At 40.7% G+C, this 68,845-nt stretch overlaps 8 protein-coding genes and 1 non-coding gene across 9 annotated transcripts; 5 read left to right on the top strand and 4 right to left on the bottom strand.

Moving 5' to 3' along the window:
- Nucleotides 1-17,063: 17,063 nt before the first annotated feature.
- On the top strand, nt 17,064-19,117 carry comtd1 (catechol-O-methyltransferase domain containing 1). The gene is made up of 7 exons (XM_030070897.1): nt 17,064-17,118; nt 17,223-17,341; nt 17,683-17,788; nt 17,968-18,086; nt 18,574-18,628; nt 18,718-18,851; nt 18,965-19,117. Exons 1-7 carry the CDS (start codon nt 17,064-17,066, stop codon nt 19,115-19,117), a joined length of 741 nt encoding a protein of 246 aa, XP_029926757.1.
- A 3,086-nt stretch (nt 19,118-22,203) lies between these two features.
- On the top strand, nt 22,204-25,110 carry LOC115372931 (neurofilament light polypeptide). The gene is made up of 3 exons (XM_030071098.1): nt 22,204-23,079; nt 23,212-23,336; nt 23,469-25,110. Exons 1-3 carry the CDS (start codon nt 22,237-22,239, stop codon nt 25,072-25,074), a joined length of 2,574 nt encoding a protein of 857 aa, XP_029926958.1. The 5' UTR covers nt 22,204-22,236; the 3' UTR covers nt 25,075-25,110.
- Nucleotides 25,111-26,117: 1,007 nt separating this feature from the next.
- vdac2 (voltage-dependent anion channel 2) lies at nt 26,118-31,495 on the bottom strand. Its single transcript, XM_030070673.1, has 9 exons — nt 31,342-31,495; nt 29,859-29,930; nt 29,678-29,727; nt 29,402-29,554; nt 29,201-29,253; nt 27,909-28,136; nt 27,617-27,767; nt 27,433-27,490; nt 26,118-27,137 (listed from the first exon to the last, which is right to left on the bottom strand). The coding sequence occupies exons 2-9, from the start codon at nt 29,923-29,925 to the stop codon at nt 27,046-27,048; spliced, it is 852 nt and encodes a 283-aa protein (XP_029926533.1). The 5' UTR covers nt 29,926-29,930; nt 31,342-31,495; the 3' UTR covers nt 26,118-27,045.
- Nucleotides 31,496-32,874: 1,379 nt separating this feature from the next.
- On the bottom strand, nt 32,875-36,661 carry LOC115372929 (polymeric immunoglobulin receptor-like). Its single transcript, XM_030071096.1, has 9 exons — nt 36,613-36,661; nt 36,001-36,321; nt 35,374-35,703; nt 35,196-35,229; nt 35,001-35,098; nt 34,843-34,880; nt 33,363-33,419; nt 33,097-33,165; nt 32,875-32,931 (listed from the first exon to the last, which is right to left on the bottom strand). The coding sequence occupies exons 1-9, from the start codon at nt 36,659-36,661 to the stop codon at nt 32,875-32,877; spliced, it is 1,053 nt and encodes a 350-aa protein (XP_029926956.1).
- Nucleotides 36,662-38,449: 1,788 nt separating this feature from the next.
- LOC115372928 (polymeric immunoglobulin receptor-like) lies at nt 38,450-41,881 on the bottom strand. The gene is made up of 5 exons (XM_030071095.1): nt 41,836-41,881; nt 41,212-41,532; nt 40,624-40,977; nt 39,629-39,663; nt 38,450-38,500 (listed from the first exon to the last, which is right to left on the bottom strand). Exons 1-5 carry the CDS (start codon nt 41,879-41,881, stop codon nt 38,450-38,452), a joined length of 807 nt encoding a protein of 268 aa, XP_029926955.1.
- A 2,261-nt stretch (nt 41,882-44,142) lies between these two features.
- On the top strand, nt 44,143-51,857 carry polh (polymerase (DNA directed), eta). Its single transcript, XM_030070540.1, has 10 exons — nt 44,143-44,431; nt 45,454-45,588; nt 46,100-46,332; nt 46,880-47,058; nt 47,474-47,577; nt 47,708-47,827; nt 48,200-48,323; nt 48,467-48,532; nt 48,752-48,924; nt 49,034-51,857. The coding sequence occupies exons 1-10, from the start codon at nt 44,295-44,297 to the stop codon at nt 50,136-50,138; spliced, it is 2,376 nt and encodes a 791-aa protein (XP_029926400.1). The 5' UTR covers nt 44,143-44,294; the 3' UTR covers nt 50,139-51,857.
- gtpbp2a (GTP binding protein 2a) lies at nt 51,586-64,917 on the bottom strand. The gene is made up of 12 exons (XM_030070541.1): nt 64,524-64,917; nt 63,015-63,041; nt 62,198-62,382; nt 61,805-61,913; nt 61,489-61,686; nt 60,951-61,125; nt 56,028-56,247; nt 55,281-55,416; nt 55,085-55,143; nt 54,817-54,988; nt 54,092-54,256; nt 51,586-53,819 (listed from the first exon to the last, which is right to left on the bottom strand). The coding sequence occupies exons 1-12, from the start codon at nt 64,716-64,718 to the stop codon at nt 53,637-53,639; spliced, it is 1,824 nt and encodes a 607-aa protein (XP_029926401.1). The 5' UTR covers nt 64,719-64,917; the 3' UTR covers nt 51,586-53,636.
- On the top strand, nt 59,341-59,423 carry trnal-cag (transfer RNA leucine (anticodon CAG)). The gene has a single exon. It is a non-coding gene; the product is annotated as a tRNA-Leu (tRNA).
- Nucleotides 64,918-66,631: 1,714 nt separating the features above from the next.
- On the top strand, nt 66,632-68,276 carry LOC115372629 (otoraplin). The gene is made up of 4 exons (XM_030070680.1): nt 66,632-66,854; nt 67,098-67,237; nt 67,551-67,661; nt 67,824-68,276. The coding sequence occupies exons 1-4, from the start codon at nt 66,740-66,742 to the stop codon at nt 67,845-67,847; spliced, it is 390 nt and encodes a 129-aa protein (XP_029926540.1). The 5' UTR covers nt 66,632-66,739; the 3' UTR covers nt 67,848-68,276.
- Nucleotides 68,277-68,845: the final 569 nt, after the last annotated feature.

Genomic DNA, 68,845 nt, shown 5'->3' with positions numbered 1-68,845 from the left:
GCTGCGCTGACAAGCGGCTTATTGTTTCCCTTGATAAGGGTACAGTGTTCCCGGTAATGGGAATTAGAGGGAGGCGTAAGTCACTGAGACACAGGGTGAGACTGAATCAATAGATAATGGGAGATTTCTCATGGATGCTAAAGGCACGGTTATTATCTGGGCCGTTAAAAAGACCAAGGGCCCTTATTTGTCTTCAAGCAACACTCATGGGTAGTGTGAAGACTAGAAATATAAGTTACACTTTACTTGAACCCTCTGTGAGAGGGGTTTCATAATGTTTCCAGACAAATGACCCGCAGACCATGTTCGAAAGTGTGTCAACTCATGACAACGGACTGCCTCTTGTTTAATGCATGACACTGCATCTAATTGATATGACTGGGTGACTTGAATGGAGGAGCAGTTGCCCTTTCAGCTATCGCTCATGAAACACCTTGAGCTGGAAGGTTAGAATTAACTTAGCCCTGCAACTCAAGAACTGAATTTACCAATATGACTTTGGTGCTTTCTTCTTAAGTCCTGCTAACCTCTTCAGATTTCCCAATTACAGCATTCCCAGTTCCCAGTTCTTTGCAGTTTGAATGGAAGTGTCCACATTGTTGGAAGCATGAGCTTGTCCAATTTCAACCTTCAAAAGTGTTTCAAAACTGTCCAATGTTGTAGTCCAATTTAGGATGAACTGCACATGCACAGTTCATCCTGAATTCCTGGACTACAAATTAGACTACAACAAGGCCGTGGATAGTTTTAAACATGTTTTTGTGCAGAACCAATAAATGTTCATGTTTCAAAACAATGGAGAAGATATTATAAAGTTTAAGTTGACCGCATCAATAAAGGACTTTGAGCAGTGTAACCTTAAGTCGCACTGTAAAGCTTTTGAGTCACAGGGCCAGGATTACCTGAGTCTAACACTGTCTTAATAGCACAGTTTGTTCAAACAATATATACAAAATCCGATGTAATTTGTGATAGGCCGAGTCAAATACCACATATAGTTGGTGGGAGTTACCACATCGAGTCAGGTCGGTTTGACGACTTATTTGACAACTTGCCTGACATGGTCTGAATTGTCTTGATACATCAAACCCCATCCAAAAGAGAACCTAAAGCTACTTGCAAACACAGTTTGACCTGGTTATGCATAATAGAAAAGTATTTACTGTCTCTCCAAACAATACCGGGATCAAAGAGGCATTTGCCTGTATTCTACCGGTTGATAAGTTATTGCCAACAGCTGCTCAGACAAAAAGTGGCCAGTGGCCAGAATCTCACACTGAATGGTGGTAGACAGGAAAGCAGCTAAACAAAGGTGATCTCCAGTGATAAAGACCAGAGGCTGGATTGCTTGGACTTCAAATAAAACAGTGAAAGAGTGAATTTATTCCCTGTTTCAAAATGCAGGTGCACTGTGCAAACTGTATCATACATTACCTGATTGAATATATGATTTTTACCACCCAAAGTCTTGTCACTATCTGGTTGGGACGCAGGACTATCCAGTTAGTGTGGTGCTCCTGAGTGCGCTGCTCAAAGATACAGCTGAGGGGACAGCGCCACAAAGCATGAGGCCACACTACCTTCAGTGTTGTCAGGTCCATACTGAGTAATATAAAACACACAATATGGTGCAGAAAAGCGAGTAAAAACACAATTTGTTACCATCAGAAAGTACTTCATGGCTGCATGTTGAGCGCTCCGCGTCCTGTACTACCACATGTATTGTGGTCAGTGAGCAGAGCAGCAGCATGGAGTCCGGGTGTCCTCTCCCTGACAGCTCCCCCTAGGGCCTTGGAATACATTAGCCACGCTGCTCCAGAGGGGTGTTGGGAATAATTACTCACTGCTGCCATGTGACACCCTCAATAAATTAACCCCACCCCACCACCCCCCCTTTAAGTTTTAAAGGCAAATGCATATTGTGGCCATCACTTAGAGTCTGCCCTGTCTTTGTGCTGGGATAATTTGTTGTAACAATGTGTTACCACAACTTGGTAACTAGACCCAGCAGCTGACTACAGATGAGTGAGCAATGCACCAATAAAGTGGGAGGGAAAAAAGAAACTCTGGAGATAAATTAGAGTATTAAAGGCTTCGTATGTGTCTTCACAATTAATAAATTCCACTCCATCAAGCAGTAATCTAATTATGAATTATGCATTCATCTGCCATGAATCATTTGTGCACTTTATTAGCTAAATTGGGGAAAAGAATCCAGGCACATCATTGGGATTTAAATGAATGTTTTCTTTTTTTCTTTTTTTTTTTCTGTGTGAAAAGCACTGAAAGAGTTACTGACCTAACACAAACCGATTGGGAGCACCCTGTAGCTAATGGCTTTAAAAGAAAATGTAATTATGATTTAATAATTGACAAATTAAGCCTAGGGAGCTTAAATTTTTTTGGCAATGGCCATGAGCCATAAAATCAGTTTTTCAAACAGCTGCATGTCTAAAAGAGGTAATTACATTCTCTGTAAACACATATAAAACTTAAGCAAACACACCCAGCAGACGGCTGCGGATTAGGGGTGAGATGGAGATGTCATTCCATCCTCGCAACAGCACATCTGGAAGATAAATCAAGAAAAATACAGCTGGCAATAGGTCCTTTCAATAAAAAGTCTCAAAATAAATTTTCACTGTGCAGAAGTTAGTACTTGTCCAGCGCTGAGAACCAAAATACAAAGTTAGAGAATTATGTTAAGGAATGTCCACATCTTTACACCACAAAATGAGGACAGTCTCACAAATTAAACACATGTCCTGCTGAATTTGAATATCTGCCAGTGGGTTAGGAATAGAGACAGTCTCACTAGTTTAAATTTAGTTTTCCTGAAAACAAAAAGCTTGAATTAACTCCATCGCTACTCTTGTTTCAAGATAATGGGGACATTTTATGCCTCTTTGACATGCAATGATATATTGGCATTGGCTAGTATCTAAGCCACGTTCCTACTTCCCGACATTATGCTTGACAGTCCCAGTCTTATTAGGACTTGTGGAGCCAATGTTCTGTCATTACATTAAGAGACCACAAGTTTCAAACTGAGCGAAACTTTATATTTCCCTTCTGTCTGTGCTCTTTTCAACACATACTAATGACCTCAATGAAAAACAGATAGAAAGAAAGCGAGATGGCGAGAAAGAGGGAGAGGGCAGTGCAGGAGATGTAGAAACCAAATGTAATGTGTAAAATGTGTAATGTGATTAGTTTAGTCCCTAACCAAGGCCCTGAGTCAAAGGCAATGGCAAAGATCATAAGACACATTAAGAGACACCCGGTCACGATGTGAAAGAACATCTGAGTGCTCAGCTGCCGCCATTCATTTTCATAATGACAGTGAATGCAGTTGAAAGGAGTGGGATTTCTGAATGGCATTAAGCTCTCTTCTTTCAGCTTTGATTAGACGACTTGCAGAAGATGAAGAGAAATCATTTAGGGAAGGATAACTGTGTCGTGAGATAATGACTCCACAGGTTGAACCTGGTGAAGACACCCCGGTTCCCACTGTAGCTGACGAAACACAGCAACAACCTGAGAAATCTGTGCTTGTGTATGTGCGTGCAAAATGCAAAGTGCAAATGCACAGTTCTGTTTGTTCATGCATGCATGTTCAGGCATGGATGCGCTGTATGATTTCTGCGAATGTGAATATATGTGTGAACGTGAGTTTGTGCACATGCCTGCATACAGTACATTCATGCCTTTTTGTGCACACGTGCAAGTGTTTGCCTTCGTCTGTGTATATGCACACGTATGCATGTATGCCTGCCAAAGATCTCAGTTCCTTTGTGTTTTGTGTCTGGCGTCTCTGTCTCTGTGACAGGGTTTTGCATTGAGGTGGCATAACTTGTTTTGGGAAACAAAACTAACGGGGCTAAATGTCTACAGTAAATACCTTGTCCTAGCATGTTTAGTTATATAAATGTCAAAAATTGATTTCTTTTGGATGAGTGGCTATCAGATGTTGGCATAATAACAGTGCTTCAATTCCAAAATAATGTTGCATGGAAAAATGTCACCCTTTGAACTCATGAGAATGCTTGCATGCATATATTTGTACTCTGTCAAGAGTTGTATTTTAATAGAGCTTGAAATCCAAGTGGTATGATTTAATGTGACGGACGAAGTAGATCATCTGGAGATTCAAGTTCTAGCTCTGAAAGTACTGATTCCTTCAAAACGTCTTTTAAAACTTTATGAACGTTCTCTGAGCCCTGACCAAAACAAAACATGATGACAGGTGCCAGTTTACGACATCCCTCTGTTTATCTGTGAGTCTCCTCAGTTTCCCCTGACAATGAGAGGCAGAGAGAGAGAGAGAGCAGGGGACCAGGAGTGTGTTTAGGAGGAAGATGGCTGTCAGTAGCTGTCAATCGTCAGCTTTTTGATGCCATCGTCTTGGCACAGGCCTGTCTGTCTCACAGTGTGACTGCTATCAAAGATTCACTCACAGCAGAGACAGGCGCTAGGGTGGAAACACGAGGAAATCCACACATTCTCTCATTTACACCTGGCATATAAAGTTTGTGAAATCTGGGTCTGTGAATTTTGATGGATTCTATCATTCTCACCTGGCCTTGAAGCAATAAACATGTTGAAATGATCTGACAGTACTGAATGTGCACTGCACATCATTGTTGAATGTTTGGAAAGAGTATTGCCTCAGATTGCACTCAATAACAATCTCTGCCATTGCATTTTGCTCATTTTAGCACATGAGAATACATTTCATTATATTATTATACTTTAATTTAATTTGTGATGGTACCGTTTGTAGGAAATGCATTGTTGTGAAATTAGGTGGGAGGACACATTTTAATAGTATGGGAAAACATCACGTTTACCATTATAAACAGTAGTTGCAATGATCTGCTTTGTTTGCTTTCCTTTGGTTCGCAGACTTTATCCTGAGTGAAAAATCATTCAGCAATAAATGGTTGACTGGTAATTCATGCATCAAAAGTGGTTATACACAGTCACTGTGTTGTACATTTCCAATGGTCAATATCATAATCGATTGGGCAATGACCTATTTGGAGCAAATCCAACTGGCTGACTTTATTTTATTATTATTATTATCCTTGTACAGAACATTTTAAAGATGTATAGCTACTGTTGCTGTAAAGCACTGCTTTTGCAATAAAATCCATCTGTCCTCCTGTCCTTGTTTGGGTGTCTGCCACATCGGTCTGCATCTCCTCTTGTCTGTGACAGATCACTCAGACTGCACCGGTCTGCAGTTCCCACACCACACCTCTGTATCGGTCTGGGATAGCATCAGGATGACTGTGTCCAGGTGACCAGATCACCACTGGGCCCTGGAGGAGGAAGGCAAGATTTCTGTTGCCAAAGTTGTGTTTCCATTATCCCATGGTCCTCAATCCTGCCATGGGCTGTTCACTGTCTGTTTGGCAGGTAAACATACAGACAGATCCACAAACGCAGATGGGATCCCTAGTCAAGCACACAGCTCAATCTCTGTCTCTCTCTGCCTGCAGAAGATGTGTAGCTGCCTTCGGGAAGTCCTGTCAGCGCTTACCATTTGGCCTTGAACCTGTGCTAAACTATTGGTTCATCATGCATAAAACATTAAAGATATACATCCAAAAGGCTGTGGCTGTCTGTTTATTGGCACTCACAGCTCCATAAACCATTTCCATCCCTTCCAGGATGAGACACACATGCTCTACAGTACTGTTGATGGCGTTTAACACAGAATATAAACCATAAAACACAATAATAAACATAAGCGGAGCAAATAAATCGGATTCATAATAACCCTGAGGTGGGATTTATATAAGCAAAGATAGAGTCTTTGTGGTAATTGATGGTGCAGGCTCTATCAAGGCACCAGCGAGACACTAATATAGTCTTATAAACACACCAGCAGCACTCTGAAGTAGCTTCATCTCTCCTCTTTGGCTGGCCTAAGTGCTTAAGTAACGTATTGCTTTCATAAGTGTGCAACTTCGTAGCACTTTCTTTGGTGGAAATATGTCTCCATCCTCTGGGCAGTGTGATTAAGAATAAAATACAAAGAGCATTACCATGGAATAAATTCAAATAATGGCACAAAGCAGGAAAGAGTTAGCTACACTGAGCTGAGTAGCAGTGTTCTCTCGGAGAGGCCCCAGTGACAACAGCAGGGAGCTCCAGAGGTATCCATCACAAGCACACACGGTCCCCCTGGCACCCGGGCTAATGTATCACCTCTGGATTACAGTAATATCTGTCTGATGGATGTTTTCTGAGTGGAGTGGGCCACGTGTACCCCAGACAGGAAACTCAATGGCAGGGCGTAGCTGTGAGGAGATGGGGCCCCAGCTCCTGGAGGTCCATTATACCTCTATTCTTCTCCCCCTGAGCCCAAACCCTGAATTCTATACCTCCTTCTAGTCCATTCATCCCTCCATCTCTTCTGACTATCAGTCTGTGTGTGTGTGTGTGTGTGTGTGTGTGTGTGTGTGTGTGTGTGTACATGCATGCATGCCTGCTTGCATGTGTTAGTCACAGGTCTCCACTGAGAGGCCGACTGCAATCCTGGGGCGATGCCTTGGTTCCTCCAGTCAACTTTACTGCCTTCATTTGGCCTGATGAATGGCTAGCTGCCTTATCAGTCCCTCTACCTGCAATCTCAAGTGGTTCCCTCGAGCCTCACACTGCCTGCAGCAGTGGTCGCTCCCTCTATCTCTCTCTCTCTCTCTCACACACACATGCCCGTGTGCTCTCTCTGTCTCTGTCTCGCACATAAACACACACAAAATACACTCGCAAACAGAGACATACAATTACATGCAGATAATCGCATTCTGTATGTACAGTTCACACACGACATGCACATGAACAAAAACAATGCACCAACTGTAGCATCCAAAAACTCTGCAGAGCCCAAACTCACACACTTACACAAGGCACACACAAACATACGCACACGTCAGCTAGCAAATCCATCATCTTTATTTCTTCCCCAATGTGCTCATATTTTTCTTGCGGCTGCACCGTGCTCACAAAAATATTTATTTTTGCTGATTTTTTTTTCTGAGAAAAACACAAAAGAAATCACACCTCTCTTTCTCCCTGGCTCATGCCAAAATAATCAATGCTTTCCAGAGAGGGACTTGTGGTGCGACATGCGTGGAGGGAAGGCAGAAGGATGCAGACATAGCTCCAGGGCTCTGGTTGTAGATAATAAGTGAGGAGCAGTCCTTGGGTATGTTTTACAGCTATCAAAACTCATCATATTTGACATGCATTCTGGTGTTTACACAGTCTCCTCCGTAAAATCCTCTCCAGCTATAGAAGGGAACAGGGTGCAGGGAGCACACACAACGCAGCACGTACACATTCTGCACACAGAAGTGCTTAGAAAAAGAGACGCCAGTTGTTGCCTTTGTTTTCTCTCTCTCTCTTTTCTCCATGTCCCATCTCTTATCCACGGCACAATTGGCGGCGTTAGCACCTGTCAGCTGACTGACTTCTTGTTCCCGGTGGCTTATGAAAAAATCATGGCTGCTGGGCTTCAGAGGCTGCTTTCCCATCAATATGAATTCACCATGGTCTTCATGCAACATTAGGCCAGGCCCTGTTTTCATACAGCAAGCCACACGCTCCTTCGTCTATAATACACAAGAGGAAATGAAAAGAGTAAATAGTCCTTTTAGAATGTTACATTCGATCATGGGTGGAACCAAGTCGCCTATGAAAGGGACCAATATGCTTGACTCTCAAAAGCACATTGCCTCCCATCCCCAGGTATTATGGCACTGTGCCCTGTGTTCCTTATTAGTGCGTCCCCCTCTACTGTAAATGAAGCAATGCAATATTCAGCACAAGCTGCCTGTGATTGTTCCCTATTGTTTTAACCTAAACAAGTCCAGAGACATAGTTTGGTGCACATAATTCTTTTTGCTTTTTTTTTTTGTGTCAGCACCACGGCAGCACAGAGTCTGGCAGAGTCAGGGGGGCATCATGTACTAAGACTGTGCGTGTAGAGCTGCATAATTCGAATACGGAGAAGCAACTCAAACAAAGTAACGGCTGTATGTTTATCGTGTGAGTTAAGATATGCTATTTTTTATGTTATAAAGGACAAAAAATCTCTTTAATGAAAAGTAGTAGAATACATGGGGAAAATGTGGTAGTCTGTATCTCTGTTAACATATAACATATAAACCCTCTAAATAACAGTGAAGCAATGGAAGACAGTCAGAGTTGCTCATCTGAAACATTGGCTTTAACCTGCTAACAATATAATGATGTTGACAAACAAATATTTTGCTTTAATTTTGCATTTTCTTGGCTGGACCTGGTGCAGACCCTCTCCCTTTCTCACCCGCTCTATCTCTCTTAGCTTTTAAAACACGGTGAAAGTCAATTATCTACACCACTTCTCCCTGACATCATAGCGCTAATACAAGCTGCTCTTGACCTTATGTTTGTGTGTCTTGAGCGGATGGGAGCGCGGTGGCTCTCCCTGATTGGATTAACTTCAGATGTGGTGTGTGTCTGGGTCTATTACACTGGCTGTACTGTGATATCTAACCCCTCAGCCCAACCCCTCCCCTCCAGCCACCCCTCAATGTGCCACTGTCCCACCCCTCTCCTCCTTTACACCTCCCTGAAGGCCTGCTATCCCGGCACGCCATCCCCCAACACCCTACATACAAACTAGCACGCATGCTCAAGCTTCCCAACAGTCATATTCCATGTGTCTCCTCCACAGTGACGGAACGCCTGAAGAAACCTTCGCTCCCTCCATCTTTCCATCCACACCCTCTGTCTTGCTCTGTTTTGTCTGTCCGAGTCCAGAGGGGTCATCTCAGACGGAAAGATTATAATCAACTCAATTATGTGAGCCCAATTGCCACGGCAAATTGGTCTGGGTTATAACATTATCATTAGCTCTTCAAGTGTGGTCACAATGGGACTCAGCAGTTAGATGAGAGTGAGAGTAATAGGAAGGATGGAGTGACTCCGAACAAGGAATGAGGAAAAGATGGAGTTCTTCTATACAGAGTTAAGCAAATAAAGGGACATTCACAGTATACAAAAAATATGACTATACACAAGATAAAAAAGTGTGTCCTTTTCCGACATCATTCATATACCCAGAGGATATTATAAGAAGGGGTGTTGATATTTGATGGAACTACAAAGAGAGAGCATCTCTCCTCTGTGGAGAGATACCAGACATGACTGACAACCTCTGTGAGGTGTTGGAAGCAACTCCACATTGTGCATGCCAGCAAGGGCATTGCCAGGCAGAGAATAAGGTGACTGGGAGACTTGCTGGCTTAAAAACCAATGGCTCACCCCACTAATTGTTTCTGAGGATATGACATTTGTCTTTTTTTTGCAGCTTGCTGAAGGTGTCAACACCTTTCATATACCCAAGGTTTTTCACTGTGGCTCACGTGCCCTGGAGCACCCTGTTTGATCTTTTTGAGGACTGTCAAGTTATTGCGTGACTCCATGGAAATTGAATTCTGTATTTATTTACATGCTAGGTTAATAGAATAGATGCCTAGGTGATTTGAAAGTCAAACAACCACACCTGCCAGTCAAGCCTGTTTTTCTTTTTTTCTTTCTTTCTTTTTTTTTTTTTTTTTTGCCAAAGCAGATCTTCTGTTTTGTTCTGTGGGGGTTGGATATACAAAAAGAAGATGATAATGAATTGAATTGGCTTATCCTCAACATTCCCTTCCAAAAGACACCATACAGCTTGCAATAAATCCAGATTTCCATGATTGAAAAGCAGAGTTTTTGGAATATTCTCTTATATCCTAATCTACATTTTGCAACTCTCTGAATGGCCTAGATAAACCGAGGTTCTTGTGTGTGCATGTGCGTGTGTGTGTGCATGTGTGTGTGTGTGTGTGTGTGTGTGTGTGTGTGTGTGTGTGTGCACATGCGAACACATGCACACACACACACACACACACACACATGTTGCGAAACACTTGGGTTTGGTCTTGCAAAGCAGCACAGTGGCCCAGTTTAAGTAAATCAGTGTCAGTGCATCTCCAGTTGTGTGTGTTGGTGCTTGAGCATGTGTGAAAGTGTATTGCGGAAGCTTTAAACAGACTTGTCATGTTGGGAGACATTGCTGTCAAATGGAGCACAAATCTGAGGATGTCAATTGAATGCCAAGAAATGTCTGTCAATCGTCTTGACATTGGTCTCTCCATTGTGATTAGCATCACTTAACATTCATGCATGCAGACTTATCTGACTGCTGAGCCGGTGCCAAGCTGACTGCTGTTAGTACAATGCATCACAAGCAGGCTCCCTACGAAAAACACAGGGATGATGTAACAGCCATGTGGCATCACAGGCATGTCAATATGTGAAGCCCTGTGTGCTTTGTGATCGTGTCACAGGTCAATTCAACAAGGGCATAATGATATTACTTGCCAGAGTGGGAAGTGAAGGCCCGGCTCTCTCGGTGACATGAGCTGAGGCTGCTGCTTAGTGAAGACTGTGGATTAGCTAAACAACACTGCCACTTGCTGGTCAGAGTTCAGTACTAAACAACATCAATCAAGGGAAAATACAGCTGAAATGCACTTACTTGACTAGGCAGGTATAAAGTCTAACTTGACTGGGGCATTGATCTGATTAATTGTCTCTATAATTAACTGTGTGCACAATTAATGTTTGAATGCAAGATGTAGTTTAGATGGGCCAGATTTTAGACCCTTATTACTACACATCTATATTTCTTCTCTGTACGATTTGCAAAATTTAAAAGCCTCTTTCAGATGTACTGCATGTGTTCCCTCCCACTACACTAAATGCATCAAAACAGAAACCTCTTGAATTATTTTGTTTCATATTAGCAGTTGTATGTGTCAGTTTTGTTTTCGGGGTTGCTCTACCACATACTTTTTACCTCAGAGAGAGTGTGTGAATGTGTATCATTGTGGCGCTCTGACAGTCAGGGCCGGGAGGAGGAAGAGTGGTGTGCTCGCTGCAGATGGCAGCACACATTTTTTCATTCCTTAAACAGACACAAAAAGCAGCTGAGGGACCAGGGCCTGTCTGTAGAATGTGCCGGGAAAGAGTAGGTACTTGGCACAAGTAGCAGAAACAATTAGCGTCACATAAGCAGAGGCCCGGAGCAGCGGGGGAGAGAGGGGATAGTGGAAAACATGGCATCTCATTTTCACTGAGAGGACCTAAGCTGAGCTGTGTGTACTCTGAGGCATCCCCCTCCTTTCCCCATCACAACTCAAACATTTTTTTTAAGACAGTTTACGTCATGGCTCATTTAATTGATGTGCTCTTGTAGGCAGTGTGTTTTTGTTTGTATCTGTGCATTCTTAATTAGGGAATTGACAGAGGAAGCTCGGTGTCCTTGGAGAGACCTCCCATCCCACTCACATCTCCAAAGTTCCTTTTTGAACATTCCTGGGTACCGTCTTCCCTGCTCCGTGTTTGCAGAGGCAGTTATGAGATGAGATGATCTAAGCAAGCGTGAATCATGAAACACTTTTTGGAAGCTGTCATGCTATACAAAACATTGCTGACTGAACGGTGCCTGCTATGCATGTGAAAAAAACAGATAAAGAAAAATTAAGAGTTGATGATTTTTGCAGCTGTGAACCACATCGAGCTAAGAAATTAACAACACATGAGAGAGAATTTCTGCTGGATCCATCATGAGTTGGGAGAAGGCCCATGACATCACGAAGGCCTGCTAACTGTAGACTGATGGAGGAAAGGGATGAAGTGAAGGCTGAGATTGGTGAGAGGGAGCGGCGGCTGGAAGAGCTTCAGAGCAGAGTGAAGACCTTGGAGGGCCTCCGAGACCAGCTGGAGAGGAAGCAGGCAGGGCTGCGGAGAGTAGCGTGATGGTCCTTCGTGAACAACCTGGTTCACAACCACCTCCATCAGTCAATCAGAAAAAATATGTATCTCAGGAACCAGGAATCTCACTTGGAGAGGTTTCACAGGCAGCGGGCCAGCAAGCTGAAGGAACTTTACAGCATCACCTAGTTCAAACAATGAGCAATAATTTCTCTAGAACACAATAGGACAGTATCAAGCAAGTATCTTGGTCATACTTACATGTAGCACTAACTCAGTAAATCATGCATTTCTTTTCAATGCTGTGCTGTTTATTTTACAGCAATACATTTGTCAATGAAACTTTTAAGTCCCAATGTGCAGAAACATCTTAGATCTACAGGCACAACTGGTATGATTTTTCTATAATCTAAATTATACAGAAAATGTTATCAAGAATTGTGATAGGGCTCTTTTACATTGGAACAACCTGCTTTGCCCACAGACATGCAGTTATAAATGTCAGTAACTGAAAGCAGGGTTGTAAATTTGTGTAAGTGACAATTGTAGTAGTATAGTGGTGATATGGTCTTAGGATTTAGGATTTCAGTATGCATTCTGATTTTTTTTCCCCGGTTATGGATGTCAGAAACAGTTCAAAACCTCCTCCATATTGAACTTTTTATTGCAATTGTTATTTTCCACATTTATATTATTCATTCTCCATAATACTTAACGATATGCTAAAGGAATATTGTTTTATGATTTTGTTTAGTATGTTGCAAATGCCAGTGCCAAGTTTCACAAACTTGCTGTGATAGTATGTTTTTAAAATGAATTGAAGGATTGTTACAGTTCTTTCTGCAAGGACTGATCTGCATTTTTTGCATTTCAATTATGCTCATGTTTGATTTTTAATGTAAATATAATGTGCATTAATACATCAACACTAACATTGAATTTTACCTGCCTTGTCTTTCCATAATTTGACTTTGGCCGTACATTTCTGGTTTTATTTTTATATCCTGTATGGCTTGTTTATACTTTAGTGTGTTTAAATGTGCATCTCAATAAAAATAAATGAACTGATAAGTTAAATAAAAAAAGAACTGTCACCTCATGTTTTCCATGTTTTACAATACTGTTATATTAGAATAACTGAGGATGCTCTGACCATAACAGACTTGATAATGAATTGTATTTGGTTTAAATTGCAGAAGTCATCCCTTGCTCTCCCACAAGGTGGCAGTATTGTATCCATTATGAGAGGTTGGCTGCAGCTGCTATTGCACATCCCTGCACATGCTTCCAACTTTATTTTATCAAAAGGCACATCAACATCACATCAATATTCTTTAAAGTAACCTTGTATCACATTACCAGCTACACCAGAACTCCTCTTATATAGGATGCCGAAATGTTTCAACCTTTCTTACAAACAATCATTTTGTATTCAAAAGAGCAGCTACTTTTTATTTTATCTATTTTCCTATTATGTAAGCAGTGTGTTATCCAAATACTGAGCGTTCTTCAACTGTTTGAACTCTATGTGAACTGTGTCCAGCTATGTGAGGGTGGGGAAGACTGCCCAGTCCTTCAGCTTACTGTGGGCATTATTCTGCCCTGTCATGATCATTCAGACAACCAGAAGTACCTGCCAACCAACATCAAAGTTCTTCAGGCACTACAGAGGGTTTTCTTCTTCCTGCCGGGTATGGTGTCACAGGTTCAGTAATGCATGGTGAAACTGGAGCCTGCACTGCTGGCTGATGGCCCAACTGTACAGCGTCTGGTTATGTGGGTTACTGTAAGGTAAGTCGGTCCTGCTGGAGCCAAGATGGCTGCAAATTGCACTACTGGGTCCACCTCAACAATGCACGACCTCACTGTGCCCACTGTCATCATCACAATCCTTTTTTGAGTCTGTGCAGCATTACGGCTAGTAAGACTACATGTGGGTTTTCGGTGTGGCTGTCTTGCACTGGAAATAAGCAAAAATGATACCAAAACGTTCAGTGGTGGAACAGCAGAGAAAATGTTAATAAGGAGTAAACAAACTGAAAAATATCTGAAACAACACTGCCTAACAGCAAATGGCCATCCCAAAAAAGAAAAAAAAACAAAACAAAACAAAACAATTACACCTCACAGCAAGCTACCACCAAAAGAAAAAACACCTTCCTCACTGCCAGTGTGGCTTTTTATACCTCTCCTGGCCCCTCCCTAATTGGACTATTCCACTGGACAGGAGACAAGCAGCCAAGAGAGAGAAACACAATATAGTTCCCATTTCAAAGCAACATTGCACTACTGGGGAAAAAAGGAGGAAAAAAAACCATTAATGCACATCAGTGTTCACAAACACTGCATTTACAAACATACAAACCTAATTAAGACAAATCTTTTCTCATCTCTTCCCTTATTGACTAAATGAACACAAATCTAACAAATCAGTGGCTCCACCCAGTACCCAATTTGGCACAGGTGGCTTGACTTAGCTGATAACACGGATTGATCTTAACAATGGGAGTCTGGGCACGTGAAAAGGTTATAGAGCAGGGGTGTCAAACTCGTGCCATGGAGGGCCGAGAGGCTGCAGGTTTTCATTCCAACCAAAAACTCCTCCAGGTGATTTCACTGATCACCCTACCTCCAAACAGAGAGGCGGGACTAATCAGTGAAATCACCTGGTGGAGTTGTTGGTTGGAATGAAAACCTGCAGCCTCTCGGCCCTCCATGGCACGAGTTTGACACCCCTGTTATAGAGGAAACCTTTTCACAGACTGTAACTGAGATATTACTGCCTACATCCAGTCTGGACATACCATGACCTCTGGGTCTTCTGTTGAAGTTTCACCGTTTCTGTCTGATGTGATTTTTGTGATATCAGTCCAAGCAATGGCAATAGAAGATGGAACAACAGGAGGAAGTAGCTTTGATCTGTCTCCACAGTAAGAGACAGTGACCAGTGATGTGGTACAAAAAGACATCACAGCTGTGTGGGCCTTTCTGTCATGGCAGGAGACATTTTACTGCCTCTTACTGTCCACACTATCTTAGTTTGCACTGAGGGAAATGTGTGTAAAAGTGTAAAAGGTGGCATAAATGATATACAGTGTTATTACTAACCATCTGAAATTAACTGGAAAAAAATAGGGGGATAATTAACCTCTTCAATGCTGCTGATCCCATTGGTGGGTTGTTTTGCTCAATCCCACAGTACTTGTGGGTAATGTATTATGTATAAATGTTGCACAAGACATCAATATGTTTTCTAGATGTATTGCTGCAGCTATAAGATGATAGCATGTTGTTTTTGAATATGTTTTTGAATCGAGCAGATACAGAATATGTATGTGACATTGTCTGCTCTTTGTGGTTCACTTTCTCCACAGGTGTCACACTTGTTTACCATCTCCTGAAGCTGTGTGCTCAGTCCCAGCCTCTGGACTTTCACAGCCCTTAGCTATGGCCTGGTGTCCTTCATCTAGCTTCTACAAAATGTCTGTTGCAGTGATTACCCCTCAAATGTCAAACATGGAGTTTGAAAGTCCCTATTCTGTGAAGACTATAACAATATTGTTCTGTCTTAGTTCTTAGTCTTTTTTCTGCAGCTGTATCAATTGCACAGTTAGTTGTTAGTTTGCTCATTGTTTCCCAAAAGAAATAAACACAATAAAAATACAATTTGCATAACCACATAAAATAATTGGGTCCAAACAATATTCTGCACACAGATTGCAACTCCAAGCTACTCTGTATGTCCAAGACATGGTCAGCAAGCACAAGGCTTTTGTGTCTGTATTTATACTTTACTCAAAATCAGATTTTACAAAAGTTTCTTGAGTGTTGAGGCATACTAGTACATGCCGCTCAGTTCGTATGCCAGAGCTACACAAAAACATTTTTGACCTCCATTTGCAACTGTCTGTCTACTTTCTGCTTTATGGTGACTATATGCAAAGCTTATTGGTCTCATTCTCAGCCTTTGTATTTGTGGAGATGTTTGATCCAGGAGCTCAAGAGGTGTATGGTCTGACCCATTTTTTTAATGTAATTGCAAACTGACAATTTGAAAATTCACGCACCTATATAACAGCAAAGGCTTATTTTTCAATTCGAGCATACCTTTGCTCTTGCATCATTTGAAACCATTCTGCTTTGGTGATGTAGAAGGCCATCACTGTGGTCTCATTTTCATCACTGCATTCAGTGTAACATAACATAAAACTCCAGCTCTAACATGAGCCACAACAGTCTATGGTAAATCATAGGAAGTCAAGTCATGTAGTCTTGTCTCCTTCAGTGAAAACTATTTTCAAAATTAAGCTATTTTTATCTTTGGATAATGTGAAGGAGGTCAGTCATGCTTTTCTCTCCTCACATTCAGACTACTGTGACTCCTCTGGCATCAAACAGAAACCTCTTACATCTCCAGCCTTTTTGAAAATGCATCTGTTGTTACCTGGCACAAAAAAACCAAAACCAAAACAAAATCATATCACTGCAATTGTGGCCCCTCCTCACCAGTTGCCTCTTAAAGCTGTTTTTAAAATTTCACTGGTCATATTTACAGCAGCAGCTGCAGCCAGAAATAACTTACCTCACCATGCAAGGTGAGGTAAAGTCCTATGTGAGGAAAGTGTTGTCTTGTGAAATATAGTTTCAGAGCATGCACCTTTCACATCTTGGTTGCTCAAATGTATTGAGTAATGTGTTGTGTAATGATGGGAGGCCTGACCAGCATTCACAGATAAAACCGTTCACTACTGTTTGTGTTCTTGCAAAATAGCTAATTGCTGCCATTGTGTGTTAGAGAACAAACTGAACTAAAAGAAGAAATGTTGTGCCTTTTTCCTTTTTTTTTTTTTTTTTTTTTTTTACAGGTTTAGTCTAACTTTAAGTGATTTAAGTTGATTAATAACATGAATGGTTAACCTTTACAAGAAATAATATTCATAGTAACATTGCTGTTTAATGGCAGCAAAGTTCCTGCTTTTTGAAATGTGTCCCATGTTTTAGTACTGTTTCCTTAGAATTTCCCCAAAATATATTTTTTTCAAAATAAATACACTTTCCAAAAAATCCCATCTTTCGCAGTGCAGTAAAATAATCAATATGCTGTCCTTCCCTCTCAAAGGTTAGACAAAACAAACACAGAATCAGACTTTTCTGCTCAGATAAAACTGCCACTGTTCCATTTAGGTTTTCACTGTGTACACTGCTCACCTGTTGCTTTTGCAAAGCCCAGACATTAAGACCCACACATTATGGCTGCAGACATCAAAATGCTTTTCTGCATTGGACTGGCTTTTGTGCTAACAGGTAAACTATTGTACAAAGATGGGTTTTGTATATAATCTATTTGGTTAAAGGGATTTCTGGGGGTGGTGGAGTTGAAAGCTGATGTTTTCTTCTTTGTGTGACAGGAGTGAGCAAGTCTGCCCTGATTGGCAAGAGCCACAGCAGAGGTAAAGATGATCCTGTGCTGCAATATGTGGTCAACAACTCACTGAGGGAGCATCCAGTCCTCACCAAACTCAAGCTGGTAAGACAACCAGAGAACCACAGCTGGCTGAATAAAAGCTCTCTAGAGTCTGTCTGTTTTTAAAAGAGAAACACACAGAGGGTAAATGTGATAAATATGTAAACATTTACCACATTTATAATTTTTAATAAAACATGTACAAATGTTGTCACTAGATTACACTTAGATTACAGTTACAAATTTTAACCACTAGAGGGTAGCACTAGAAGGTGCCAGGAAACACCGCAGATAAACCCAATGTAAATACCTACACTGTGTTGATTGCACAGTGAATACTCACTATATATGTCAATGTAAAAAAGAAAATTTTGTTGCTCTTTTCCTTTTCTTTTTAATATCAGAGAACTCTTGAGGACACATGGAGCATCATGCTTGTTGCCATTGAGCAAGCCCAGTTAATGGCCAATCTTATTAAACTGATCAACGGCACTAAGGCTATTGAAATAGGTGAGCTTGAGAACATCAGTACTGAAATCACTACCGCAGCACTGAGGTGAACCCAAGCTTTTACATAATTACATCATTTTCAAAGAAACAAAATAAATGATTTTCTAAAGTGATGCAGGTAACTCTTTGGTTTAATTGCTTGTTTATTCATTCATTCTTTCATTCATTCATTCCTGTAGGGATGTACACGGGGTACAATGCACTGAGCATGGCATTGGCCATGCCAGAGAATGGACAAGTAGTAGCTTGTGAAATAGAAGACGCCTATGTGGAGATTGCCAAACCATTTTTTAAAGAGGTGAGACTGCACTAGGTTCTGTGATTTTTACAAACAGCCTGATATCATTAATAAAAAAGTAATAAAGTAATAAATACTCTATTATACCCACAGCATGATAGTTTGAAACTTCCCTCTGTAGTATAACATTTTACATCAGACTAGCATACAATGTCCAGTTCTTAGCTCTCATATAACATTTTACCTTGGCTCTTTGAGAATCTGGAAAGATTGCTAGTTTGCTGCTGTCAGAGTGAAACCTTGCAGTGTGCAGCATACAGTATATCTACTATCTGTCGCTCGGTCTTCACAAAATGCTGTGGGCTCGACAGTAAAAAGGTGTCTGCTCAGGAAACTGTGTCACGTAAAGATGCAAAGCCAAGCAGAGGAATCAATAATCCTTTTGGCCTCACTAAATGTTCTCTTTAAAAGTCAATAGAAAGAAGTAAAACCTCTTTTTTCCCATCTTACATGCATCTCAGTTCATACAATTTCACCTTTTCTATAGGCCGGAGTTGAAAATAAGATAGATGTCCAAGTTCAACCAGCTTTGACAACACTGGGTGAGGGCTTTTCCATATCTCAGGCTTGATTTCTAAAGAAAATGGATTCAGTCATTAATACGACTTTATGTTTGTTTCTATTTAATCAGATAACCTGATAGCGGCTGGAGAGGCTGGGACATATGACTTTGTGTTCATTGATGCTGATAAATTGAACTATGATGGATATTATGAGAAGTCACTTGAGCTCATAAGACCAAGGGGCATTATTGCAATTGATAATGTGAGTATGTCCTACACAAACCAAAGGAGCACTTTAAAAACTATTGGTTTTATAGCATGTCTTTGCTGTGTGTCATGGAAACCTTTCAAAAGCCAATCTGTCCCTGTTTCAAGGTGCTGTGGAGTGGTCGAGTTGTGAACCCTGCTGATGATGACCTGACCTCCAAGGCTCTGGATGCACTCAACAAGAAGCTGCACAAGGACGAGAGGATTGACCTGAGCATGCTCACTGTGGGTGATGGGCTGACCCTGGCCATTAAGCGCTAAAATTAACATCACCCACGTTAAACAGGCCTAAATGTTGTACTTAGTGTTGTATTAATTTTGATATCAAATGTGCTTGTAAAATGTAAGATGGATTACACACCCCTTGCACTTTGCATAGACATAATGCCTGAAAGAAATATGGTCATCACACTCTGATTGAATGTAATGCCATCTACAGTAATATGAGTTCTTGTCATGGATAAACAAAACAAAAACCCTGCTGTATATGTTGTTTTTGAAAACAAAGCGTATGTCCTAAACCCCGAAATATTTGGCAAAACACTTGCATGTAAATAATGCTCTGTAATTGGTGTTTTGTTACTGTATATTGTAATCAGCTGCCAAGCTCATACAGTTTATTCTTTTAACAGTAGATACTAAACCTTATAAATTTATCAACAGATGTAACAGGCAAACAGCTCCTTCTCACAGTGTTTATTGTCTTTACAGGGAGGACAGCACTCATAAAAAAGATATATGAAACAATTATTCACTTTCAATATTCAAACAGCCACTAGTCTGAATTAAATAAATGACATTCAGCCAGAAGTTAGGTTGAAATAAATAAAAAGAATGGTGGTGCGTTAGTTTAAGTGGCTTTTGCTTTGTAACAGAGCATAACACCGTTCCATTTTGTTTCTTAGCATCAAATGCTGTTTTATTTGTGGCAACATTCTGCTGTGACCAAAACTGACGCAAATATCAAATCACCAAAATTAATCACTTAGAATAAAGCCTAAAAACACTGGAGAGCTGGAGGTTTTCAAGAAGCAGAAGCTTGGAAAGGAAATGAGCAAATTCATCCTGTGTAAATTTTTTCACAACCAGAAGTTTTAATAGTTATCACTTTTCTCTATCTATCTATCTATCTATCTATCTATCTATCTATCTATCTATCTATCTATCTGTCTATCTATCTATCTATCTATCTATCTATCTATCTATCTATCTATCTATCTATCTAAAATATTCCACTATAACTAGACTGTCTTCTAGAGGATTCTCTGGGAGCATCATCACTGCTACATTAGTAAAAATGCAATGAAGACAACTGATGTATCCACTCAAGTGATGAATCTGCAAATCAACATTAAACAGCAGCAACATAACAAATGAAAAGGACTCCATTCACACATGACTATAATTGTACAGAGGGCCCTCACCTACATGTATAGTGTGACTGAATATGGCTCTATCCTGCATCCGCAAAATGCATTGCATTATTTTTCCTTTGACAAGCCTTATGTGAGCCTTGCTATCTAACTGGAAATGATTCACATCAAACCACATCAGGAGCATACTTCAAAACAAAATGCAGAAACTTGGGTGTCATTTTAACAAGGCTAAAAAGAGGTTGCTGTCTTGCAGTACACTTCCTTGAGATTAAACTCTGTAAAATACTGGGTGCAATCCAAATGGTGCAAGATGAGGCAAATCTGGGGATATTCAACTTAAACCTGTTGTCTTTTATCAGACACCTGTGAGGTGACAGTAACGGAGACTTGGAGTTCTTACAGCAGGCAGAGAGTCACACTGAGGAAAAAGAAAATGTGTGTGTGGATATTTTTAGAAATTTGGTCTGGCTGCTGCATCAAAAAATTAGATAAGCTCAATTGTATAGGTAAGCAAAAGCAAAAGCATCCAGCAATCTTCTCCTACAGCCTCTAGTTATACCAGTAGAGATACAGTGAAAATCTGGTCCTTCCTCAAATTCTTCAGAAAACACTACATGAAATTGACTTGGACCAGTGATTCACCTGACATTTTGACCCCAAACAGAGCACCTGATTTGGACTCAAGTAATCTAATGATCTTGTAATCCCCTTGATTTGCCTTGGTGCATTTTAAGGTCAAATAAGAGTTCCTATGAAGTCGTTCAAAACAAGCCTGAGGACAAGAAGTTGATTCTGGGTTACGTTTTCACTGAAGGTGTGATGACCATAAAGGACAAGAGGCTCTTATACAAGGACTCACCCCGCATAATGCAGTTGAATAAGGTAGTAGAGCACCACTCAGAGTGCCATTATCCAAATGCACCTGGGACTGAAGTGCTACAAGAACCAGAGCAATGCAGAGACATGAAAACACACAAAGAAAGCTGGAGTTTGGACACCTACCACCTCAATGTGGATTTGCAAGTTTATTTCTGTTGTTAGAATGATGATTCACCAGCGATAACTGCAGCAGGACAAACAATAGCGTGAATTTGCACCAACTGGATAATGTTCAAAGATCATGAAATGAGATTAAAAGAAACAAACTCTCCATAAAAAGTTGAATATCAATCACATTCCACGCAATGCAATTTATTATTGTGAAAAGATTATTTGGTTTTATTTGTTAAAATGTTGATGTTTTGATTTTGAAATGTCTGCAACATATTCCACATGCAGACAATATCAATGAGACACGACTATGAAGACCAAAAAGCAAACCAAAAAAAAAAAAAAAAAAAAAAAAAAAAGTGTGAAGACTGCATTGTTGGAAACCATCCAGGCCAATTTCAGGCCTGCCGTGCTGCCAATCTGATTCCTGCATTTTTCCATTAGAAAGGTGCAAGGGAATAAGTGCCTACGAGGATTTGAATGACTTTATGTCATATACACATAAAATCAAATATACCCTTTACATTTTTCTAACCAGAACGACCTCATCAGGTAAAAGCAATAAACCTGAATTACTGTGAGATACAATAACCTGGGATTAAGGAATTCGCCTTAATAAAAGCCTTTTGGGGAGAAAAATAGTTCTCTTATAATGCATAGAGCATTATTCTTGGCGCCTATGTCTGCACTGACACCCGAGGAGGAAATTCACACCTACGTCACTGCTGTCTGCGACAAAATGTAGTGAGAGGTCCAGTTAACCAAACAGCTGATGCTATACGTTTTCAGCACCGTGGACAGCTCCGTTCTGCATATCGAGCGGATTGCGACGGGTATAAAGGGGCTGCATGGGGCATCCTCTACTTCGCACCGGCAGCTCACAGCAGCACCATGAGTCAAAGAATGCATGATAGATGCGATTTTCCGCATAGCATAACTCAAGCTGAGTATGCCCAACACAAACTAAATCGTTCGGGATCGGACACCAGTTTCGTTAGCAGGAGGGAATGTGATATGATGGCATCCAAGGGCATGAATTTGACCAGCCCGTTTTCGGGAAAGTTGGTGAAAATGAACGAGAAAGAGCAGCTCCATGGCTTGAACGATCGTTTTGCTGGATTCATAGAGAAGGTGCGTCACCTGGAGCACCAGAATCATTTGCTGGAGAGAGAAATCGAGGAAATCAAAGAGAGAGCACAATCCTCATCTTCTTTGGAGCAGGAGTATGGACCGGAGCTCGGGAAACTGAGGAAACTGATTGAGGAGATTACACATCAGAAGCATCAGATCCAAATCGACCACCAGAATCTGGAGGAAGAGTTGTCCAACTTGAGAAAACGATATGAAAAAGAGGCGAGTAGCAGATCACTTGCCGAGAGCAACATCATGGTGCTCAAGAAAGACATCAACGACGCGTATCAGGCTAAACTACAGCTGGACAAGAAAGCACAGTCTCTTGTGGACGAAATCCACTTCCTAAAGAAAACCCATCAGGATGAGGTGTCAGAGATGACTGCCCAAATCCAGGATGCGCAGGTAACTGTTAAGGCGCAAGAATTTGGCAACCCTGATCTCACTGCGGCACTTCGGGACATTCGGGCACAGCTGGAAGGTCATGCCGTGTCCGATCTCCAGCAGGCAGGGGAAAGTTTTCGATCTCAGTTTGCAAAATTAACCGAGACCGCTGAGACCAAGAGAGAAGCGCTGAAAGTGACCCAGCAAGAGATTCAGGAGTACAGAAGGCGCCTGCAGGCCAAGAGCATCGAACTGGACTGCGCTAGGGGCACAAGGGAAGCGCTGGAAAAGCAACTTCGTGACGTCGAGGATCGACACAAACAAGAAATCATTCATTACCAGGTAGGACATTTTTATTGCACAATTTAGGCCTGTAGTAAAGCAAAATTGTGCTTTAGGTCTGTGCAGAATAAGTTCTGCTTAATAAGTTTATAGCAGCAGATGGGTAACAATTGTCCCTCTCTCTTGCTCCAGGACACTATCAAACAACTGGAGAATGAGCTTATAAATGCCAAATTTGACATGTCTGGTTATCTGCGAGAGTACCAGGACCTGCTAAATGTGAAGATGGCTTTGGATGTGGAGATACTTTCTTACAGGTAAGGCATGCCAAATTGAGATGTTATTTTAAAATGGCTCAGTGGTGGTATGAAGATAGTTTTGCATGAATAACAAGTATAGGAAATGAGCATGGGCGACTGCAGACACATACTGCTTCTCCTTCCTTGCAGGAAACTCCTGGAGGGTGAAGAAACTCGCCTGTCCACTATGTCAGAGACCCACATGTCTATGCCTTACATCTACCGCCAGTCTCCTGTTTACACCCTGCCTTGTGTCAGCCGGCAGGGAGGTTCTGCCAGGAGAGCTGAGCCCCAGTACAAGTTTGTAGAAGAGATAATAACGGAGACCACTAGGGAAATTGAGATGTCAGAATTCGAAGAGACAGGGTCTGATGAGACAGTGGGGGGAGAAGGTGAACAGGCGTGTGTCAAAAGAGACAAAGGAAGCAGTGAAGAAGAGGAGGGTGCAGATAATAAAGACATTCCAGAGGGAGAAGGTGAGCAGATGTCTGATGGTCAGCAGTATCAGGTAGAACAGGATGAAGATGCAGTGCAGGGAGATGATGGTGGGAATGCAGAGCGTTCTGGTGAGGTAGAAGATGGCAGGGAAGGCGAAGAATCAGAGGAGGCAGAGGCAGGTGACAGTAAAGAGGACACTGACACAGATAAAAATACTAAAAGTGAAGTCCAGATAGAAGAGGTCATTAACAAGGAGAAACACGGACAACAAGATGGAGTAGCTGAGAACAGAAAAGAAGAGGGTGAACATGTGGTTGAGAAAAATGTGTCTTCAAAACCAGAGGTACTGCCAGAAGAATCTGATGGGGACAAAAAAGACAGTGATTTAAAAGAGAGCAAGGGGGTTAATTTAACAGCTGATCTTACATCAGAACAAGCAGAGAAGCCTGTAGATGAGACCTCAGACAAGGACAAGGAGTCTAAAGATTCAGATAAAACTCAAGAGCTAAGCAGTGTTGTTAAAGTGCAGGATGAGGCTCTCTCTTTGGCTCCTCAAACAGTTGAGAAAACCACTGATTTGACCTCAGAGCTAAAGAGTAGTCTGCCCGTGGAGACAGAGAAGCCATCAGAAAAAAAGGCTCCAGAAACTTCAAGCACAGCACCTAAGAATGAAGAAAAGGAAGATAGTCATACAGAACAAAAGGTAACCAGCAAAACAGGAACTGAAAAAGATACCACTGAGGATAAAGTGCCAAAAACCAGCCAAAATACACACAGTGACCACAAAGAAAAAGATAAAGAATTGCCCTTTGATTCAAATGTGAAAGATATTCCTAAGGTGGAGGATAAAAAGCCAGACGCTGGGGATAAAATAAAAACAGTTGAATCTCAGGTGCCGAAGGAAAAAATAACTGAAGCTGCAGAAAGCAAAGACTTGCAACAGGGGGCACCAGATAAACAAATCCAGAAATCTGAGTCATCTGAGGGGTCCAGCAAAGTAAAGGTTATTGAGAGTGGATCTAAGCAGATGGAGGATGCAAAAAGCAAGGATTCTGTAGGGGTTACTGAAAGCCAAACACAGGGAAGGTCTGAGGAGGCAGAGGTAGCAAAAATTAAAACGTCATTGCAGAAAGTTCAGGACAGTTCCACCCTGATTTTGACAGAGAAGACAGCAGGTGGGCCAACCTCAGAGGTGGCACAACAAAAAATTGAGAATGGCTTAACTAACGGAGCTGGGGGGGTTAAAGAAGAGACATCTGGCCTAATAAATGTGGAGGCACAAGCTAAGTCAGGCAAAGAGATGAAATCTGAAACTTAGAGTCCTAGACTGACTAGTTCCAGGCAACAGCATGGTTATCACACTGTTTTGCATTAGCTTTGCCTTGGAAATTTAAATCAGCTCATATATTTAAACCTTAACTTCTGATGCACTTCTGTAATATTGAATGTAAAGGATGAAAAGCAGCATTTTGCAGTGTAATTTTTTCCTCTGCTTCACTGTGTAAGACTACTGAATGCGCTGATCAATAAAAGCAATTTCAAAACAGACTTTTAATCTGAGCCATGATTTTATGAGGGAGCCACTGTTGGGGAAAAGTTTTCCACAATCCATCCATTTTCCATGCCCACTTCTTCCTATTCAGGATCAATTTTCTGTCACAGTTTGTACAAACAATCCCTACATGACTACTCCCTGACACTCACATACAATTGGTGACTGATTTCCTACTTCTCACACTAAACATGACGATTTAGATAATTGATCATTTCTCTTGCAAAGTGCCTGTTTTGCTGCTTTGTGACCCATAGAGGCATCATAAAAACAAGTCTTCATTTAGTCTCTATCAGCATCTAGTGTCTCTCTGACCCTGTATCCAAATAACCTCCATCCATCAAATATTGAGACTAATTGAAAGGCTGCTGACAGTTTGACCTTCAGCAAAAAACACACCAGCATATCAAATCGTGGCAGTGTTTCTAAACCAGCAACAAAGAGATACTTACCTGGGGAAAAAAAATAAAATAAAAAAAAAAATAACTATGGATGTGAACTGTTAAAAGCCAAACATGTTCACTTAGTGTAAATATGTCAGTTTTCCATTTGCACAGTTCTCTTCATTTGCATTGTTTGAGTGAATACTTAACCATATGATCTTGACAAACCAAGCTCAAAACCATATTTGAGATGGTCTGTAAGCACATAAACTGAAATTAATTCAAACACTATTCATATGCTAAAAATGCTTTATATGGGTCTTTGAATTGTCACATTATTCTCTGAGAATGTCATTTTACATGGCATTGTTGGTCTTCACTGAAATGCCACTTCACTGTAGTCATCATAAGATGAAAACAAATTTCTGGAGTTCAAAGACTTTATTGAAAAGTTATACATACACATAAGGACCTCCAAGACTTCCTGTGGGCACTGTCCCTGCTGCCCAGTACAAGGCAGCTTTACCAAGAGAGTGTACACGTGCAACTTTAATTACACCACATCCGGACAACAATCCAGTTTGGCATTACTGTGAACAATAATTATGTCCCTCAGTTGTCTGTTAAGTAAAAAATAAGCAAAACAAAAAAGATTCTGTTTGGTCGGCCAAGTACACAGGTTTCTCCCAAACTTACAGACCCAATTTTATGCCACCCAAAAACTGCCCAGTTTAAGGGAGGGTCATGTACAGCTTTAACAGAACATCTCAAACCCTGATGGCCGACACGAAACAAAACACTACAGAGCTTTAGTTTGTCCTTGTGTGCATGAAGAGGAAAGGTACAGCAGTATTTAAATAATAGCAGAAAAAGCCTAGTGTATTCGACATGGTTTGCAAATGAGATGGGTTCAGATGACAGAGGAATATCAGATGATCATAATTGTCAAATCAGAGAGAAGGTATGACCAAGCTCACCCCACAAATCCAACTTATTTTCTCACGAAATACAATGTGTCGGGGATTAACACAAATGAGTTGACAACAGGCAGAGTGACTTGTATTGGATTTCATTGTCATGGCAGTGCTGGACAGAAACAATGACGAGGTGTATACATAATCAACCACAGTTTGTCTCTTGAATAGATACAACTACAAAGTAAAAAGCAAAAACAAGATAAATATACCAATGATGCAAGCACCAACTTTAATTGGTACTCAAGGAAATACAGAGTTTGTTGTTGTAGCCTTTGAACCAATCTCTCAAAAGATTTCCCCTTGCTGGTTTGAGTTGGAAATACACTTAAGGCCAGATTCTTCTGATATTCCCTAGTCCCCTGCAATCTGAGGAGAGTTTAGGCCTCCAGCTCCAACCCCAAACCAAGCTTGTGGCCTCCTGCGTTGATGCTCTTTCCGTCCACCAGAGCAGACAGGGTGAGTTTCACACCTGCACGGGCGAGAGGCAACAAAAACCATCAGCCATTTCATGTAACAATACAGACCTCACAGCCTAGATGTTCTCACTGAGGCCTAAGGAGTTTTAAGAGTACAAGTCTGCTGATGATTTAGATCTAGGTCATTTAAAGAACTGCATATTATATTGTCAGCGTGGGAGTGTGGTTCTTAGAAGTGTGATAGCTCAGTAACTGTAAAACTACGGTCAACTGTGAGGATTTAAAATTAATCAAGTCAAAAGATCAAATTATGCTATTTGTTATATCAACCTATGGGAAACACCTTACCTGGTCTAAGAGTCTGGGTGTACCCAACACCAACAAGGCTAGTGTTGTTCACTTTAGCCTAAAAAAGAAAGGAAGAAAAAAAACAAAAACAAATCAGGTAATGATCAAGACTTTAGCTCTACTGCAACAACACCTTCTTTTGACTCATGTAACCTCCTCATTAAGCTTCTGCTGCACTACTCACACTGAGGGAAGCATCCTTGTCCAGCTGGTATTTGGCTGCGATGCCGAAGCGTGTGCTGTTGCTGCCTGCGGTCCATGCCAGGTTGACTGCTGTCTCCAGCTTGTCGCTCACTTTCTGGTAGATAGAGCCTCCAAACTCTGCTCCGTCATTGCTTAAAGACGAAGAAACGAGAGAAAAGAGATTTTAGTTTAGTTTCTGAATTATATAAATCCATATGCATCATTCTGTTACACTACAAACAGCCAGTAGATGACACAACATCAAAACTTTCTGTAGGAAACTTGACTCTTACACATTGGTATGCAACTGGAAGTCTCCTGTCTTGTAGCCAATGGCAAAGTTGTTCTGGGTCATCTTGGATTTGGCCGTGTCAAAGGTCATCTGGTAACCAGCAAGCCAGCCCTCGTAACCTACAACAGCAGCTCCATGGATAGTGGGGCCAGCGAAGTCAAAGTCAACATCACAGCCCAAGTTGACATACTCGCGCTTGTAGGCTGTCTTAACTTTGCCACTCTTCTTGCTGTTGATCACAAACATTGGTTAATCTTAACTGAAATCCAATGCAAATCACAAAAGCCATTAAACAACACATTTGTTAGAGAGCCAATTTACAGTAACAATAATATGCTATCAGCTAATTTAACTTTGCACATACAACAAAGCCAATGAAATTACTCAGCTTGACTGCTTAACTAGTATAATATTGGTATAACAGAGTCTTACAAAATGTCCTGACCTACTGAATAAAAACAAATGATTGCAGCACTTCACATTATGGTCTAGCAACAAGTCACTTTTGCATGTTTAATTAGCAAGAAAAAACAAAAAGTCTAAGATTTTATGATCCCCAAGTGATAATTCTACAATTATGTACAGTGCCAAGTCATAGCACGAGCAGCAACAATGGCCAGAAACAGTTTTGTCCATTGGCTACATTGCTGATCATTGTGTTGAATTTACCAGTCACCTTCACCCACAATTTAGCCAACTGGCTAGGTTTAGAATAGGACTTTTATGTCGCAGGCAACATTTACTAGCATTTGGTTAGAGGCTGGTATTAATTTCCCACCTTGAGCATGACACTGTAGCCTTGAAAATGCCGTGTCAACATAGCCACTCTCCCCTGCCACCCCACCCCACCCCAAAACGAAAGATGAGAGGCCTGCTCTGGGCCATGTGCCATATTCCTCGTATGATTTACAGTTCCCAGAAACAAATACAATTATGTCCAGCTGGGCATCTGGGCACACTAATATCAACAACAACACCACCACAGTGGGGGAATAAGTAATTGCAATACTCAATTCTAACAAACTAATCTGAAAAACAAAACAGCAGTAACTGTTTACAACATTCCACAGTTCCATATTGGGATAGGAGTCACATGGCCGACATCTACACTTGTCAAAAGCGAGCAGAGCACAGATCAGATTGCCAATATTGGTTGTGTGGGGAAGCTACATGCAGAACAAACTGCATTTAACATAGTGTTGCATATGTAGACAACAGAAGTCACATGAACTGTGCAAGACATTAGACCACATTCAGTGTCAGTGATAAATGACAATTACATAATGATCCTACCCGGTGTTTGGTGAGAAGGTTGTGTCAAAAGTCAGCTTCAGTCCCTTGGCAATCTGAATAAAGAGAGAGGTCAAGGCATTTCAAATTAGTTCAATCATTGTGAGTTTTATTAAGTGACACATTATTTGAAATGGAGTTACCACTTCAAATAACGTGTGGTGACCTAAACAATTGTGTAAAATAATTGATTTTGTTTCTAACCTGATCTTCAATAGTGATCTCTGTTCCCAAGGTGTTGTCAGTGTTCCACTTCTCAGTGAAAGTGAGGCCATATTCTGACCTTTTATATTTAGTTTCCAAGCTGCCCGCCACTTTGCTGGTATCAGTGTTGGAGGACCCGGATGTTTTAAATTCCTACACAACACACAGGTTTAGAGAAATGAGAGCCATAATAGAGGTATAAAGACATGTTATAACTGAATTAAATAAATGTTCTCAAAGCACCATCAGAGCAAATGGCCTAAAAGTCTTTCTTACCACTCCACTGGCTGACTTTGTCTTGACATCAAGCTTCACCAAGCCAAATCCTGCGAACAGAATTGTTTTGCTCAAACCAAGTTTACAATGCAAACAAAACTGGTGGTAGACAGTCTGAAATATCAATATTACCACCATGAAAAGACAACAAGGTGCATGGTCAAATTTTAAGATGCCATACCATAGCCTTTGTTGAAGATGTCCTTGGCAGACTTGCCCAGGTCAGCATATGAAGGAGGCACAGCCATTGTACCTGCAGAGGGAGGCAAAATATAATGTTCAGACAGTGCTCCAGAATCAGTCTATTTTGACCCTGCTATGCAGACTTATACAGAAGTACACAGGAAATGAAGCATACAGAAAAAAAATCCATTACAATTTTACCATGACTCTACAATGATGGGTGTGGCTGCAAGCTTAAGGCTAACCCTGCAACTGTAAGCCTATCTCTCCTGTACAGCTGCAGGTTCAGCAAGTGAGTTTCATTCGGTGGCACATTATCTGAATATGTGAGTGCCTTTGCATGGTTAAGTAATATGAATCAGTATTTAGACAGGACAGGAATGACGTTTTTTTAGGGTTACAAAGTAACACTCACGCACACTTATTATAATGCCATAATGTCATCCACAGATCATCACCTCTGTAGTTACTTAAGCATTACAGGAGTGATGCTAGTAAATGACCGATGTTCAGGCTACAAGGTTTTTAGTTTCAATTTTGTACTAGAGATGGACAGGTATTGAACAGGCTCTATTTCTTGTGACAGACACAAAAAGGGTCTGTCTGCACAAAAGCCTTGCTTTGATGGGTCTATCATCTATGATCAGTATCCCACAGCTATCCTATGCATTAAAGAGCACTCAGTTCTTCCTATCTGCATGGCCTATGGTCTAAACAAAAAAATGAAAGAGTAAGAACACTGTCACCCCTTCCTGATAAGGGTTCAGTCTCAGTTTAATGGCACTAAGCTGTTTCTAAGTATTGATATATGCACCCTTTGCATGTTTAAAAGGACAACAATTGCCCATCGCCTGTTTATGTAGCGTTATTAAACGTCTCTATCACAGATATGGCATTTACATGAACTTGACAGTAACGTTATGGGAAACGGTATAAATGTCAGGCAGCAGGTGAACAAGGTTACCGAGTGAGAGAAGCCATTTTGCCGCACTGGCAAGCCTAGCCCAGGCCTGTCTCTCTTAAAACCTCACCTTCCCCTCTAAATGAGTTGGCTGGCATCACTAGGCGTGGCGGGGCGCTTGCCAGTGCCAATTAGCGGGATGTGTTAGTTAACCGGTCAACTCGCATTATCAGCCGGCTGCCTGGCTACACCGCTAACTAGGCCGAAGACAGGCTACCTAAAATACTGCAAGTGACTGAAAACTAATGCGGCCATTATTAGAAAATAGGACTTCGTAGTAACTTCGCCGCAGACACACAGTTTCCTCAGCGGCTTTGAAACGTGGCTACTACAATGTCAGTTATCTAAGTTAGCCTAGCTGCTGGGTTTGACATGTGTCGGACGCAGCATGCTGTGGGGCTAGCTGAGCTAACTCTGCTAGCCTGCAAAGTGCCGGTCCGAGTAAAGCATGCTCTGCCACACTCACCACTGTGTTGGGAAGTGGGTGAGCAGTGGCAGAGCGGCTGGGCGAGTCTCTTACCAGTAGAAGAAGGGGCTAGCGGCACACTAAAGTGACTTTAAACAAGATGTTCCTCACACCGCACGGCCGAGGGAGGCTTCTCCGGTTGGAGGGCGAGCTGAAGGAGACTGCACTGTAATGAAATCCAGACCTATCACATCCCGTCGCAGGACCCAGGAAAGTCACACATGTGCCTGTGCGGAATTATCAACAGTGCATTAATTATATTAAAATCACAATATCGCTCAGAAAACCAGCAGTATATATTAAGTTAATAATTAAGTTATAAATATACACCCATATATGTATATTTCGCTGTGTGCATAATAATGTCACTGTCACTGTCACGAAACGATAATTTCCGGGTATGGTCTTCAAAGGACAGCTAAATCTCAGCTGCTGATTGCAGTATTATTTTGACTGGAGGGTGGTTGGCTGTAGCTATATCTGAGGCTGACTTTCTGCGTTTAAAAAACACTATTACAATGCTTTATGATTATGAGACTATGATTACTGCGATTATTATGTAGTAGTGGTATTGGTATACATTTGTAATGGGTAGCAATAGTGAACACTTAAATAGAAAAGTACATTTAATTTCCACTTCTTTCACTCTCAACACTCATACATATTTTATATAGACATCCATGCACATATGTGCATAAATACACTCTACACATTCAAATACACATAAGTTAATGTATGAGTGTATACATGCCCAGTTCACATAGGCTGTGTAAGTTCAATCAGTATTTGAAATAGGTAAATAATGAGTGAGGTGAAGGCACAGTCTTTGCCACAAAAAAAAAAAAAAAAAAAAAAAAAAATTATGAAAAAAATGACAAGGCATGGATAATAATAGACTAGTGGCCTTCTTGGTTGAAGAAAAAGTCTTATTTATTTTCTCTTATCATTCATTCATTCATTTAAAAAAAAAAAGAAAAAGATTTTGTAATTTATTTCCTGTTGTGTCATAAAAATGCCCCAGATAATACCATCAGAATATGAAACATCTTGTTTCCCTTCCACTGAATTATCGACATGCCAGCACTGCCACAATGAAACTTTAACCTGGTATGCATGTTAGAGTGTATTTATCTTAAGTCAGCAATGACACAATGCCATGTGTGTACTATATATGAGGCCCTGTTTCCTTTTTATTCTTCACCAAATGTAAATACTGTAGTTCACCTGTGTAACATTGTGCTGCCTATATTAACACTAGAGGGAGACATACACACTTGTGAAGTCAGAGGAAGCCATTAACAAACACCAAAGGTTAGTACAAGTAATGCAAACAGAATTACCTGTCTGTGTGAGCTGTAGGTTTACAAGATGAAAAGAAATAAACAAACCTAAAATACATGGGATAACATTTTTTATCCAGCTCTGCAGATGCCAAAATGCAGCAAGAAGCTGCACCAAAAAAGTGACACCCAAAGTACAGTATTAATTACACATTTTAAAAATTACTGCACAGTCACTACACATGCCTCCAAGATAGATGAAGAGGAAGCCAGACCAGCAAGCATGTATTTAGCAATCCAGATAGATTTACATCTGGCACTCTGCTGTGTTGCTGTAGATAATGCTTTGATCTTTTGGCGCAGCCTGTTGGAGAAAAGCAAAAACAACAATGAGGAAGGAACGACAATGACAGAGAACTTTGCATGGATGAAGTTATGAAAAATATAAAGTGACTTAAAAGACCTGGCAATATCCCTTGAATTCACAAACAATTATATTATATGCACAATTGTTGACATCAGTATTTACCCTTTGTGATGATTGCTTTGGAGCCACAGTGCTGTACAGGACGTCAACATTGCTCTCAGCATATGACCTCTGGGGAGAAATATGTGACACAGAGAAATGTCATATTTATATTCCTTTTACAGACATACACATTTCCTCTGGAAAGGCTTACACTTTTATTTAATTAAGCTGATGACTGCACAGCATGATGTAGGGACAAAATGAATTCATATGTGAGTGCACTTGTGTAGTACAAATAGTGATGGTGTAGTTTGGATTGCAGGTACCTGGCGTGAAGGTTTCTTAATGTGCTTCACATCACTGTATGTAATTTCCTGTTCAGCCTGTAACGAATAAGCAACTGAATGTCAGATGACCAAGAAGTCGGAAACACACTCAGAAATCAGAATGACAAAGCTCTCTCCTGCCGTCATTCTGGCCCCTTGCTCTTCTTGCTCCACATAATTTCAATGGTAAAACATTTACAGTAGAGCTATACAATACAGTGGTGGAAAAAAGTTTTCGGACACCCTTAAAATTTTACACAATCTCAAATATTATCATGAAATATTTGTGGAAAAATCTTTTTTGTGTTTCAAAAGGTGTGGCTGCATTAGACAAATACAAACAAATACAAATTATATATTTTTGTTTAATGTTTGTTTACAAGAAAAACTAACAAAACTAAATTCTTGGCAAATTCTTCTGACCACAGAATCTTCTTCAGTTCCTGGCTGTCCAGTTCTTGTGTGCCTGGGCCCAACGACGCCGGGCTAACCTCTGTCTCTCATTGATCAGGGGCTTCTTGATAGCCTTGTTGGACCTTAAGCCATGATCTAAAAGTCGGCCACATACAGTGCGGGTGGAACACTGGACACCAGTTTGGTTTGACCACTGCTGCTGAAGCTCCTGTGATGTCATTCGGCGGTTTTTCCTACACATGTGGATCAGGATGCGGTCATTTCTTATTGAAGAAACCCTTGGACGCCCAGATCTTGGTTTGGTTCCTGTTGGTTCATCTGTATTTCTGCAGTGTATCCAACTGCGGAAGGACTGCATCTGCACTTCCTGGCTATCTGGTGGCAGGTGTCCCCTTCCTGGCTGAGAATCTTTATCTTCAGGCATGTTTCCTGCGTTAGGTTCCTTGTTTTAGATCAGCTTTCAAATGTGCTCGTTTTATATAGACACAAAGCTTGGCAACAAAAATTGTGTCTTTTAATAAAAAGAACAACCTTCATCACTGGTACCAAAATGACCCAATACTCAAAATTTCTTATGTATTTTTATGGAACGAATCAATTTTAAGTTTTTAATGGCTTTTTTAGGATTTGTTTAGTATTTTGGCTGTGACTGTACTAAAAGAAATTGCACTTGAAGGCCTAAGAGTGATTCTTAATGCAATATTTCACAAATGCATGGGGTGTCCGAAAACTTTTTTCCACCACTGTATGCATTAATACATTAATTAATACATATCAGTATAACCATTGTCTTTACAGTAAGCATGGACATCTTTGAGGTAAATATTTCTCTTTTATAGCTGACACATCATTCTCAGAGGAAATGTAACATAATTTCAGCTTTCAGCACTAACCTCAACACTGAATAGATCTGTGTTCACACACTATATGGTATCCTGTTTCAGAATATCACAAAGAAGATAGATATTATGATGTATTTGAGCTAATATTGGCTACATGGGGGTATATTGTTTCACAATTTACACTCAAACCAAATTGTATGAGGAAATGGGTGAAGATATCTTACCACTGTCGCAGGTGATGAATCGATTTTTTCGGCCTGCTCTAAAAACACAGCAAAAACTCATGTTATTGAGTCTCACAATGAAATAGTGAGCAGTGTTTTAGTAACGTATTTCAGAATGGCTGGTCATAAATTGGATTAATCAAAGTTCACAGACTTACGACGTCTTTTCAACATCCACCAAATAAATAAGGCCACCATTACAATGAAGATCAGCAAGCTCAGGGAGATGATGAAACTCTTCAGGTATTTGGAAGGACTGAAACAGAAATTGCAAGCACACAAGGCAAATGACAAATGATTATAATAATACAAATATTTATAATATAGCTATGCAAATGGACAAGAATGCTGACCTTTGCTGTCCCTCAACTGTGCCAGGTGATATATCTGCAAAGATTTATAGCGTTTATAGTGATTTACATGTTCAAGCAGGGAGTGCAGTGAGCATAGTAAGTATAAATTGCTCATTAAACATTATATGCATTAGCATCTGTAGCATTGTGTGACAATATTAAATGCTTTGATTCTTACTTGTTGTGGTGGGGCTTATTGTTGTTGTAGTTGTTGTAGTTGTTTGCTCATAAACAGTGATATGCACTGGCATCTGTAGGTTTCCTTTGGCACACCAGTACCAACCACTGCTCTCGAACCTCAGGTCACTCATAGTCACATTGACAACATTTCCAATACTGGCGCTGATGGTCACTGCTGTCCTGTCGATGGATCCAGACTCCGTCACACAGATGCTTCCCAGTCTGCACCACTTCATCCGTCCAGAGAAAGTAGAGCGACAACTGACAGTCACACTCCCTCCTTTAAACCCTGTTACCTCCTGCTTGTCCACATAGAGGCTGGGGAGGCCTTGAGAGAAAACAACAATCAACAGCAAAACTGTGTGTAATAGTCCATAGCTTCCAAATAACAATTATGACTTTGAAATATCAAACGTGGAAAATGTTCCTGACTCTAGACAGCTGTTTTGTTGACATTCAGATGGTAGATAAGCCAAAGTCAGTCAAATAACTGAATTTGTATTTAGTTGTGTTACCTAATGCTATTTTAAGCTATTTTAATACAAACTTAAACTAGCCTATTTTGTTGTCATTTTCTACAAACATTTCGGTTTTGGTTGTGATGAAAACTATGAAGGGGTCTTACCTGTGGAGACTGACAGCTGAAATTTCTGTCCATCATCTGCCCCGTTATTAATCTCCACAATACACCAGTAATCAGTGTCCGCTGCCGTCAGGTCATTAATGGTCACAGCGAAGATTCTTTGTTTTTTGTCATCAGAGATTGAAAACCTTCCTGAGGTACTTGGTTGGTTGGTTTTTACTTCATAAGTGCACCCATACCAACCAGCTCCTTTACACAAGTATTTTACATGGTTTTTGTAGCGTGGATCATAGAAACATGGGATAGAGATGGAGCCTCCTGCCCTCACTGACACTTTATTCACAGTTATTATGCTGTGAATTCCTGCAACAACAAGAACAACGATCAGTATTTTACTTCGTATGACCTGCCCGATGTCCTAGATATTATAAAGATATGTTTTAATGATAAGATTACAGCACTTCTGTCTCCAAAAAAGAAAAGAAAAGAAAAGAAAAGAAACCTGTCAGGATAACATTCTTAAAATTGAAAATCATGAACTTGGGTGGACGCATATGGCTAATATCATCATTATCACCAAGGCCATTGGCAACACCATCAATCCAAAATGAGAAACTCCTATACACATTTCGTAAAACTACTCTTGTGACTGACCTGTGAATGCAGCGAGGATGGGAAGGACGTTGAGAAGTTTAGTAGCCATGGGGGTGAATGAAAGTGAGACGCCTTGGGATTATACACTTCTATCTGCAGCAGTTTTGAGGAACTGCGCTTCAAATCCCACATAAACCACAGTAGCGAAACTGATATGCAGGGCAATTCTTTCTTAACAATAATAATAATAATAAAAAAAGAAGTCCAACAAGTGCATAAAACTTAAAACAGGCTAACACCAAACATAATGTTCATAAATTATCACAGAATAAGAGTGTGTGCATAATTCTGTCAAAAAAATCAGATAGAACCTTAATTTCAAATGCATTTTCAGCTTTGCCGCCTATTCAGAGGGAAATCTATGGTAAGACGCAGACAAACGCCGAGACAGTAGCAGCGACAAGAACCGAGTCAGGGTGTCAGCCCGAAAGGAAAAAAAAAAAAATCTTGCCGAATGTTTTTTTTTTTTTCTTCACAGAGGAACTTCCCAGTTCTCAAAAATAAGTGCAATAACTGCTGTCACAATCTCTCTTCCTTGCATTGTGATGCAGTTGTTAGTAAAGTAAATATACAGACACACACACACACACACACACACACACACACACACACACACACACACACACACACACACACACACACTTAAGTTGAAAAACTGAGTTTTAAAATAGCTACGTTTCATTTTTTTTAAAGCAATCCAACAAACATCATAATGTTAAAAAAATCATCTTTGTTTTACTGAATCACTTTCACAAAAAATCTTTTGTATCACATACACAATTGGGCTAACTTTCTCAGAGGCTGTGTTTTAACTGAAACTTATCAGACTGGTGCCAGCAAAGAAAAAGAGGAGAAGATGACTACCTGCTTTGAACAAGTAAGACATTTTGGAGAACATTCAGCAAACATGGCTTTTAAATAATTTTTGAGCAGACCAGAAAAAACTAGGATAAATTAGGCTATAGTTTCCTTTTCCCTAACAAAGCATAACTGTTGAGTCAACTGGCTACTATGGCAACTCATTGCCAGGAGAGGAAGCATCGAAATATTGAAGCAGTCATGGTGTATGGGGGCGGGGGTGGGGGTGGGGCTGCTGGCAGGGTAATTGTGCTGCTCTGGTGCCTGACTCAGAGGTTGGGTGGCCAACAGGTTGGGCAGGTTCTAGTCAAGGGTGTGCTCCGTTTATATTATGACCTGCTGGGTTGAAAGGAGCACCACAAGTTTAGGAATAGCAGCCAGACTTTCTCTGGGCTGCAGAGTGCATCTAAAATGTGGTGGTCCAACAGCTTCTAGTCCATATTGTACCTCTATGGATTACTCCAGGCAAGTGAGTCTGAGCCTGCTGGGCAAAATGTGAAGCTTCATCAAACAGATCATGTCAGTCATTCTGTGGTTCTTCAGCCAGGAAGGGATTAACAATCACACACCACTTACTTGCCTTGATATTACTGAAACCTTGATAAGATAAGATAAGATAAGATATTCCTTTATTAGTCCCACAGTGGGGAAATTTCCAGCATTACAGTAGCAAAGTGGATAGCAAAATATGAAGCAAATTTACATTATAAACAGATAATAAATAGCAGCAAGCAATATAAACACTATAAACAAGGAATGTAGAAAAGATAGAAATATGAACAATTTAAACAGCAGAAAATAACCTAAACCTGAGGAACAACATGCTCCAACGGAGGTTCAGGGTTAATGTGAAACCATGAGACCAAGTGACAGAACCCGAGGCCCGGTACTGGGATTCAGGAACTGTCCCATCAAATTGGCAAAGTAAAATTCCTGTTATGTCCTCCTGATTTTTGTGTTTATTGGCACTGACCATTTTTTAGTGTGGCACCACTATGCTGTAGATCACAGTCCCTTCTTCTGGTTTAGTCTGATGGAAAACACAGACATACATGAACAAATGACAAACACTGAAGGGGCAACCGTAAAAAGAGCAAAGGCAACAAACAAGGATAAAAACTGTAAATACTTTATGAGAATAAACATAATGAGAACAGTTTAGGTAACTAATTGAGATGTTCTGTGAGTTTAAACTGCACGGGCAACAACATCTGCATTGTCACAAAAAAAAAAAGAAAGAAAGAAAGTAAAAAACACCTTCTTTTGTGTCCAGTTCTTTATATTAACAGTACTGTATGTCACCGCATCGTCAGGTGTTTGGGCCTGCTGGATGGAAAACATGATCAGAGATGGCATTTTATTACAACCTCATAGAAATGTGCAAAGATGAAGTGTTCAGTTGTTTTTACAGGATATTCCCAGGACAGAGATCAGAAAGTGTAACTATCTCAGCATCATTTCAGAAATGACAAAGAGAAATAATTCCTTCAGGCACAGTTATAAAATATTTTCTGTTCCTCTTTCACGTTCTATGTTTGGCTGTTTCATTTGAATATTACAGAAGTAAGGAGTGGTATGGCTTGTCACATAGTGTATGTACGCACTAATTGTGGAGCCCCTGGTGTGTCAACACATTTATCTGTGGCAGGTTTCCAAAGTGAGGAACATTTCTTTTTCAGTATGTTTTCTTCCCTAATATGCAGAGCAAATGTGACAAGATCAAAAAACCGTCACTGTGTCATGCCTGCCACCTCATCCTCTGCCAACAGTGGTTTATTTTATTTTTATTAATACATGTATGTATCTTTGTGTGTGTAATAATTCAGTTTGAGAGCAGAGTCCTGCAGTGTTATGCAATAATTTTAGCAGACTTTGTACGTCTTTAAATAAAAAGACTTACAGTAAGCAGACTATTTATTACCATGCCTCGTAAACATTCAACATGTCAGTGCTAATACAAATCAAGATAGTTATAATCAGCAACTCACAGCCATTTTTTTTTACTGCAGACTTTTACAATTGTATGGTCAAGTTCTTTAATTGCTCTGTGTGTCCTGACTCCTATGATGAGTTCAAAATTGGTTAAAATATATTGATATGTCAGCATAACAAGGAAAAATACAAATGATGACAGGATGATCATTCACTACTGTCTTACCACTGTGGTGTCTGAGGCTGCAGCTTTGGCCTTGTCTAAAATTTGAAAAAAAGGAAATTCGATGTAAATGACTCTCACAATAACTGGAGGAGGCATTTTTTAAACGATACAGAATATTGGTTCTGAATTTGATACATAGACTTTACCAGAGACTTACTATGTCTTATCCTCCAGGCAAACAAGGCAGCAGTTACAACCAAACCCAGTAAGACTGGGATGATGATGAGAATCTTAAAGTCAAAGGAACTGGCAGAGAATAGATGCTTGATTAAAATGAAAAAAGGACACAGATTTTTTTTTCTCTCCAGCTACATGAAGTTACATGAAATATGTGCATAATCCTGGACACACATTGTTGTTTTATTGTTTTAGTCTAACCTGCTAGAGCAAAAGTCATAAAATGCACCTGTATGTCCCCTGTGGAGTGTGGTTGTCTGGAAACTGTATTTACACTTGGCAGTTTTTGTACAATCACATGTTTTTAGGTTATCACCTTTATGTCTGCTTCATGTCGTGTGGAGGGTATGGCGTACAACAAATTTGTGAATCAGATTTGAATCCATAACGCTGTACATCATAGGTGCCATAGCTCTCTGAGCCACTCATGTTGGGTTGTGTGAGTCAGATAAAGTAAAGGGCACCGACCTCTGGGATTCATCTTGCAGGTTCCCTCCACCTTCAGTGGAGTTTGTGGGCTGAGCAGAGAGTGAATGAGCACTTGTGAGCAAGGTGGAAGGCTGGTGAGTGGTTGTATGTTTTCCTGTGAAGGCTGAGCAAAGAAATATAAAGTCAGTGTTTCGGTATTTCATCATTCATTATGAAATCCAAACCCAAGATTTTCAGAGCAAATGGCATGGATTGATTCTAGATGATCATCAGAACTATTTTGAAGTTTGATATGTTATTTGTTGGAGGGAATCCACACAATGGCTTCATTTTTATTAGGCATCACACAGGCAATTATTAGTGACAATATTAAATGCTTTGATTCTTACTTGTTGTGGTGGGGCTTATTGTTGTTGTAGTTGTTTGCTCATAAACAGTGATATGCACTGGCATCTGTAGGTTTCCTTTGGCACACCAGTACCAACCACTGCTCTCGAACCTCAGGTCACTCATAGTCACATTGACAACTTTTCCAACACTGGCGCTGATGGTCACAGCTGTCCCGTTGATGGATCCAGACTCATTTACACAGATGCTTCCCAGTCTGCACCACCACATCATCTCTCCAGAGGAAGTAGAGCGACAACTGACAGTCACACTCCCTCCGTTAAACCCTGTTACCTCCTGCTGGTCCACATAGAGGCTGGGGGGGCCTTGAGAGAAAACAACAATCAACAGCAAAACTGTGTGTAATAGTCCATAGTTTCCAAATAACAATTATGACTTTGAAACATCAAATGTGCAAAATGTTCCTGACTCTGTGGTGACGACTCCTAGACAGCTGTTTTGTTGACATTTAAATGGTAGATAAGCCAAAGTCAGCAAAATAACTCTGTCTCCTTTGACATTTTCGACAAAATTCCTGAAATTTCACAGAAAGGGTTTTGGTTGTGATGAAAACTGTGAAGGGGTCTTACCTTCGGAGACTGACAGATTCAATTTCTGTTTTTTATCTGGCCAAGGCTTAATCTCTACAGCACACCAGTAGTCAGTGTCCTCTGCCATCAGGTCATTAATGGTCACAGTGAAGATTCTTTGTTTTTTGTCATCGGAGATTGAAAACCTTCCTGGGGTACTTGGTTGGTTTGTTTTTACTTCATAAGAGCACCATAACCAATAAGATCCTTTACACAAGTATTTTACATGGTTTTTGTAGCGTGTATCATAGAGACATGGGATAGAGATGGAGCCTCCTGCCCTCACTGACACATTATTCACAGTTGTTATGCTGTGAATTCCTGCAACAACAAGAGCAACGATCAGCATTTTACTGTAAACTATGGTGGTATTAAGTGTTCCTTAATATGAACGATTTTTTGCAGGCATTAATAACTATTTTGACAATTAGATTGTAACCAGCATGTAATTTCATTAATTGTAAGTACCATCTAATTGTTATCAAATCTGTTTTGTCTCATAACTCTTACCCAATACCTTATATCACTACCGATATCTTTATTAGTATCATCCCCCTCAACATCACAGGTGACTGTTATGACTACTAACTTAATACCACTCTTAGTAAGACTTTGCTTACTTACCAGTGAGTCCAGAGAGGATAAAGAGAGGAAGATAGCAAAAAGCCATGCCTGCATTAATGTGAGTGAATGAAAACCACTTTCCTGTGTAGTCACTCACACTGCTACATTTCCTCATTTGGACTCTTGTCAGGTGAGCTGCTGTCTAACACCTGCACATACTAAATATGTTGAGGCTATAAAACAGTACTCTAAAATCTCTTTTGTATCTCTGCTGTACATTCTGTAAACTGTGAGTTCAACAGCTTCCCTTTTCCTGTTAAACATTAACCAAAGCTAATAGCCAAAGCATATTCATGACACTTTTGGTATTTGTTCTCAATGTTACCTAATTCAGCGATAAAGACACTAAAGTAGGCTACTGCATGTTTTATGGCTTATATTTGTGTTTCTTATATTTGGTAATCTAGATGTGCTGTCATTGACGTCAGCAGGGCATATGGAAAGAGGAAAGGGTATGGGGTCACCAAAATCAGTAGGGTTCTGTCTCTAGGGGCCATAAATGTGCACAGCAAATTTGAAAAGCTAGGTAAGTAGATCGATTTTTCACTCACTGCCCCATCCTGTGCCTACCAAAAATACACCTTTCCCCTCCCAACCCCATGACTCTGTAATGTTGCAGCAGCACTCAGTGTTGTGCTGCTACATCATGTCATCAATCCACACAAATCATGGAGGGGTCAGGTGGCTGCTAGAACCACTGATCTGTAATAAAATTTGTCAGTGTGACACCTCTCGAGCGAGCCAATGAGAAAGACCAGACAGTCGGTACGCTACATGTTCTTCACTTAAGCCGTGATTGGACTCCTTGGAGAGGCCAAGAGTGAGTGTGTGACGCTGGAGTCATCAAGTTAGAGGATGCTCGGTCGCAGAGGCACAAGTCATGTTCATATCTCTTTTTTGTTACAGTACCACTGTGGTTACTTTTCTTCATAAAGTAGATAGAAAGTAGAAAAAATACAAAATCAATGTAAGGCAGCCCATTATATGAATTTAAAAGGAAAATTGACTGATTAATTGTTAATAGTAACAGTTTATAGTCCATATAACTTGTTCATCAGGAAAAGGTGTGTGTCATTATCCTGTGAACCTAACACACACTGATTATATGGAATAAACACAATACTGCAAAAAGTGGAGATTGTGGTCTTGTCCTTGATTGGATGGCCAATCACGACTCCAAACAGTGAACACAAATTCAAAAATCATTATTTCCACCGATCCATCCTGTATGTCAGTGCCACCAGTCCCTCCTCTTCAGTCCCTCTCCATATTGGGCCATGCCCCGGGGTTAGCTCTGTCCTAAAGATAAGCTCAATATTATCGCCCAACCAAATAGAAAAGGGCACTAATGTACCATATAGTTATTTACAGTACTCAAATTGAGGGGGGATGAGGGTGGATGGCATCCCCCCTGAAATAAAAACGGTCAAAATTGTCCATTGTCCTTTTCTGTGAAATTTGCCGAATCGTTAAGCATTATTTGTCAGGACAATATTATGCAGCAGAGGACAGGCAGACAGACGTGCGTATGCTTTCCTATCTGCTGTGCAGGGCATTCACTGCAGCAGCATAAACCTCCTTAATTCAGCCTACGTCTGCAGATGCTTCATCATGAGCATCTGCATGTGCAGAGGTGGGAGGCTGTGATTCGGTATTATTCTCTGCAGGCATCTCACACTGTGCAGCTAAAGAAGCATCTTTCTCTACATTTGTGGGAGCAGCATTATCTAAAGGAGCATTAACTAGTGGCTTGGAGACATTAACAGCTGATCTACTTAGCATAATTTGCATAGATCTACTTTACAGCGAGCAATAAGCAAGGTAGAATTACCAATATCAAGACAGTAAATTGCCTGCTTATTTAATTTGAAAGCCCCATCCGGCCTGCAGGCTATTTAACCAGTTCAAAGAAAGATACGCCCATAAGCGCAGGGATTGGTCAGAAAATTAATCGGTTCTGATGTCCCATTTGCTAAAACAATCTTTATATAAACCCTCACCCAATGATAAGCCTAGTCTGAACAACGTCTCGCCCTGAGCCCCGGCGTCCAGTGAACGATATTTTCGTAGGATGGTGACGGCAAGAACCAGTTGACTTACATTCATTCTCTACAGCCGTTCCTTAATTTTACCACAGCCAACTTAAGCCTACTCCTAACCTAACCCTAACCCTAATCATAAAGCCAAAATAATAATTTAAGATGTAAAAGAAAAAAAAAAAAAAGACTTGAAAAAATGAATGCCATTCTAGGGAAAAAAAGCTTCAGGTTCCGGCGACCTTACCAAAATGGCCGACCGATAAGGTTGTGTTAGTCGATTTTTGATGACGTTTTACATAACTGCCGGCGACTGCGCGAAATATGAAGGAAAACGCGCAGATATCTGGTGTAACACTGACATGACGTTTAAATACGGTTGGTTTTGGGTGTGAGTGACGAGAGGTGTCCAGGCTGACTGTGATGGAGTACGGGAGGGAGAGGGTGGTGGCGCTGGTGGACATGGACTGTTTCTACGTGCAGGTGGAGCAGCGGCTGAACCCGGCTCTCAGGAACACTCCCTGCGTGGTGGCCCAGTACAAGACGTGGAAGGGGGGCAGGTGAGTTTCTGACACAGGGGCGGTGTGTTCACGGTGTGATCGATGCAACTGATCAGCAGGGCACAAGGTAGGCTACAACACCCCACCACCTCACTTCAATGCAGTGAGGCCTGCAGTGAATTTACAGTAAGCTATTGCCAAAGCACACTGCACTGTGAAGTAGTAAAAAGCAAAAACGCGACAAAGTATGACTAATGTGATTATTATCCGTGTAATAACATCATTATAAATAAATAATGTCTGCAGAAGCAACCTAACCATGAGTGAACAAGAGTAAATGAGCTGTTAAAAACAAAGTGCGGGCTTTCACAGTGGTGGAGATAAATGACTAGACATTATAGTCACAGTAGCACAGTTTTAAGTGACTGAGTGAAGTGCAGAGTTATTATAAGTTTGTATTTGTCATTAGTTTTTAGTTTATTTATTTATTTATTTATTTATTTATAGGTATAGCTTAGTTTCAGCTCTAGTCTCAATAATCATCAGCACCAGCGCCTTCTCATGAATGTTTTTTTTTTTTTTTTTTTTTTTTTTTAATATATATATATATAAATTTGACCAAATTGACAAACACTAAAACAGAAGACATTTTTTTTTTTTTTTAATTTTATTTTAGGTCAATATATTGTTTCATTTAGTTTTAAAATCTATTTTTACTTTAGTTAACTGAAATGTTTCTTTTTTTCCCCACACCTACTTTAGTTTTTTAGTTTAGTTTTTGTTAAATATAATAACCTTGGTTTAGGGTTGTGGTACCATACACACCTTCTTGTCTGCAATTCTCTCTCTCTCTCTCTCTCTCACACATACACACACACACACACACACACACGTACGCGCGTAAACCAAACCTCTTTGATCAGTTGCATGGAACATTCAAATCAGTGCCTCTGTGTTGGCAAGTCACCCGCCTTCCTCTCCACCTTCCTCAAAGTTTTGCACACAGATAACCTCATACTTCTAACTTCATCATTTGTAAAGATACAAACACAATTCCTGAATCTGACCTCATTCTCCCTCAGTATCATAGCAGTGAGTTACGAGGCCAGGGCCTACGGTGTTACCAGGAACATGTTTGCCGACGATGCAAAGATGCTGTGCCCGGATCTCCAGGTGGCGCGAGTGCGGGAGTCCCACGGGAAAGCGGACCTCACAAAGTAAGTGCCGTTGCTGCCTCTATGCACCCATTCACACTTCCTGTGCATCTGCCACAAATAAACTTTCTTTGATGTCAGATGAATGATAAAGAGGATGCTGTCTTTTAAAGGAACAGTCTGCCCAACTTACAAAAAGATAGTTTCCCGCTTACTCTTAGTGCAGTCTATTCGTTCAGGTAGTTTCTGTGTGATTTTGGTGGGGTTTCCAGTTGGTCGTCACCTTCCCTCTCTCTCCCAGCTCCCCGAAACAACGGGGCTGGATGAGTATCCTTTATGGAGCTCAGGCAGTCAAAAATTTTGGGTACATAAGGGCAGACTGGAAACCTAAAATCACCAAATCACACAATCTATCTGGATAGATAGTGAGTACCAGGGATAAAAGAGAAGATACCCCTTTTGCAGTCAGGGTGAACTGTTCCTTTAGCTATCCTCTCTTGGGACTCTCTCTGCCTCCAGGTGTCACTACGTTAAAATAGTGCACAGTTGTAAATAACAACCCCAATCTGTACAGTTACAGGGATGCGAGTGCGGAAGTGATTGAAGTGATGTCTCGTTTCGCTGTGATCGAGAGAGCCAGTATTGACGAGGCCTACATGGATCTGACTGCTGCGGTCCAGCAGCGGCTGAAGGACATGACTGACAAACAGATAGAGCCTCAGCTGCTGAGGACGACCTACATCCAGGGTTACCCACAATGCTGCCCTGAACAACAGGCGTCTACAGGGCACGCTGCCTTGGACAAAGGTAGGCAATAACAAACTTAAAATTCATAACAAAAGACACTACATAATTGTTTACAGGTCCACAGGTTAACTAATAAAGCCGACAGACTGGCAGATTTTAATGGATAAAAAAATGCTGGAGAAATTGTTTTTCCCTGATCTACAAAAATATTGTCAGAAGGGTTACTTCCATACATTAACAATCTTTTAAATAGGACACTGCATGCGAATTTGGAAGAATTTTTTTATGTCAGTTATTCCTTTAGTTGGTCTAAAATCTTTAGTGACACTGGTGGACGGAGGGCACTAGTAGTGAAAAGATGACTAGAATTGCAGTTTTTGTTTAGTTTTTAAAACATAACTGCAAGAAATTCACGTGTCTTTCCAACCTAACCACCTCATGTCAAAAACTTAAATGTGAAAACAGTAATAGAAACAGCTCTTACCAAAAATAATGACATGAATATCCAACATAAATGACATAAAAGAACCAGAGAACACTGGAAAAAAGATGGGGAGGTGGTGACAGACTGGAAAGCCTGACACTTTTGCTTCATGTTTGTCCCCAGAGGAGCAGAGGAAGAAGGGAGTTCAGGAGTGGCTGGCGTCCCAGGCTGTGTCTCTGTCCGGGGGGCACGGCAGTGCCGCGCTGCAGCTGGCTGTAGGGGCGCTGATCGTGGAGGAGATGAGAGCGGCTGTGGAGAAAGACACAGGCTTCCGTTGTTCAGCAGGGATCTCACACAACAAGGTAGGATAAACTTAGGCCAGGGCGATACTGAAGAAATGAAAGAGCACATGATTACCTCATGGTCAATAATGTTTCTCAGAGTTAATGTTTATGATTTCTGAACAGGTTCACACATTTTTTTTTTTTTGAGAATTCATAGTTATTATTAGTACAGTAGCCTTGAATAATTAGTGATGTGGATATGATGTGCAGGTAAAGGCAATCACTGTTCATCTGACTCTCCCAGAACAGTCTAATAAGTGCGTAAAATTTACTTTAATGTTGCCTTTCTGACCACAAAAAGTTCACATTTATTTCATGATACTATGACACGCCAAATCCTGACAAAACTGAGTCTCATGTCACCCAGTACTAGTTAAACTCTAAAGTTGTTTAGAGTTTAACGTGTTGACTGTTTACTGCCTGGTGCTTTCAGGTACTGGCCAAACTAGCCTGTGGTCTGAACAAGCCGAATCGACAAACTGTTGTGCCTTTGGACTCTGTACCAGAACTTTTCAACTCTCTGCCCATCAGCAAGATGTGAGTGCAAAGTAGTACTGTGCTACAGAGAATTTGCTCCTGATAGTTTACACCATACACTGTGTCATATACAAAGAGATGGTGGCTCGCGATGTAATTTACTTGCTGTATTGTTGGTTTGCTTGTGCAGACGTAACCTGGGGGGGAAGCTCGGTGCCTCCATCACAGAAACTCTGCATGTAGAGAACATGGGAGAGCTGACCTGCTACTCTCAGGCCCAGCTGGAACAGCACTTTGGAGAAAAAACAGGGTAAGACTGGTCAGATATTAGTGTCAAAGTCAAATGTGTTAAAGGATGACTGGCTGGCGTAAAGCTTGATTAGTCCTTGTATGTCTTGTGTCGCCCATTATAACAGTGCTAATTTGAATTCACATTTTCATTACGTAGGCTTAGCTGAAAAGGCATTACATGGCGTCCCTAATGAATCACTGATTTTAATTGCCATTTTAACTCCATTCACATGGTGCAAGACTCCTTGTCATTTCACACATACAGTGAAAGAATGGCTGGGGAGGCACAGGTTTCTCCTATAGGGACAAGCTCATTTAAAAGAATGCTAGAATTAAGTTTGACTTGAATTAAACTGTTATTTATTTATTATGGAATCTCACTGTTTTGCAGCCAGTGGCTCTATGATTTGTGTCGTGGGATTGAGTTTGAACCGGTGAAACCCAGGCAGCTTCCTAAATCCATTGGCTGCAGTAAAAACTTCCCTGGTAAAACATCCCTCGCTACAAAAGAGCAGGTACTGGAACACACTCTCTCTCTTTCCTCTGTCATCACTGTCATCTGTCTCATATCGATTGATTAAACAGAATTTCGAAAAAGAAAGCATTTATTGTGAGTTGTAGCTTTGGCTGATGTGGATAAATGATGGTTCCTGTGTAGGTACAGCACTGGCTTTATCAACTGGCTCAGGAGCTGGAGGAGAGATTGATCAAAGACAGAGAAATGGTAAGGAGAAGCCATGATCACACCTGACTGCTTTGTGTACTCTGGCCTTGAATGGAATAGGCTCCTTGTGTGGGTCATCCATATGTTTCTGATCCACTTTTCTGCTAACATCTTACGGACTCTCTCAGCCCTCTCACACTTTGTCTTCCATTTCTAATCTAGGCTGACACACATGTTCATGCTCTTTGATAAAGTGTGTCATTTTTCTCCTCCATACAGAACGGCCGTGTGGCTAAGCTGTTGACAGTTGGTGTCCGTCAACTGGGGGACCAGAGGCAGAGTAGTTTCTCTCGTTGTTGTGCTTTGGCACGCTATGATGCAACCAAAATATCCAGTGACAGCTTTGCCATCATCAAGAGTCTCAACACAGCTGGAAATCACCAGGCAGCATGGTAATTAGACTACATTAATACAGTTAAATAGTTAATTCCAGTGGCTTAATTGAATCCTGTGTAATCTGTTTCATTCTGTTCCTTGCACCATGGCTGTCTTAATCCTCAGGAATCCCCCCCTCACCATGCTTCTCATCTCAGCTAGCAAATTCAGTGATGCTCCCTCAGCTGGGGTAATTTCCAGCTTCCTCTCCAGTGATGCCACTTCCACCCAGTCCCAACCACTTTCCCCCACTCAGTCCTCTAACCAGCCATCCTTTAGGCGGAAATATGACTCCAAATCCAAACAGCCTAGCATGATTCAGTCTTTATTTCAAAAGGCAGCTGAGAAACAGAGGCAGAGGAATACAAAAGAAGAGACAACAGTGGAGGAGGGCGAGGAGAAAGAAGACAAAGAGGGGGAAGATGGAAATGGAGACTCTAGAACAATCCTTCCGTCTTCATCCTCTGTAGTTGAGAATCAATCTGAGACAGCAACCACCTGCCCTGTCTCTTCTGCCAGGCTTTTCTCTCACTCTGTTTCTGTAACCAATGGCTCAGCCAGCCCCCATACTGCCATTTCCTCTTTCTTCCACAAGAAAAGCATTGAAAGAAGCTTACAGCCCCCAGGATCACTCTTGAACAATCCTGAGATAGGACATAGGTCTGAGCCAGTGAAAATAAGAAACTCTGAAGACACCATGGGCCATACCTGCACTGACACTGCCTCAGGCCTGCAGGCAAAAGGACATATTGAGGTAAAGCAAAGCTTGGAGTCTCCGTCTCACAAGTCGCTGTCTGAAGAGTTGAGGGAAGAACACGATGCTCTGCCAGAGGAAAATCACCCTGGAGGAGCAGATTCTCCTCTGCCCTGCCCCAGTCCTCCTCCTGACCCCTCTGTGCAGCCTCCCAGCCTGGCCAGTGAGGACCTGGTCAGCTGTGAACGCTGTGGCCAAGAGGTGTTGGCCTGGGAAATGCCCGAGCATAACGACTACCACTTTGCTCTGGATCTTCAAAACTCATTTTCCTCCACAAGCACAACCGCCATCTCGCTCTCTTCCTCTAACCCCTCCTCCCCTGCCCCTTCAGCCTCTCTCAGGATAGGCGGAGCAGCCACACCTCAGTCATCCCGGGGGAAGACAAAGGCCAGGGGCCCGTCTGCACCCCAACCAAAACGGCCTCGATCTCAGGGCAGAAGCACAGGCACTTTAGACTGTTTCTTCAAGAGGACCTGAGGACGTACTGTAGATCTGCAGATCTTTTAATGGAAATAAAGAACTGTTTTCTGATACTTCAGGTATCACAAGCATGTATGTAAAAACAAGATTTTTACATATACAGGGACAGAGGAAAGCCATAACGTGAGACGATTCTAGCTTGGATCTACGTCAAATTCAATATTGCTATTTTTTATAAAATTGTGTAATTTACAAGATGGGGAATTAAAGAAATGTTTTCTAATTCATGTATAGCAAATAATTGTTCTTCAGGAAAGATGTTGCTGTAAGCTTTTTCTATATATCTGTTATATCTATCCATCTATCTATACACACAAACATGCATACATACAGTTAATTACTATATATTAAAGTCGGTTTTTACATTTTGTGGTACACAAGTAGTAGTTACCCCTGACTTGCCACTAGGTGTCACAATTTCATATAAACTCCAGTCCAAATTTGAACTCAAGCCATATAATCCTTGTTGCTATTAAATCCAAGGAAACTGACCTTTAGGATACAAGCAGGGATACCTGCCCCCATGTATGATCAGTATATATGTTAATTTTATTTTGTGATGAGCCACTCAAGAGATCCAGATAATATGTACCTTCTGTAAAGCTGGAGAGTACATATTTGATAGTTTGTTGAAATAGAAATGGTCAGAATTTACCCAGTCAACAAAAATATACACCATAAAAAATGTACTTCTGTGTTTGTTTATGACCACGGTAGTAAAAGGGGCTCTAACAAGAGGCCACAGCTAATCTGACTGACACAGAGCAACGACTCTTTTTGTGATAAGGCTTGAAGACTGATGAAAACCACGGCTGCTGCCTCTAGCACTTGGTGGATGTATTCTTAAATTTCCTTATAAAGTTCAACATAAGGGTTGTTGAGGTTTTAAAAACAGTCATAAAGGCTATTCACCACAACAGACTTAACAATGTAATTGGAACTACATTGGGTGATAAGGTTTTAAGGAAGGGATAGGTTGTGTTTATTCACCAGAGATCCATAACTCAATACTACAAAAGCAGATGCATAGGCAAGTCTGATGCATTTTTTTAAGTGCATACATATAGCCACAAAATATGCTTGCCTATAGGTTTAGAGCAACTGCACCATTTAGGGGTGAGTCATAAACATTTAATTTTGTTTACATTCCCTTCAGTCATTGTTTTGTAGTGAAAGTGTGTTGTTGCTCAGCTGAACGAGTGAAACCACCAACTGCTACTTCAGCAGGGGAATAGATTTGGAGGTTCAGTAGTTTAGCAGGTTGGCAAAATAGAAGTTGAGAGCCATGTAAAATCCAGTTTACTGTAGTGAGTCATACTTTCTGCCATGGAAACCGGTAGACAAATAGTTAATGGCTGATGACATGGTTAAGATGAAGAATAAATCATTTTTACATTTTGTCCAAGTGACATCAAAACATACTCGACAATTGCAGCAGCCAAAGTAGATAATAAAACTTTTATTTATGTACACCATGATATACAAACTGGATCTGTACATAAATATATAATCGTACTTCACCCAAACAAATGAATAAAATATTACACTTTCAATTAAAAGGAAAACAGATCTTGCATTTGTGGTTGCAAAAAGTGAAAATGTGTTGGTGTCATTAAAAGGAATAAAACAGTCAGAAAAATGTATTTGAAAGAATTTGTAAAATTTGAAACCACTACAAATCTATAAAATAAAATTTCCTCAGATGTATCAAATCAATTTTAAACATCTGAAAAGCTGTGTTTTCCCTAAAGGCTATAAAACATTTTGGTTGAAATACATTCTTTTTTTTTCTTCTTTTTTTTTAACCCCTCTCCCCCTTTTGAGTGCACACAAACCGTGCATAACATAGGTGCAACAAAACAGGGCACACATGTCCAGTTGTCCTCTCACCTAAGATGTCAGTGAGACAACCATCAGCACAAATCTAGTCAACATGCAATAATATAAGACCTTAAAGGCTAACAACAGCCTTGAACAAATAATTGCAATTTATTGTCTTTTTCAAAGTCATCTTTAAGATACCAAAAGCTATTTCAAAGAGTAGCACCAACTCAAGTAGATTTACTAAGTTGTAAAACTTTGGGGTGTGATGGAAGGTTACTTGAATGGTCGTTCCATTAGGCACTGGGTTAAAAACCCTTCAAAGTTAGTGACATCAGTAACTTAGGTGAAGAGACGGCATAAAGTACCTCACACGATTGCTTTAACAGGGTAATTGTACATACATAATGCAGTTAAACACATATCTTTGGGAGAAACATCCATGTCTTCTTTTTCCCTCAAAACTCCCCAAGCCAACAACAGAAACCTCCCCTGGAGTACTTCTGTGAGAGTGGAATGCTGTCTAATAGAAAATCTACACTGACCTGAGTAACTAAAGCACTTGAAAGACAGGCAGTAAGACCATTAACTGGCTCACTGGACTATCTTGAGGCATTAATTGTGAATCAAAAACAATTTTCAAAAACGTGACATTAAAAAACCAGTTATAAGGTGAATGCCAAGGTGAATTATCTTGGCAGATTAACACACAAAACAGGGTCAAGTTGTAACCGTGCATACCTTAAAATGCTCTCCTTGCCTTCATAAAGTGCTCTTGTCAGCAGTATAGCTTTGACCAAGATGACCTTCAGTCAGTTTGCTTCTGAGGACTGTCAAGCTGTGAGAACCACACATTTTTTTCTTTCTTTTTTTAGGAAGAGGATACACTTCAAGAGAGTTCAGAAACAATGACATGATTCCAATACTATATAAAGGCTTGTCTGTTTCAGTCAGGCACTATGCTGGTAACACAGAGAAGATGCAGAGTGATGATGAAAAAATGATGATTTTGATAATGGAGATAAATACACCTTGATGTCCAAACATTTCATATGAATTTAAACTGCTGAGTTTGTAAACAGATGTCTGCAAAAACAATCGATCAACAGTTTCACACTTTCAGTGCATGTGGCTGTATGTGTATTAGGAGTGTGTGTAAACTGTGTCAGCGGCACGTCATTGTGTGTGTGAGTCAGCAGTGTGTTTCTTGGTAGCTGCTCGTGTAGACTTGCTGCCATTCATCGATCTCTGTGTGAATAGTAACCATGTGTTTGACACCAGTTCATTTTGGTAGATTTGTTACAAGGTGAACAAGTTAAAGAGGTGGCTGAGGGATCCCCAGTCATGAAAAACAACATCCTAAAAATCTCAACATCAGAAAGCAGAATAAATGTCAGCAGCATTTTTAAAAGGCTTGAGAAAGAATGAGGGGAGCTTGGTGACATCAAGGCTTTGGAAAAGCTATGGGGTGAAAAATGATGATAAAATCAAAACGAAAACACATACAAAACACAAAAAACATGAGAGGGATTTACTGTGCAGAGACCGGGGCATAGTGGCCTTCGGAGAAAGCAGGAGGTTTTTACGACAAGGACTTCCCAAAAGAGCCTTTTTTTCTGGGAGGGACGGTGTGTTTGTTTGTGGTTGTCCTGGACCCCAAACCTTTTCTAGGCTCTAGGCCTCATCATCCTCACTGTGGGATGGCTGGTAGTGGGCAACAGGCTGCAACTTAGTGACATGGCCGATACCTTTGGTCACGCCCTCTCTGAAGAGCAGCTTGGCTCCCACCTTCAGGTATTCTGGGTGCTTGATGAACCTGAAGCGAACCACCGCCTTCTCCCCTGTCCTCAGCTCTTCCTGTTATAAAGTCATACATGGATGCATTAATAGGAAAGAAAACTGAGAAAGCATCAAGAATGAAATTAATTGCAAGTGGACCAAAGACACTGATTCATGAGGGAGTAGAAATCCGACATGGCCTTAATAAGTGATGGAAAGCTGTGCAGCATTTACTTAGGTAAATCATTGGATTATAATATGATGTTAAGATTAGACGACCTAGGCCTAAGAGAAGCAGAGCACAACTTTCCCGGTAACATGAATGACTGCATCACCATAAAGAAACTGACCTTCCCGTGTACAGCCACCACGATGGCGGTCTGTCTCACGTTGCCAACATGCACAGTAACCTGGAAGCCCTTGTGGAAGGTCTTAGCATGAAACAGCAGGACAATCTCAGCCTCAAACAGCCAGCAGATGGTAGGGTCCATCTCTGGGCTCACCATCACCATGCCCTGAGAGAGGATAACAGATTGGTAAGAATGAAAGCTGTTAGTTTTGGTGATCCCATGATCATCCCTCTGACGCCACAAGAAAGCCAAGAGGGGCATCTGCACTCAGAATGTGTTTTTCATCCCTTTTTCTTTGAAATGTGGCATCTTTGGTGATATATGCTCATCTCTGTGGTATTTTTGCTCTGTGCTTCCTAAACTTAAACTAACAATCTAACAGCTTGTCCAGGACTGTGTTGTCTTGTTTCTTGGATTTTCAGTTTCAAAGTTTGAGTTTCACTAGGTGGAGCTGTTTTCTGTTTCTTTATCTCTAATGCAGCTCATGCTAACTACCCTGCCTGTCTTCTGTTTATTCCAAAGTGCTCTTATTGTTTCAAAAAAAGTAAAATGTGCACAACAGGATTTTTTTTCCTGTGCAAAACAGGATTTTCCCCAAGAAAGACGTATCTAATGAGCAACAGACAGTAGCAAAAGAGACAATGGTTTATAATGAAATCACTCTGAAATTTCAATGAGACACATACACTTACTAACAAAAACAACAACTACCACTAAAATCTCACCTTGCGTAGTAGTGACCGGTCAAAGTCGCCGAGTGCCAGTGTGGCAGCCTGGCCAGCCCTGAGCACCCTGCATGCTGACCGGTTCCTCTGGATGCTGCCCACTGTCAGTTTGTGAAACTGGCCCGAGTCAGTGGGCCCTACCACCAGCTGCTCTCCCTCACGGCAAATACCACTGTGCAGCCAAAGACAACTTCAGGTTAGAGCCTGCACTATCACTAAAACACTAGTTGAAAGGAAGACAAAGATTTGAGTATTGCACCACACTGACCTGTACAGAGTGCCTCCTACTACAGTCCCCACCTCAGGCACAGTGTAGATCTCATCCACCTGTAAGGGAATGTACACAACTGTAAATCACATCATCAACATGTGTATATTTATACTGCATCTGTGAGACTACAGCATGAGCTTATTCCATGAGGTGCCAGCTTACATGCTTACATGTGCTTGTGTATTAGACCAACCTGAAACTCGGTAAGCTGTTGCATAAGCTCCTCCTGCTCCTTGCTGTTACTTAGGGGAGGGATGATGTTGAAGAAGACTTTCAGCAAATCCAGGCTCTCTCCAGTTACACTGGACAAGGTGAAGATTGGTGTGATGCTGCCAAAAAGAACACATTCATGTCAACAGGATATAAAGACATATCACTGTCATGCAGCTAGTTTTATGAGTCCTTGTAAAGACATCCAGTTTTATCAGATGTTTTCCAAATTGCAGATAGAGCACATATACCAATATCACCAATGTCACAAGAATTAGGTCTTTGGAACCAAGTGAAAAGCAAAATTTTGAAAATGATACTCCTACTTGTGTTTTTAGCATAAGCAGTATTGACACAACTTGACCCTCAGCTGTGTAACATAGCCTTAGCCTACACTATATGTTTAAATACTGGAAATACTTTGACTTGCCATCATGCTTAAAGGACTGTCAATCAAAATGAGAGAACATAATCCGAAATTAGCATTGTTTTGGTTTACTTGTTGATGTTTATAATCAAGATTTAAATAAAGTGTGAGAGTGTATGCTGAATGGAATTTCTGTTTTTGCTGTGGTATTCAGAATCATGAATATCGGTGGCATTGGTATCAACTACAAAAATTCTGGCACTGTGATATCCCTATATGTAACTATGAAACGGTAACAAAAAGAACAGTTGATATGCTTAGTCAACATTGCTGAGTGCACTGTATATAAGGCATTTTTCATACCTGGGCGACTGGGCAAACTGCTGTGCTGCCGTGACGGCATCATCCGTGCTGCCTACGACCAGAGGCACTTTGTTGCATCCTGGCTGCTTCAGGACACGTTCCAGCTGCCGCACTGTACGCTCCACCGTGGCCCTTGTGCACAGATCCACCTTACTCACCACGATGAAGATGGGCACCTTCAGGGCCATGGCGAGCCCCAGGTGCTCCCGTGTTGTGCCAGCTGGAACACAATAAGGAGAGGGAGAGAGGATTAAATTAGTTGGAAAACAGTATGAAAATCAAGTGTCAAAGACAATTCATTACATGAAACCAACTGATGAACTAGCATGGACTCCACGGTGCCCTGCCCCATCCTGGGCTGAAAGACTGACCAAATATGGAGACTGATATCAGCTTTCTAGTCAGTCAATTCAGTTGTATTTTGCATATCTGTAATTATGCCACTTCTCATGCTAAATTTGCAAAATGCTGCGAAACTTGTTCCACTCTTTGATTCTAAATGTGCACTTGCACTGTATTTATTATTTAATCCGCATATCTTGCCAGCACCATGCAGGGTCCTGTTTAGTTCAAAATGGGAAACTGCAATGCTCAACATACTCCATGCAACAGAGTTATGTTGCACTCACTGTGTACATAATGCAGGTAGAATCCCATTTCTTATCTAGAAGCTGAAACTTAATGGAGTTTGTGGGTCAAGAGACCATGTACACAACCTGATAAGAGCAGGTAAAATGAGACATGATGTATGGCTGTTATGTCACCAGAAAGAGTAAATAAAAAATTTGACCATATAAGCAAATACGGCACTAATGCCAAGTTTGTGCAGAATGCCTGATAAGAACTCTCCTAAACTCAGTGACTTCTCACAAGGAATGCAGAGAGCAATGCAGCAGTGTCCTCCAAGGTGCAAGCTTGCATGTTGGGTCATGTTGCTCTGTAAACAAAGCTGGCATGTGATGGAAACGGATATAGGTTATGTCTCAGTCCGGATATAGGACACAGCTAGGCCTACATCACTAAGGAGTTCAAGAACACTGACCTACAACTCTCATTTACAGGCTGACACTGACCAAAAATACACTGACGTGCATCAGCTGAGCAACAGATTGTTTTGCTAGCTGGGAGACATAAACAAAGTCTGCAACCTTTTACTCAGGCTGGTCAGTGTGTTGTGTTCTGTGTGTTTCAGGTTGAGGTCTATGGAAAGATCAAAATCCTCCACCCTAACTAATGTCAGTGATGACTGAAATGGAGGTCCCATAATACCTCTTATAAAATCATATAAAGTAGGGATGCAGCTAATCATCATTTTCATTTTCAAGTAATCTATAATCTATAAATCTATTTTCCAATTAATCAATTCATCATTTGGCCTATACAGTCTCAAATATAATGAAAAATGCTCTGCAGAACCCAAATGTACGTCTTGAAATTGCTTCCTTAGTCCAACGAGCAGTCAAAAAAATTAAAGATTGAGCTTATTTGTTTTATAATATGACCTAAGACAAGTAAGCAGTTTTAGCACCTTTGTGATCTTAGTGAACATGGAATTGATTAATTGGCTTTTTGCTTCAGCACCAATAGAGACTGGTTACCCACCCTTTGGCTTTTTGGTGCACAGATACAACCCCCGCCTAACCATATGCATTACACAGATCCATTTCTCTGTTTCATAATTAAAGCTGTAGTTCTTGAGTTGCAGACACTGTGTTCCCTCTCACGCAGCTAGGATGGTCCTCATTCTTGACCCATTTCCCTCCAGCATATGCTATTTTAGATCATACACCCACAAATGCAAAGCACATACAGTACCAGTATAAAAATGCAAGCCAAATAAATAAATAAATCAGGCTGTGTATGAGTATGACATCACAGACTAGGCTTTTCACTCTTCTACATTACTAGTTCAGGAGAGAACTGTTGTAACAAATTGTCCTTGGTCACTGAATAATAAATGTCAATGCTCAAAATGAATGGTATTCCCTTATTACAGTGTTTCCTCTGCAGTCCAATGCAGCAGTGGTGCTTAGGGTTCAGTTTTGTTTTAATTCCACATCTGTCTTGTGTGCATTCAAAGGCAGGAAATTACTATACATCCAGTGATGGACATCTGACAAGCACGATTCTAATTTAACCAACTGGGAGGAATAATTTGCTGTCAAAGGAAGATAGATTTGTGTGTCATCAGCGTAGCAGTGATACATTATGTTTTTTTGAAAATGTGACCCAGGGGCAGCAAGGAAACACAAAAAGTGGACTGAGTACTGATCCTTGTGGAGCACCGGATTTGACCTTAGAACAAGAGGACATATTGGATGCAACACTTTGTCCTCTGTTACCCAGGTATGAAACTTTGAGGCCACTACGGTTCTCAAATTAGTAGAATTATTTTCTATCATAGCACTGCCACTGTATCAGCACATAGCGGCGCTCCACTCCCATATTCAACCTAGAGGGTGACACATTTGACAGTCCTATGGCAAATAATAGATAATGGCAATTTTGGAAACAAGAAGGCTGAAAAGAGTGTTCAAAGTGACAGCAAAACAACTGCTGTTTTCCGGTCTGAGGCACTTAATTCATTTTGGAGCAGTACTTTCCCAGTGAAGCTCCCGGTCTCACAACAGAGAGACTTAATGGACCAAACTTGGAGGATGTATTACACAGGCATGGACCAGCAAATACAATCATATGGCACGATACTATATCAGTTTAAGGCTGAATACAGAACAAAGTTTGAGCTATAAAAAATAGTAATGGTGGAGTGGGGCTGAGCCCAGTTTTGGACAAAAACCTTGGGGAAAAAAATCTGAGAAACTATGTAACTAAGTCATGCCAGCAGTGAGTTATTATGAAGCCCAGTTAAGTACAGTTCTGGGCAGAAGTTCTGTCACTGGTCAATCAATGCATTACGTCTACTACACATTCGTTACAGCAGCCTTGACATGACAGTTACACAAGCCCTCACTGAGCCACAAACCATACACTGACAGCTGCTAAATAAAGTTAACACAAATAACTAAAAAGGCCAGTAGGCTATGAGTTGCAGGTCTAACTAAAGAGTGTTTCCTAGGCTCAGGGTTAGACTACATGCCATCTATAAAAAAAAAAGGAAAAAACATCAGAGTTAAAAAACAAAAAACAACACAAAAAATCTTATCAGTTAATGCGTTCAAACACTCAGAGAAAACAAAGATTCCTTTATGCATACAGTGGAAGATCACAAGCTGAGAGGGCTCTTATCTATCCCCCACCCACCCTCCCTTTTTACCCACAGGCATATGGAAGAGTAATCACCCCACACTGATAAGTCAGGATGGCCGAGCGGTCTAAGGCGCTGCGTTCAGGTCGCAGTCTCCCCTGGAGGCGTGGGTTCGAATCCCACTTCTGACAGCAACTTTTGTTTTTTGGCACATTCCTAGCAACCAACCTCTAAACCAAATAGTACTTTACTGCTTCAGCTTTTGTTAGCAATGTAGACTGACATAAACAACAAAGCCTAAAAGAAGCAATGGAAAAGTCTGCCAAACATGTCCCACAAGTCCTGTTCAATTCATATTTCAAGTATATCATAGGTCTTGTCCAGGGGTTCCTGCTCTCACTCTGACTTGAAGTCTGAGTTGCAGCACCTACCAATAAATGAAGCTGCAAAATCTCACATTAGGCAAAAGCTTGTTAGAACTGGTCATATTTTTTGTAGTGGCTATTAATTCCTGTCTCCATTCTGTAAAGTCAGCATCTGAGTGGTTCAGACTTAGCTCAGAGACCCAGCAGCAGGTCCAGGGTTCACCAAATCCCAATGGGACCAAATACACAGCTACTTCTGGTGGGTCAGATTCTGGCATGAATGGAAGGTATTTGAGTTATTCTGGGACTAGTAGTGGCGGACAGAGAGGAGGAGAAGGGGTGAAGTAGGGAGGGTGGTCTGTTACATAAGCTCAGATATCACGTTCAGCAACTATTGGTTACATCCATGACGATTGTAGAGGTGTGGTATACAAACATAGCTACAGAGTGTCAGACTGCCCCTGCTAGTATGCTGTAATATTCACACTGTTAACAGTCTGCGTCCCAGTGACAGACTCACCTTCAACCTGGCTTATCTGTTGAATGATAAAGTGAAAAGATAAAGCATACTTAGAGGTATAAAAAAAAAAAAAAAACTTTATGGCTGACTGAAGAGGAAAGCTGCCTTTTTTCCCCAGTGGTAAAATGTCACTTGGTACACTTGATAAGCAAAAGTTCAACTTAGCTCTGGAACCAGACTTGCCAGGTCTAACTCTGTGAGGTCAAATGAGCAGCAAATTGACATGTTTACATCTTTGACCCAAATTTTCATTGCCTTAAGTTTCATTACAGGACATATTAGCATCCAAGGTACATAATCTGCCCCCATGACCTGAGCCAGGTAGATAAAGGCATATTGATACCAGAAAAGAGTGGCATTCTCCTTCAAAATGGTAGCATTCAGAAATACCCCGAAGAGGACTTGTTATGTCAAAAGGTTGATAACTTTTTATATATATATATATATATATATAAATTTTTTTTTTTTTTTTTTTTTTTGGTATTTTTGCTTTATTCAATAATGACAGGCAGAGGAGAGAGGGGATGACTTGCAGCAAGGGGCCTGGGCTCGGACTTGAACCTAGGCCGCTGTGGTAAGGACTTGGCCTTGAAAAGTGGTCTGCTCTCTATAAGGTGAGTAACCGGGGTGCCCCCAAAAGGTTGGTAACTTAATAAATTATTCTTGCATCATGGCTAGGAGTGTGCGAGTGCCCTTCTTCACAGTTGTACTTTCATCTTGGTCAGCACCTCTCCAACACTGGTGTGCATTCCTTTTCTCACCTATCCTGCAAGCATTCAGCTATTCCACAAAATACAAATTAAAGTCTTACAAAATTATTATAAAATTCTCACCAATGCCAGTATTTGCGCTGACGACCAGCATAGCGAAATCCGGGCAGTAGCTGGTGAGGCCAAAGATAGTGGTCTTCAAGTACTTGTGGTGTCCCGCCAGGTCAATGAATGTGATCATTTTAGAGGCACTTTCACAAATCTCTTCTGCTGTCCGAGACTCGCTGTAATTCACAACCTAGGAAAAGAAGTATACAACAATCTCTGTAATGTTTGCTACAAAATTAAAAGAAATGGCAAGTGGCACCATAGGGCCAAGCTGAGGGGCAATTGTTATTAATTTGAAGTCTATGTTTCGTTAAACATTAGTGCTTATAATTAATTAGTAGGCTATTTTTTTACATTAATATTACACTTGATGAGACTGTTTCACTCCTCTTTTATCATTGTAACCAAAACTACTTTGTCTGATCTACTGGAAGAACCTAGTAATAACCATGACATAATATATTAAACTTGTGGTGTAGCCATTTATAACAAATTATGTGAAAGTATGTATCTAGGTCAAACATTATTTCTTCTCTGATGCATCTTTTCTCACCTCTCCTTTACTGTTGAAGCCAAGGATTTCAAAGCTTATACTTGAGGTGCGTCCTGTCTGGATTTCGTGAAGATGTCGGAAAAGGTTGAGCCTTGCTCGTCCCCGTCCATTGTCCAGCTCGCCTTGTGTCAAAACACCCAGCAGGGTAGATTTGCCTGAGTCCACATTACCTAATACGGCAACCCGCAGGTCCAAAAACTGAGGGAAATCAGCATACACACAAGGAGTTAAAAGTCATTTTAAAAGTCATTTTAAAAGTGAATGAACCACAAGCAAAAATCAAGTCACATCAAGTCGCCACAGTGGCACTGCTAACCTGCTGGTCATCTGGCACCTTTCGAATGAGAACCTCAGCAATCCTACGAGGGACATCAGAGTCATAGTCGACCTCTCGCTCTCTGAGAACAGTGATGTCAGCTCCGACTCTGAGAGAACGGTTAATAAACAGATGTTTCAGAATCATTTATGATTTATCCCTGTGTTCATAGTACCCAATTAAAAAAAACAATAAAATGATATTTGGTAGTGTAATCACAAAATAATGATATATCACTAACAGTAAACCAATGCAGGTTTGGGTTTGGCTTTTTTTTTTTTTTTTTTCCATGCAATTTTTCTTCAATATCAAACAAGGACAACATAAACAGCAGTGATAACAAAGGATGGAGGACCTGGCTTATTAAGAGAACTCGATATTCTCTGCCCTTACTTCTCTGCCATCCTATGAAGAGTCTTCAGTGATGCTCTCATGTCTTCCTCTGTTAGTCCCACCAGCATGCCATTGTCCTCCACCCCAATCTGATACACAGCTTCGCCTCGGCCCTCCTGCAGACGCCATTTCATTTGCGTGACCAGGTGCTCAAAGCGGTATTGCGTAGGATTGACCAGCTTCAGCTATGAAAAGGAAAAAACAGTGAAATCAGTGGTATACTTCACAATGGTCTTTGGGTAGCCATCCATTTAAATTTAGTGGATTAAAAAAAAAAATCACTCAGTGAAAATACTTATTAGAGGAAAATATTAGAAATTAGTTCTGTTTGTCACAAGGGGGGAAAGAAAGACGAGTCTGTGTGTATATGGTTGGGTGAGCAGCTGTTCAGACAACCCTAAAAATGTTCTTGCTAATCCACTGTGGTGTTGGTTTTCCAGGGTAGACCACTTGTGACTGCACTAACACAATGTTGACACTTAATTGTAGTGATTAGTCCATACATCTGAACCAAATAGTGGTCCCCCACTGGCAAAGTTGTTTTACCAGCAGAATAAATGACAAATTCCGATGGTTGTGTAGCTATACAACACAAATTCAGCATCAACTATGGAATGAAATTCATAAAATATGGATAATGTTTCTTTGCCAAGGTCACTAAATCAAGTTGTTTTTTTTTTTTTGTTTTTTTTTACTCTCTAAACTGGAACTCTTCTTTTTTTAAGGTGTGGAATGAAACAAGTTAGCTAAATTTGAAAAAAGCGAGAAACTTTTGGAGCCAACTGACATGCCTTGGCCTTACAGCACTTTTGCTTACCTTGTACTCTATATTTCCCTCTTCAGCCTAGGAGAGGGAGGGAAGGCAGGAGAGCGAGAGAGCGAGAGAGAGAGAGAGGAGACAGGAACAACAGCTGTGAGACAATAGGTCATTGATTTGTTCAAAGACACAAAGAACAGCATCTGACCAAATGAGCAGTCAGTGCACTAGCGCGTGAATAGGTAGTTAACCTACTGAGAGCGGTTCAACATGACCAACAGCTTTAGGTATGGCTACTCAGTCTAATAACATATACACTCTGTGGCCACTAAATTAAGTACACCAGTACAATCTAATAACAAACCAAAGCAGCTTTCTGCCACAAGGTTGAATGTTATGATGCCTATAATGGTCAGGTTTTCTTTTTGTCACAGTAATAGCTCAATTCTATGTTTGGCATTGAGCTCATAGTTCGTGGTGCTGTTGTACGGGACAGCATTTTTCTGAGAGGTGTCTCTACTATTCTGTCCTCTTCATGCATATAAATATACAAAATTAGAAACACCTCTCAATATAATGTAGCCCAGTCCAAGACCTCTGCAAACTACAACCTCAATAATAAACACAATTAAATTTACACATTCTCCACAACATAAACAAAACATCATAGACTTCCTTAAAAGGTGGAATTCATGGCAGAGTTGTTGACCTGAACTGCATTAGACTGTACAGGCGGATCTAATAAAGTGGACACTGAGTGTACTTTACATTTATGTGGAGGTATTAAAGTTATTGTTTCCACTAATGGGGAAATATTTCACATTCATACAAACTATCTGTGTTGTGGTAACGTTATATTAAACGGATAGGGCAAGGGGTCCCACAAACAGCCACTGAGGCTTCACATGTTGAGGCATGTCCCAAGGGAAGGAGCTACCAGGACCTTTAATGTCACGTATAAGACACACATGCACAATTCAGATTTCAGAGGGGACAACAATAACTACATGAACAAGTATCGTGCCGCTTCAGTGTACAGATTACCACCAATTACCATGCAATGTTGTAGGACTTCACCTCCACCATAACAGCAGCACAGCAAAGTTACCTAGCTAGTTCCTCCCTCTCCCGGCTAGGTATTTACAAACACAGCTGCTACTCTCGGCCGAGCCGCTCAACAAATGACTTTTTGCAAGCAGCAACACTGGTAAATTTTGGTTCGCTTAAGATAAACATTAAAATAAACACATTTGCTCACAGGCATTAGAGGTATACTCTCTGTAAATGCAGAGGCTAAATAGCTAATGTTAGCCGAGTAGAAATGTCATTCATTTTTTTTCCTTCTACGGCCGATTACGTGTCACTGCAGTGCATGCAAGTAAACTTAAGACATTAGAGGTTTGGGTATGCGGAAGAAAGGAAACAGTAAATACCGGTTTAAACGACAGATATATCACAACACTCGCACATTTAGTCAGTGTTTGGCTGCAGATAATAAATAATGTTAGCTCGAACAAGCGCCCGCAAGCTAGCGGCACCGATGGGGGTTTAACACTGTTTCAGCCTTACCTCTGGAGGTAGATATGGGGGGTTATTGCTTGGTTTGAAGTTTCGGGACGCCCGAGCCTTTGCTTTCTTGTTATTCTTTGCACATGCTTTTTTAGGAGCGACCCCGTGGCCATTTCCCGTGTTGGATCCAGCTCCTTGAGATCCAGAGCCCTGTGCAGTTCCTGAACCAAAAAGCTCCGATACCCGCGTATCCATCACATCAGCCACTTCTGCCCCTCGCTCAGCACCACCTGGATAAATATGCCGCTAAACTAATAAATTACAACTCGGCCAAGACATGCAGGCGTTTATGTTTAGATGTATTTAGCCTGTTAGTGGTAGCTTAAGCGGTGAGGGAGAAAAAAAAACAAAAACAAAGCACCAGCCCCCCTCCTCAGCCCCGGACAACAACAACACCAGCCGTGGCTCGTTTAAATTAGACTTTACAGTGGGGTTACGTCAGAACGCCAAATGTCAAGGGGTGCGCGTGATTTTTACACAGCGCCGCCCGAGCGAAAGGTGCTTCTGCTCGTCCATGCAACACCGCATGGTCTGGAGCCGAAAACTCCACCCATGTAGCCATACAATTAAATAAACCAAACACAAACACCAGTTTGCTGCCTTTTACATCAGACGAATAAGGAAATATGATTGCATTGGGTACACCCACAGACTTTAGACACTAGTTGTTTACAGGTGATGTAACAAACTCTTAGGAAGTGTAATTAAAGTTGACTTGTAAGTTAACTTTGCGTATTTATTGTTTCATTTGTGCTTTGATATGGTGGTACATTTTTCAAAAAAAAAAAAAAAAAAAAAGTAATACATATTGTAAAATATATATAGTAATATATATATAGTAATGTATATAGTAATACATATAGTAGTATGTGTGTGTTGATCCATTCTTCACCACACTAAGGACGATGTATTAAATAAGTTTGACCCTACAGATACTATGCCATATACTGTGAGGGTTAACAACAACTTAAAAAGGTTGGTAAATTATTTCACACATAATAATCAAGGTCGGTAAACTGACTGTAGTTGGAATTCTCTAATAAAGTTAGGCCATATTTCTTCACATAGCTTATTATTATGTGTTATATGGGAGTGAACTTTCCTCCAAAATTTGTGAACATGAATAACTTTCTCCCATAAGTAAAGCAGAGATAACTAAAATAGGGCTAACCTCTATATAAGTAATATATTAAGTCCTAAACAGACAAAGCAAGAACATTTCTGTTAAAATAATTTGTCTAATTTCAGTACATTTGTTTGACATTATTAAAAGGATAGCTCATGTGGATGTGGTGAAACAGGCTCTTGATGGTGGCAGACCACAGCTAGTAAACAATAGTGCCACCAGGTGTTCATCTACAGACATCACATGTCTTTTTTAAGCAGGAGTCTAACTTGGGATCCATGAGCGCCCAGGGGCCCTGGTGTTAAGCAAAATTAAGATTAATTTAATGTCACCAATTCCTGATTCACTCTAAGATGCCATTAGAAAAGAATGACTAATAACCTTTTGCTCATGTGACCTTAGATCAGGGTTTTCCCTCTCCTCTCTGTTATCTCCCCAGATGTGTAGACAGACAACAAAAATCTATTTACATCATGATTTGTATAATTTTGGATGGGCTCCTAAAGATTAAAAAACAGAATATCTGCATTACACTACATGTTATTGTTGAGTGGTTGTGTGCAGACTGTATTATCAGCAGATTTGCAATTTTGAGTCAACCGTTTGTAACCGTTTATATGTTTAAACTGCAAATGTCATGACTTGTTTTAAAATAATCAATATTATCAGTTTCATTAAAAGTTAAGGAGTTCAGGTCCAAGACTCTACTGGTGTAGTATGTCATTAGTGTGCACAAGATGAAGGAATGCATGCTGTATTTTAAGATGTGAGGGTCAAATCCATTTTTTTTTTCTCCCACAATGACCAGGTTATCCAGTTAACATAATAATCTAGGACTGTTTGTTACTGCAAAGAGACAGAGAGTTGAGAAAATGCAGCCAAGTCGCCTGTGGGAAATGACTAGGTTCAGAGTGTGGCATAGCAGAAACTCAACGCTGATTGGCCAGAGAGCCTGTGATGTAGGGGCTCTGCCCATTCTGTCTTGGCTGAGAGAAACGTGTGGGAATTTTACAGCCTTAAATTCCTTCACACATAGCTTCTACACCAATACACATAAACGACTCTCAAAGTTTCTATTGTTTGGGCCAGAATGAATTATCTGCTGGTGATTCTGCTCGGTGTGGGACTACTGTACCAGACCTCAAGCGCTGTCCTCATGGATAAACTAGCAGACAACAAGTTGTGTGCAGATGCAGAGTGCTCATGTAAGTCAAAAGACCTTCAAGGCGAAGTGTGATGTTGTCTGTGTAGTGTACGCAGTCCTTGCAGCTATAATAACAATCAAAAGACTTATCAAAAAGTTGCAAAGTGCTTCACAGTCAAGAGAACTATTGTGGATTAAAATCATATTGCAAGTGAAATTCACCTATTACGTAAATTTTACTTTAAGAAGGGTAGATTTTACATCATTATTTCCCTTGGTTCTTTTGTTTTCTGTACGTGTTTAGATGCTCTGTCCCTGGCCACAGCTGTAGATGACTTCGTGGCTCCTGATTGCAGATTCATAAATATCAAGAAGGGTCAGATGGTCTACGTGTATTCTAAGCTCATACCAGAGGAGGGTGCTGGAGTCTTCTGGTCAGGAAGTGTAGGTGCTTATTTGTTGTATAAAAACTTGGCCAGGCTATTCACTTGTACCAGTGCATGCTTGAGATCAGATGAATGACAAATGGTGTGAAATGATGCACAGCAACTGTACTAAACCAATATGAACTTAATATCCTTTCTGTCCCATACAGTACATCAAGAAAGATGTGTTGTTTAATATCTTATTTCATTGCATCTGGAACGAACAAGCATAGAATTTGTGCAGAATTTTTCTTTAGCATTAAACACAGAGGGTCTACATGATCTTGGTCTATGTTAACGTGTCAGCAAGGCCTTGTTATTTTCGCTGGCAGGTTTACAGTGAGCGTTACGTGGACCAGATGGGCATGGTCGGATACTTCCCTGCAACCATGGTGAAGGAGACACATAAGTTCAGTGAAAACACGGTTCAGATTCCCACGGCGGTGAGTATTTACACAACTTTGTGTCCCTCACAAACACCTTTCAAAGAGATACGAGTTTGGCATTTATTTCTCTTTGCTGATTTATTCTCTGTTGTCATAAGTTGTGGCAAGTGTTTTACTTTGTTTCCTTTCTTTTTGGTTGTTGTTTTGCCTCTCTTGCAGGACATGGATTTCTTTTGTGTTTAAGACATGACACAGATTGAAACTTTTCTTTCTCACATCTTCAGTTATTGTAATTATCCAGCAATTATGCTAGTGTTTTTTTAGGCTCTTATAAAGGAAAGTAATGAGTTAGATGCTAGAGCAGGGCTGTCAAACCATGTCTAAAGAAGGACTGATTTATTCACTCTTATAACTTGAATGGAATCGGTGATAGGAAGTGGTCAGTAGAAACGACTGATGTTGTATTTGGTTGCAGTTAAGACCTGTGGACTCTTGGCCCTCCATGGCAAATAGTTTGACACCCCTGCTCCGGGCTATGCTTGATGTATCTGTTTTGCATTGCTTTGTATCTTTATTTTTCACTTCGGCAGACATTTTGCTCAGTGCAGCCCTTTTCTCATGTCATGCCAAAAGACTGAAAATAAATAAATAAATAAAAACATCTGGACATCCGTTTTTGCAAGTGTACTCTTCCTCAGTTGAAAAGCAGTCTATTATGAAAATGACAAAGACTGCAGTCAGGGCACTTAGTAGATAGTGAATCATTGCTAAATATCTCTGTGTATGTGTTTGTTTTCTTGGGCTTGATTGAGAGACAGCATTGTCTTGTGTTTTGTGCGAAAGAAAATACATTTACTGGATGCAGGGATATCAATATGTCACATCTGATAGATAAATGAGTTCAAAACGAGCCTGCTCTGTCAGCGTCAGTAAGTTGGTGTCAAAGTGTCAACAAGTCGTGACAGCTTATATTAATTACTCTTTCGTCTTCAAGGCCAAAAGGAATTCAATAAAAAAAAAAAAAAAACATTTCAGTCTCCACTTTCTCTTGACTAAATGTTGACATTACACAGTGAAAACTGCGAGGTCCTGAACTCTACAAACAACTGCAGTTCTGATTTTGTGCAAACACATCTGTTAACATGCATTCTGCTGCTTTAAGGGCTAAAATGGAGGATAATTACCTTGAGTACCTGTTGTAAGACATCATTCAATTTGTGATGTCAAATAAAGCTTTCTCA

Source organism: Myripristis murdjan, chromosome 15 (assembly GCF_902150065.1).
Source record: "Myripristis murdjan chromosome 15, fMyrMur1.1, whole genome shotgun sequence".
NCBI lineage: Eukaryota > Metazoa > Chordata > Actinopteri > Holocentriformes > Holocentridae > Myripristis > Myripristis murdjan.
The sequence above is the reverse complement of the archived record's forward strand: the minus strand, read 5'-3'. Positions and strand labels throughout refer to the sequence as shown.

What these genes read in the sequence shown, in the direction of transcription:
- LOC115372929 (XM_030071096.1), bottom strand. Translation starts at nt 36,661, where the DNA reads ATGGCTACTAAACTTCTCAACGTCCTTCCCATCCTCGCTGCATTCACA. An exon ending in GTGGATGTTGAAAAGACGTC is followed by an intron (nt 34,881 to 35,000) that starts GTAAGTCTGTGA and finishes CTGTGTTTTTAG; the next exon opens with AGCAGGCCGAAAAAATCGAT. An exon ending in ATTCATCACCTGCGACAGTG is followed by an intron (nt 33,420 to 34,842) that starts GTAAGATATCTT and finishes TATTCGTTACAG; the next exon opens with GCTGAACAGGAAATTACATA.
- LOC115372629 (XM_030070680.1), top strand. Translation starts at nt 66,740, where the DNA reads ATGAATTATCTGCTGGTGATTCTGCTCGGTGTGGGACTACTGTACCAG. An exon ending in TGCAGATGCAGAGTGCTCAT is followed by an intron (nt 66,855 to 67,097) that starts GTAAGTCAAAAG and finishes GTACGTGTTTAG; the next exon opens with ATGCTCTGTCCCTGGCCACA. An exon ending in CGGTTCAGATTCCCACGGCG is followed by an intron (nt 67,662 to 67,823) that starts GTGAGTATTTAC and finishes CCTCTCTTGCAG; the next exon opens with GACATGGATTTCTTTTGTGT.
- LOC115372928 (XM_030071095.1), bottom strand. Translation starts at nt 41,881, where the DNA reads ATGGCTTTTTGCTATCTTCCTCTCTTTATCCTCTCTGGACTCACTG. An exon ending in TATCCTCTCTGGACTCACTG is followed by an intron (nt 41,533 to 41,835) that starts GTAAGTAAGCAA and finishes TTGTTGTTGCAG; the next exon opens with GAATTCACAGCATAACAACT. An exon ending in GAATCTGTCAGTCTCCGAAG is followed by an intron (nt 40,978 to 41,211) that starts GTAAGACCCCTT and finishes TATTACACACAG; the next exon opens with TTTTGCTGTTGATTGTTGTT.
- gtpbp2a (XM_030070541.1), bottom strand. Translation starts at nt 64,718, where the DNA reads ATGGATACGCGGGTATCGGAGCTTTTTGGTTCAGGAACTGCACAGGGC. An exon ending in GCTTCAACAGTAAAGGAGAG is followed by an intron (nt 61,126 to 61,488) that starts GTGAGAAAAGAT and finishes TTCTTTTCCTAG; the next exon opens with GTTGTGAATTACAGCGAGTC. An exon ending in CAGCGCAAATACTGGCATTG is followed by an intron (nt 56,248 to 60,950) that starts GTGAGAATTTTA and finishes ATTGTGTTCCAG; the next exon opens with CTGGCACAACACGGGAGCAC.
- vdac2 (XM_030070673.1), bottom strand. Translation starts at nt 29,925, where the DNA reads ATGGCTGTGCCTCCTTCATATGCTGACCTGGGCAAGTCTGCCAAGGAC. An exon ending in CATCTTCAACAAAGGCTATG is followed by an intron (nt 29,728 to 29,858) that starts GTATGGCATCTT and finishes TTCTGTTCGCAG; the next exon opens with GATTTGGCTTGGTGAAGCTT. An exon ending in TTCCAGTTGCATACCAATGT is followed by an intron (nt 27,768 to 27,908) that starts GTAAGAGTCAAG and finishes TTCGTCTTTAAG; the next exon opens with CAATGACGGAGCAGAGTTTG.
- comtd1 (XM_030070897.1), top strand. Translation starts at nt 17,064, where the DNA reads ATGGCTGCAGACATCAAAATGCTTTTCTGCATTGGACTGGCTTTTGTG. An exon ending in ACTGGCTTTTGTGCTAACAG is followed by an intron (nt 17,119 to 17,222) that starts GTAAACTATTGT and finishes TTTGTGTGACAG; the next exon opens with GAGTGAGCAAGTCTGCCCTG. An exon ending in TCCTCACCAAACTCAAGCTG is followed by an intron (nt 17,342 to 17,682) that starts GTAAGACAACCA and finishes TTTTAATATCAG; the next exon opens with AGAACTCTTGAGGACACATG.
- LOC115372931 (XM_030071098.1), top strand. Translation starts at nt 22,237, where the DNA reads ATGATGGCATCCAAGGGCATGAATTTGACCAGCCCGTTTTCGGGAAAG. An exon ending in AAGAAATCATTCATTACCAG is followed by an intron (nt 23,080 to 23,211) that starts GTAGGACATTTT and finishes CTCTTGCTCCAG; the next exon opens with GACACTATCAAACAACTGGA. An exon ending in GTGGAGATACTTTCTTACAG is followed by an intron (nt 23,337 to 23,468) that starts GTAAGGCATGCC and finishes CCTTCCTTGCAG; the next exon opens with GAAACTCCTGGAGGGTGAAG.
- polh (XM_030070540.1), top strand. Translation starts at nt 44,295, where the DNA reads ATGGAGTACGGGAGGGAGAGGGTGGTGGCGCTGGTGGACATGGACTGT. An exon ending in GCACGCTGCCTTGGACAAAG is followed by an intron (nt 46,333 to 46,879) that starts GTAGGCAATAAC and finishes GTTTGTCCCCAG; the next exon opens with AGGAGCAGAGGAAGAAGGGA. An exon ending in CCCTCGCTACAAAAGAGCAG is followed by an intron (nt 48,324 to 48,466) that starts GTACTGGAACAC and finishes GTTCCTGTGTAG; the next exon opens with GTACAGCACTGGCTTTATCA.